This window comes from Triticum urartu, chromosome 1A (genome assembly GCF_056163025.1).
Source record: "Triticum urartu cultivar PI428250 chromosome 1A, HENAU_Tu73, whole genome shotgun sequence".
Lineage (NCBI taxonomy): Eukaryota > Viridiplantae > Streptophyta > Magnoliopsida > Poales > Poaceae > Triticum > Triticum urartu.
The window spans coordinates 327,408,997-327,481,085 of NC_141873.1; the positions used below are offsets into that span (position 1 = coordinate 327,408,997).

At 45.4% G+C, this 72,089-nt stretch overlaps 1 protein-coding gene across 1 annotated transcript; it reads right to left on the reverse strand.

Moving 5' to 3' along the window:
- Positions 1-9,123: 9,123 nt before the first annotated feature.
- On the reverse strand, positions 9,124-43,631 carry LOC147991078 (uncharacterized). The gene is made up of 4 exons (XM_087538518.1): positions 43,335-43,631; positions 42,740-42,743; positions 38,228-38,967; positions 9,124-9,159 (listed from the first exon to the last, which is right to left on the reverse strand). Exons 1-4 carry the CDS (start codon positions 43,629-43,631, stop codon positions 9,124-9,126), a joined length of 1,077 nt encoding a protein of 358 aa, XP_087394644.1.
- Between the last annotated feature and the right edge of the window lie 28,458 nt (positions 43,632-72,089).

A 72,089-nucleotide genomic window follows, 5' to 3' on the forward strand; every position in this document is an offset into this window, starting at 1 on the left:
GAATGGTATGTAAAACAGGTATACTGCTCGTTATAGAGACCACCTTAGAGTTCCATAGTGCGGCGTAGCTTTCCGCTTCCCTGGTTGTATCGTTTGTGCGGCAATTGTACTGCCGGACAAGCCTTCCGAAGAATGGAGTCCTGAAAATAAGAGAAAATTAAGAAATCGGCAACCCCTAGTGCGGTTTCAGCCGCGATTCGGGCGTGCCGTGATGGTGCCCCTCCCCCTGTGCCCATGGTATTTCCAGAGCGTAGTTATGTACGCGCAACACTGGTTTCGCAGGTTCGCGAGGGCTGGGGTTGGGGCTGCATTGCTACGCTTGCTCGGAACGTGCCAGGCGGTCTTGTTGTAGGTTACTCCGGGCGTGCTTGACGGTGTCCAGACGTTTAATGGCCGGACTGGAGAATTGCCTTGAGAGGCTGCTTTGTACTTCCGCTACGATAGCCGCCGTATGCTCCTCCGTTCGAAGAGAGCGTTCGGTGTTTCCATTGACTGTGATGACTCCTCGAGGGCCTGGCATCTTGAGCTTGAGGTATGCGTAGTGCAGCACCGCATTGAACTTAGCAAATGCGGCTCGCCCGAGCAGTGCGTGATAGCCACTGCGGAACGGGACTATGTCGAAGATTAACTCCTCGCTTCGGAAATTAACCGGAGATCCAAAGACCACTTCAAGTGTAACTAAGCCTGTACAGTTGGCCTCTACACCTGGTATGACGCCTTTAAAGGTCGTTTTAGTGGGTTTAATCCTCGAGGGATCGATGCCCATTTTCCACACTGTATCCTGGTAAAGCAGGTTCAGGCTGCTGCCGCCGTCCATAAGGACTCTAGTGAGGTGAAATCCATCAATAATTGGGTCTAGGACCAATGCGGCGAATCCGCCATGACGGATGCTAGTGGGGTGGTCCCTTCGATCAAAAGTGATCGGGCAGGAAGACCATGGGTTGAACTTTGGGGCGACTGGCTCCATCGCGTATACGTCCCTTAGCGCACGCTTCCGCTCTCTCTTGGGGACGTGGGTTGCGTATATCATGTTCACCGTCCGCACTTGTGGGGGAAAACCTTTCTGTCCACTGTTGTTCGGTGGCCGGGGCTCCTCCTTGTCATCGCTATGCAGCCCCTTGTCTCTGCTTTCGGCATTTAACTTGCCTTCCTGCTTGAACACCCAACAATCCCTGTTGGTGTGATTGGCTGGTTTTTTCGGGGGTGCCATGTATCTGGCATGAGCGGTCGAGTATTCGGTCCAAACTGGACGGGCCCGGAGTATTTCTTTTGAATGGCGTTTTCCACTGACTGGGTTTAGAGCCTCTGAATCCGGCATTAACTGCCGTATCCTCAGCATTGTCGCCGTTAATGCGGCGCTTTTGCTTGTTGCGACGCGACCTGCCACTGCTGTCCTTGGTATCCGAATTACTAGGGCTCTTGGTCATGTTATTGCTGCGAGCTAGCCAGCTGTCTTCTCCCGCGCAAAAGCGGGTCATAAGTGTCGTGAGGGCTGCCATAGACTTTGGATTTTCCTGTCCTAGGTGCCGTGCAAGCCACTCGTCACGGATGTTATGCTGGTAGGCTGCTAGGGCCTCTGCGTCCGGACAGTCGATGATTTGATTTTTCTTGGTTAGGAACCGTGTCCAGAATTGTCTGGCCGATTCCTCTGGCTGCTGAATTATGTGGCTTAGGTCATCGGTGTCTGGTGGTCGCACATAAGTGCCCTGGAAATTGTCGAGGAATGCGGCTTCCAGGTCCTCCCAACAACCAATTGATTCTGCTGGCAAGCTGTTAAGCAAATGCCGAGCTGGTCCTTTAAGCTTGAGTGGGAGGTATTTGATGGCATGTAGGTCATCACCGCGGGCCATGTGGATATGAAGAAGATAGTCCTCGATCCATACCGCAGGATCTGTTGTGCCATCGTATGATTCGATGTTCACGGGTTTGAAACCCTCGGGGATTTGATGATCCATTACTTCATCTGTGAAGCATAGTGGGTGTGCAGAGCCTCTGTATTGGGCTATATCACGACGCAGCTCAAACGAGCTTTGTCTACTGTGTTCGGCCCGGCCAGATTTACTGTATCCGGCGTGACGAGTACCGTCTCGTGCCGTGGGGCGCCCACGTGATCCGTAGATCGATCTAGTTTGCCTTGCCTTGTCCTCCAATATATCTCGCGGGTCTGGCGCATTTTCCCATGCCTTGGTATTTTTTGAGCGGCGCCGGGGTGCGGCTTGAGTGGAGGGCCGAGAGGCCTCTCTATCATGGCCACGGGGTGGTCGGTCGGCCGCATCATGCGCTGGTGATGTAGGTTTAGGTGCTTCCTCCTCTAATTGGGGTAGCAACCTGCGCTTTGGGTAGCTCTTGGAGGGGCGTTCGAGTTCATACTCTTCGGCCGCAAGGACTTCAGTCCATCTGTTGGCTAGCAAATCTTGATCAGCTCTAAGCTGTTGCTGTTTTTTCTTGAGGCTGCTCGCCGTGGCCATAAGCCTGCGTTTGAAACGCTCTTGTTCGATGGGATCCTCCGGCACGACAAATTCGTCATCGTCGAGGCTTTCCTCTTCTTCGGAGGGAGGCATATAATTATCGTCCTCGACCTCTCTGTCTGCTGCTCTCTCATGAGGGCTGGCTTCTCTATCCTCCTCTGCTGAATCTTGCTGGAGGTGGTTGTCTTCGGCACTGTCCGGGGTTATATTATCTCTCGTGCCGGAATCACCGTTTTTGCTTTGGTGGGATTTAGAGCGGCGCCGCTGACGCCGGCGCTTAGGCTACTTCTTGGAGGGTTCATCCTCCGCTGTTCCATCGCCATTGCCTTCTTTTGGGGTGTCCACCATGTATATATCATCCGACGAGGTGGCTTTCTAGTGCCCTATAGGCATTGGTTCTTGATCGTCTCCTGCATTGGCGTCCATACCGTCTATGTCTTCGGAGTCGAAGTCGAGCATGTCGGTTAAATCATCGACAGTGGCTACGAAGTGGGTGGTGGGTGGGCTTTGAATTTCTTCATCATCCGCATCCCAACCTTGCTGACCATAGTCCGGCCAGGGCTCTCCTGATAAAGAGAGAGACTTTAGTGAATACAGAATATCGCCGAAGGGCGAGTGCTGAAAGATGTCCGCGGCGGTGAACTCCATGATCGGCGCCCAATCGGGTTCGATCGGTAGGGGCGCGGAGGGCTCGGAGTCAGGAGAGGAGTCCAGCTCCTTGGAGTCACGGGCTTCGCAGAGAATAGGGCTGGTGTTCGGCTCGATCGCCGTAGAGATTGCAGCCCCCGAGGCGGTGTCTAACCACCCATCCTCGATTTGTGTGATCGGCTCCGAGCTAGGGGTCGGAGAGAACACAGGTGCGGCCTCCAGGGCACTGTTCGGCGGCAGAGCTAGATCATGCCCATCGTGACAGTGCGGCGCGCTCGGCTGTGGCTCGAATCCGTCGAAGATCAAGTCTCCGCGGATGTCGGCCGTGTAGTTCAAACTTCCAAATCTCACCTGATGGCCAGGGGCGTAGCTTTCGATCTGCTCCAGATGACCAAGCGAATTGGCCCGCAGTGCAAAGCCGCCGAATACGAAGATCTGTCCGGGGAGAAAAGTCTCACCCTAGATCGCATCGCTGTTGATGATCGGAGAAGCCATCGGGCCTAACAGTGATGACACAGAGGAACTCTCAATGAAAGCACCAATGTCGGTGTCAAAACCGGCGGATCTCGACGTCTAGGCGGATGGTAACAGGAGGCAGGGGACACGATGTTTTACCTAGGTTCGGGCCCTCTTGATGGAGCTAAAACCCTACGTCCTGCTTGATTAATATTGATGATATGGGTAGTACAAGAGTAGATCTACCACGAGATCGGAGAGGCTAAACCCTAGAAGCTAGCCTATGGTATGATTATTGTCCTCCTACAGACTAATACCCTCCGGTTTATATAGACACCAGAGAGGGCTAGGGTTACACAGAGTCGGTTACAATGGTAGGAGATCTACATATCTGTATCGCCAAGCTTGCCTTCCACGCCAAGAAAAGTCCCTTTCGGACACGGGACGAAGTCTTCAATCTTGTATCTTCATAGTCCAGGAGTCCGGCCGAAGGTATAGTCCGGCTATCCGGACACCCCCTAATCCAGGACTCCCTCATCCGCCGTGGACCACATTAGGGATGTACCTGTATCGAGTGTTCGTGCATGTCGAAGAAGTGGTCAACCCATCAATCGAAGTCCTGCCACCGCGCTGGTGCCCGGGTCCGTCAGCAACATCCATTACAGGAATCAACGTCAGATTGTCCCCGTGTTGCTCGAAACGATGGATGGCACAGGGCCTACTCCATCGCGCGGCAGAGGCCACTGCTTCTTTGGGAGAAGAGGTAGGGCTGGCTGCTTGGATGTGCTCTAATTTGAGGTAACAACTGAATCTTGTCGGGTACTAGTTAAATCCGAGTTATGGGTGTGAAGCACTGATGTGCCAGTACATTTGATTGTGACCTGTTCTATTTTTTTACCTGAACTTTTTTTAGAAAGGGTTGTACGTCAACTTAATGTTCTAGCAGAACTTATATATTGTGTTGTCTGTCTTTTTCTTTCCACAACATTCAAGATATTTCCCCGTCATTGATAAAGACGATGAACCATTATGTACGAGTTCGTTGGTTTCAGCATAGCCCTACCCGTAGCGATCCACTGCTTCCACTCTGATTGTGCTGCCGGCGTGAAATTTTTGTATGCAAGTTCAGTGTGCTATGATGTTCTATATGATTGTGTCAACTATATAAGTTTTTACTGAGCATCAGCAATGCATATGGCTGAATGATGTATTTACGAGCATCGACCGATGGGTCTCTCTCTCTCTCACACACACACATGCACAAGTGGGACCCATTGAATTATTTCTTCGCTCACGACAACTTTTATTTAGGTTCCACTGTACTCTAGCTTTTTTAAGTTATTAATTAAGCTCAGTGACTTCAAAAAGTTGTACAGAAGCCTTGTTTGGGCCTTTCCGGCGTCGCTGAATGTGGGTTGAGTAGCCATGTAAAGTTGTACTGTACTACACAAGCCTTTTTTTCAACATCAACAATTCAACTGGGCCGACAGTTGTACACAATATACGGGTCAACTTGTTATTCTCCGCCCCGCTGGGCTGCAAATCTTTCCTAGGAGGGATGCATTAGGCTTAACAAGAAAATGGGCTTTAAGAAATAATAAGTGGGATGTAAGTACAAAAACTAGGTAGTAACTATAAAAAAATGCACCAAACACGCAATTAGTTAAAAAAATATTATTATTGGAATTTGAAAATTTTAATTTAATTACTTGTTGCGCGCATAATATTTCGCTGGATTTTTACGTAATACAAATTTATTTTGAAATTATATTTAATCTGACTAGAAATTTCGGGATAAAAATATTTCGGATCCCATCAAAATGTGGGAAATTTTATTGAATTCTGTTTTGAGCGGTTGGTTGAAATTATTAATCATTGTCCTAGCTAGAAAATGGGTCATACTTTTAACAAACTGTAAATGGGATGCAGTAAATTCCATTCGAATTCAAAAATGGGTTGTACATTCTTACAAGTCGCAAATGGGCTATATGTTCTCTGCCACACACTTGTGGGACTACTAAGTTGACGCGTCCCCTAAAAAAAGAAAAAACTAAGTTGACGCGTCTGCAAGGCTTTGTAAACTTATAGTCAACACATGGTTCTAGCGGTAGTGGCTGTTGGATGTCCATCTAATGGATGTCATGCTTCTTCTTCAATCTCGGATATTCTTGCTTCAGCCGCCCAAAAAATGATTCCTCCCCCTGACATCTGGGGCGCACTATTTCGGAGGCTGACCTATGGGCCTACTAAGTTGACGCGTACCAAGGGCTTTGTCAACTTAGTCAATATAAACGATTCTAGCTGCAGTGACCGTACGATGTCCATCCAACGGCCGTCGTGCTTCTTCAACCTCTGGTCTTCTTGCTCCAGCCGCCCAAACCAGCGCCCGCCATGCCGCCTGCTCCTGCCTCCCGTGTCTGGTTGTGCTGCCACCGCTGGTCATGTCATCCCTCTATACTCATCCACACCTCCTGTTATTCTCCGGTGATGGTAGCCTCGCACCGCAGCCGAAGCAATCAACCCACGTACTCCCCTCCACGTGGGCATCCACTGCCGCGTCTTCCCCGGCTCTGCGCCTTCCCTTCCTAGGCCTCGTAATTGTCCACCGCCTTGGTGCTCTCGGCGCGACGTGGTCAACAAAGGACATCCATCCGAAGAGGACTTTAGGCGGTGAGGCTGACAGCTGGACCCACCAGCTACATCTCCGAACACAAGGAAGTGCCTCCTTATTAATCGCAAAATAAAAACGATTCCTCTCCCTAACAGCTGGGACCGAGCAGCTATATCTTCGCACACTAGGAAGTGCACCCTTATCCTCCCAGACCGCTAGGACCCACCCGGTCAAAGTGTACATAGCATTGTCTATCTGGTCGTGAACGTGCACGTACATACTGATCGATCGGCCTCTGCAAGTATGAACCGTGATCGAGTAAGTAGTGGCACGTGTTGTTGTAGAGCACCTGACATAGCAGTTCACGCAGTCCTGTCTAACTCCTATACACGTACGTACAGCCACAGGGCAAAAATACGGTCATGTACATACATACGAGCGGGGTCTCGAGCGTGTACTCGTGCATATATATATATATACGAATGGCCAGGGCTTGTGTGCATGGAGAGGCAATAGATGGCAGAAATGACGTCTTGTTCATCGGGCAGCGAACCGGCTAGGTCGAAACAGAGAAATAATGTCCTATTCATCGGGAGGCAACCGACTGGGTCGGAATGCGTCGTGCTCATCAGGAGCCAACCGGCTTGGACGAAATAGCCGATCGAATCAAGGCCTATCATATCGTAGAACGGAGGAAACGGCCTTGTGCTTGACCGACCACGGTCGAAATAGTATCCTGCTCATCGAGAGGGGTCTGGCGTACCGCAAAATGGAGGCAACGGACTTCTCTTGGACCTCCTACGGTCGAAATGGGGTCCTGTTAATCGGGAGGGGTGTGGCGTACCGCAAAATAGAGGAAACAGACTTGTGTTGGAGCTCTACGGTCGAAACGGGGGTCCTGTTGATTGGGAGGGGTGTGGCGTATCGCAAAACGGGACTCCACAGGATACTGTTCATCTCCATCGTCGACTGCCTCCAAGGGCTACTGTTCATCCATTGTCGACCTCCTCCAGCCTCCACCTGCGACTGTTCATCCACGGCGTCTCCCCTCCTGCCTCCACCAGCCACTGTTCATCCACGAGCTCCTGTTCATCCAGCCTCCACCGCTCCTCCACCGGCTACTGTTCAACCAGCCCTCTCCATGGGGTCCTGTTCAATCACCCCTCCATGGGCTACTGTTCATCCAGCCCTCCACCGGCTACTGTTCAACCAGCCCTCCACGGGGTTGTCTAGCGGCAACGGTGTCTACTACCAACGCTCACTGTTCATCAAGGGAAGGAGGCAACAGGTTCGATCGGCTTCAGTTAGCAGCAGTAGCGAAGGAATCACTCGGGTTCAGTTAACAACAACGGATCGATCAGGGTTCTGTAATGTAGCTAGTGCAATCGCTCGGGTTCGGTTAGAGAGCAACGCCTTGCACACATGCGCATACGTGTACAAGAGAAACACGCAAACCTCCATGCATTGCTCGACCCCGACCACCCACCATAACCGGGAACTTCACGATATTTTCCTCGCCCTCGCTTCTACCATGGTTTTTTCCATCATGGATGACCCAAAGAATGTTATGCAGTTGTGTCTCTGGCCCGCCCAGGACGAAAAGCCCATTTTCTTTCATGATTTTTCATCATAGAAGTAGGATCCCACAACATCTATGATGATACCGGGTTTTGGCACAATTATCGTCATAGAAGTGTCATAAGCATGACAGAAAAAATTCGTTCGGCCCAAAATGTCACGGATGTGTCTTTTTTTGTAGTGTATTCTTTCTGATCAACTATCCAAGAGTTCGTACTAACATAATACCAAGTTATTCTTTCCGATCGATCTATCAAGAGTTCGTACTAAAATAACACAAGTTATTCTTTCAGATCGATCTATCAAGAGTTCATACTAAAATAACACCAAAGCAAATTCAGATTCATAATACTCAATCCAACACAAAGAACCTCAAAGAGTGCACCAAGATTTCTACCGAAGAAACAAAAGACGAGAACATGCATCAACCCCTATGCATAGATTACCCTAATGTCACCTCGGGAATCCGCGAGTTGAGTGCCAAAACACATATCAAGTGAATCAATATGATACCCCATTGTCACCACGGGTATTCATAGCAAGACATACATCAAGTGCTCTCAAATCCATAAAAGTATTCAATCCGATAAAATGAAATCTCAAAGGGAAAACTCAATTCACAACAAGATAGAGAGGGAAAACACCATATGATCCAACTATATTAACAAAGCCCGCGATACATCAAGATTGTGACATCTCAAGAACATGAGAGAGAGAGAGAGATTCAACACATAGCTACTCGTACAAGCCCTCAGCCCCGAGGGTGGACTACTCCCTCCTCATCATGGTGGCCGCCGGGATGATGAAGATGGGCACCGGTGATGATTTCCCCCTCCGCCAGGGTGTCGGAATGGTGTCCAGATTGGTTTTTCGTGGCTACAGAGGCTTGCGGTGGCGGAACATCTGATCTAGGGTTATCATCGAGGGTTTTGGAATATTTGGGAATTTATAGGGCGAAGAGGCGGTGCGGGAGGCCACCGAGGTGGGTACAACCCACCTGGGCGTGCCTGGGCCCCCAGGCGCATCCTGGTGGGTTGTGCTCCCCTCAGAGGTCCCCTCTGGTACTTCTTTGGCCCACCTGGTGTCTTCTGGTCCAGAAAAAATCTCCAAAAAAGTTTCACTGTGTTTGGACTCCTTTTGGTATTGATTTCCTGTGATGTAAAAAACAAGCAAAAACACCAACTGACACTGGGCACTATGTCAATAGGTTAGTCCCAAAAAATGATATAAAGTTGCTATAAAATGAGTGTAAAACATCCAAGAATGATAATATAACATCATGGAACAATAAAAAATTATAGATACGTTGGAGACGTATCACAACTGTAGTTTTTTGCCCATTGGCCATTACCTGTTCTGTTACTAGAAGTACACCTTCACCACCTCCACCGCTAGAACCTATTGTGAAGACCAAAAGAACAAAGTCAGTGAAGCTACCCGATAACCCAGCAACGAACACAAGGAGCAAGGTGGTGAATCCAGCAAGAAACATGAGCCAGAAAAGGTTTGGAATTTGAGTTTGAACTTTGAAATGATGCGAAATTGAGTTTGAACTTTGAAATGACGTGAACTTGAGTTTGAACCTTGTAATGTTGTGAACTTTTTGATGGTCTGAACTTGAGCTTGAACTATGCAATGTTGTGTACCTTTCGATATTCTAAACTTGAGCTTGAACTTTGTGATGTTCTAAATTTGAATTTGGTTACTAATAATTTGATATTTATCATTTTGTGTGATGTGATGCTACTTTCTTGAAGTACTATGAAGACGTCTCTTTTGTGAAGTAAAACCCATAGTCATGAAATATGTGCTCCAAATGAGCTCGAAATCTAGGGTAGACAAACCCATTTGTAAGCATTTTTTCGACCTTCTCTAAGTGAACTAAAAACAAATCCGTGACATTTGGTTTGTAAATATAGGGTCCATGCGAAATATGGTAGTGTTTGGACAAACTATGCTATGGCTAACCCTAAACCCTAGTTCATTTCCCTTGAAAACCATGCACCCTTGTTGGTGAGAGCTCATTTATGTGAAGGGAATTTCATGAAAATATCCGTAGACGTGGTTTCTTATTTTTCCTAGCAACTTAGTAACATAAAACAATGATGTGTGCAAGTTTCATATTTTTCATATATTTTTAAAATGAGTTATGCTCAACCCTAATCGTTGAAACACTCTCAAAACCCCATCAAATTCCCTCAAACCCCTCTCAAAATCTTGCACCATCCGAGCCATTGGATCGCAATTCAGGGATGGTTTGGATCAGGTGCTAGGGTTAGACATGGTCGATCCGCGAGATGTGACCTGGTTGGCTGGATTCGGGAAGGTTTTCCGTGGCCCACCTAGAAGCGGCAGAAGAGGGACAAGCCACTGAATCGCACTCGTGCCGCCGCATCCCCCACCCCTACCCCACAACCCAATCTACTCGAACCCTAAATCTCAGTTGGGGGCACAACACTAGAACACCACCTCGATGATGAGTTCGACCTCCATCCACGCATCGTCGACACGCGCCCCACCACGTCGAGGCCATCCTCCTTGCCGCCTTGTCCTGGATTTGGGCAGATCTGGTCGGGGCGTTGCATTGCGGTGAGGATCTCCATGGATTTGAGCGGGCCGTTGCGACAAGGACCTGAGCGTTTGGCGCCGGTAAGAACGCTAGAGTATTTGGGGATTATATTTAGGGTACATGCCTAGTTTTATGACCAATGCTAATGCACATTGAGCTAGTTTTTCAACAATGCCACACATGAGAAATTAGATGTTAACCCACACCTTACCCCCCTGCCGCACATTGGGCTAGTTCATCAGTAATGCCACACATTGAGCTAGTTTTTCACCAATGGTACTGCACAATGAGCTAGTTTATCACCAATGTCACACATTGAGCAAGTTTATCACCAATGTGTTGGGGAACATAGTAATTCAAAAAAAATTCCTACGATCACGCAAGATCTAACTATGAGATGCATAGCAACGAGAGGGGAGAGTGTGTCCATGTACCCTCATAGACCGAAAGCGGAAGTGTTTAGTAACGTGGTTGATGTAGTCGAACGTCTTCATGATCCTACCGATCCAAGAACGTACGACACCTCTGTGTTCAGCACACGTTCAGCATGATGACATCCCTTGAGCTCTTGATCCAGTTGAGGACGAGGAGAGTTCCATCAGCACGACGGTGTGGTGATGGTGATGATGATGTGATCCGCGCAGGGCTTTGTCTAAGCACTACGACAATATGACTGAGGTGGTAAACTATGGAGGGGGCACCGCACACGGCTGAGGAACAATTGATCTTGTGTGTTCTAGGGTGCCCCCTGCCTCCGTATATAAAGGAGGAGAGGGAGAGGCTGGCCGGCCCCTATAGGGTGCGCCAAGAGAGAGGAGTCCTACTAGGACTCCAAGTCCTAGTAGGATTCCACTTGGTGGAAGGGGGGAGAAGGAAGGGAGAGGGAGAGGGAGAGGGAGAGGGAAAGGGGGGTCGCGCCCCATCCCCTAGTCCTATTCGGACTCCCCATGGGGGGAGCCACCTCCTTGTGGCCTGCCCTCTCTCTCTCTCCCCTAAGGCCCATGTTGTCCCATTACTTCCCCGGGGGGTTCCGGTAACCCCTCCGGCACTCCATTTTTTACCCGGTACCTCTCGGAACTCTTTCGGTGTCCGAATAACATCGTCCAATATATCATTCTTTATGTCTCTGCCATTTCGAGACTCCCCGTCATGTTCGTGATCTCATCCAGGACTCTGAACAAACTTCCGTCATGAAAAGCACATAACTCATAATACAAATCATCATCGAACGTTAAGCATGCGGACCCTGCGGGTTCGAGAACTATGTAGACATGCCCAAGACACATCTCCGGTCAATAACCAATAGCGGAACCTGGATGCTCACATTGGCTCCTACATATTCTACGAAGATCTTTATCGATCAAACCGCATAAGAACATACGTTATTCCCTTTGTCATCTGTATGTTACTTGCCCGAGATTCGATCGTCGGTATCATCATACCTGGTTCAATCTCATTACCGGCAAGTCTCTTTACTCATTTTGTAATGCATCATCCCATAACTAACTCATTAATCACATTGCTTGCAAGGCTCATAGTGATGTGCATTACCGAGAGGGCCCAGAGATACCTCTCCGATACACGGAGTGACAAATCCTAATCTTGATCTATGCCAACTCAACAAACACCATCGGAGACACCTGTGGAGCATCTTTATAATCACCCAGTTACATTGTGACGTTTGATAGCACACAAGGTGTTCCTCCGGTATTTGTGAGTTGCATAATCTCATAGTCAGAGGAACTTGTATAAGTCATGAAGAAAGAAATAGCAATAAACTAAACGATCATAATGCTAAGCTAACGGATGGGTCTTGTCCATCACATCATTCTCTAATGATGTGATCCCGTTCATCAAATGACAACACATGTCTATGGTCAAGAAACTAAACCATCTTTGATTAACGAGCTAGTCAAGTAGAGGCATACTAGGGACACTTTGTTTGTCTATGTTGTACTAAGGTGTTCCTCCGGTATTCGGGAGTTGCATAATCTCATAGTCAGAGGAACATGTATAAGTCATGAAGAAAGCAATAGCAATAAAACTAAACGATCATAATGCTTGATACGTCTCCGATGTATCTATAATTTTTGATTGTTCCATGCTGTTATATTATCGATATTGGATGTTTTATAATCATTTTATAGCCATTTTATATCATTTTTGGGAACTAACCTATTGACATAGTGCCAAGTGCCAGTTGCTGTTTTGTCCATGTTTTTTACATCGCAGAAAATCAATATCAAATGGAGTCCAAATGCCACGAAAGTTTACGGAGAATTTTTATGGGCCAAAAGGAACACAACGGGCCCTGGCTGTGCCTGGGGGTGCCCCGAGGGAGGCACAACCCACCAGGGCGTGCCAGGAGGCCCAGGCGCGCCCTGGTGGATTGTACCCACCTCGGGTGCCCCCCGGACTACCTCTTTGCTCTATAAATACCCCAATATTCCCAAAACCCTAGGGGAGTCGATGAAATATTCATCCAGCCGACGCAGAGTCCAGAACCACTAGATCCAATCTAGACACCATCTCGGACGGGGTTCACCACCTCCATTATTGGTGCCTCTTTGATGATGCGTGAGTAGTTCTTTGTAGACCTTCGGGTCCGTAGTTAGTAGCTAGATGGATTCATCTCTCTCTCTTGATTCTCAATACAATGGTCTCTTGGAGATCCATATGATGTAACTCTTTTGTGGTGTGTTTGTTGGGATCGATGAACTTTGAGTTTATGATCAGACCTATCTTTTTATATCCATGAAAGTATTTGAGTTTCTTTGATCTCTTTTATGCATGATTACTTATAGCCTCGTATTTCTTCTCCGATATTTGGGTTTTGTTTGGCCAACTTGATCTATTTATCTTGCAATGGGAAGAGGTGCTTTGTAGTGGGTTCGATCTTACAGTGCTTGATCCCAGTGACATAAGGGGAACCGACACGTATGTATCGTTGCTACTAAGGATAAAACGACGGGGTGTATCTCTGCATAGATAGATCTTGTCTACATCATGTCATCCTTCTTATTGCATTACTCCGTTTCTCCATGAACTTAATACACTAGATGCATGCTGGATAGCATTTGATGTGTGGAGTAATAGTAGTAGATGCATGCAGGAGTCATTCTACTAATCTTGGACGTGATGCCTATATAATGATCATTGCCTGGATATCGTCATGAGTATTTGAAGTTCTATCAATTGTGCTACAGTAATTTGTTCACCCACTGTTTCCTATTTTTCTCGAGAGAAGCCACTAGTGAAACCTACGGCCCTCGGGTCTCTTTCTCATATTATTTGCCTTTGCGATCTACTTTTATTTTCTTTTATTTTTAGATATATTAATCCAAAAACCCAAAAATACTTTGCTGCACTTTATTTTATTTGCGATCTATTTATTCAATCTATTACAACTTTTTCCCGTCACGGACCAATTTCTGGCACCGTTACTCGAAAGGGATTGACAACCCCTTTAACACGTCGGGTTGCGAGGATTTGTTATCTGTGTAGGGGATGTTTACGTTGTGTTGCTTGGTTCTCCTACTGGTTTGATAACCTTGGTTTCATATCTGAGGGAAATACCTACCACCGTTGTGCTGCATCATCCCTTCCTCTTTGGGGAAATACCGACGTAGCTTCAAGCGACATCAATGCTAAGCTAACGGATGGGTCTTGTCCATCACATCATTCTCTAATGATGTGATCCCATTCATCAAATGACAACACATGTCTATGGTTAGGAAACTTAACCATCTTTGATTAACGAGCTAGTCAAGTAGAGGCATACTAGGGACACTCTGTTTGTCTATGTATTCACACATGTACTAAGTTTATGGTTAATACAATTCTACCATGAATAATAAACTTTTATCATGATATAAGGAAATATAAATAACAACTTTATTATTGCCTCTAGGGCATATTTCCTTCAGTATCCCACTTGCACTAGAGTCAATAATCTAGATTACATAGTAATGATTCTAACACCCATGGAGTCTTGGTGTTGATCATGTTTTGCTTGTGAGAGGGGCTTAGTCAATGGGTCTGCAACATTCAGATCCGTGTGTATCTTGCAAATCTATATGTCTCCCTCCTTGACTTGATCGCGGATGGAATTGAAGCGTCTCTTGATTTGTTTGGTTCTCTTGTGAAATCTGGATTCCTTTGCCAAGGTAATTGCTCCAGTATTGTCACAAAAGATTTTCATTGGACCATATGCACTCGGTATTACACCTAGATCGGATATGAACTCCTTCATTTGCTGCTTCCGAAGCAGCTATGTACTCTGCTTCACAAGTAGATCCCGCCACGACGCTCTGCTTGGAACTGCACCAACTGACAGCTCCACCATTCAATATAAATATGTATCCGGTTTGTGACTTAGAGTCATCCGGATCAGTGTCAAAGGTTGCATCGACGTAACCATTTACGACAAGCTCTTTGTCACCTCCATAAACGAGAAACATGTCCTTAGTCCTTTTCAGGTATTTCAAGGTGTTCTTGACCGCTGTCCAGTGATCCACTCCTGGATTACTTTGGTACCTCCCTACTAAACTTATAGCAAGGCACACATCAGGTCTGGTACACAGCATTGCATACATGATAGAACCTATGGCTGAGGCATAGGGAATGACTTCATTTTCTCTCTATCTTCTGCAGTGGTAGGGCATTGAGCCTGACTCAACTTCACACCTTGTAACACAGGTAAGAACCCTTTCTTTGACCGATCCATTTTGAACTTCTTCAAAACTTTATCAAGGTATGTGCTTTGTGAAAGTCCAATTAAGCGTCTTGATCTATCTCTATAGATCTTGACACCCAATATATAAGCAGCTTCACCGAGGTCTTTCATTGAAAAATTCTTATTCAAGTATCCTTTTATGCTATCCAAAAATTCTGTATTATTTCCAATCAACAATATGTCATCCACATATAATATTAGAAATGCTACAGAGATCCCACTCACTTTCTTGTAAATATAGGCTTCTCCAAAAGTCTATATAAAACCATATGCTTTGATTACACTATCAAAGCGTATATTCCAACTCCGAGAGGCTTGCACCAGTCCATAAATGGATCGCTAGAGCTTGCACACTTTGTTAGCACCTTTAGGATCGACAAAACCTTCTGGTTGCATCATATACAACTCTTCTTTAAGATATCCATTGAGGAACGTAGTTTTGACATCCATTTGCCAAATTTCATAATCATAAAATGCGGCAATTGCTAACATGATTTGGATAGACATAAGCATCACTACGGGTGAGAAGGTCTCATCATAGTCAACTCCTTGAACTTGTCGAAAACCTTTCGCAACAAGTCGAGCATTGTAGACAGTAACATTACCGTCAGTGTCAGTCTTCTTCTTGAAGATCCATTTATTCTCTATGGCTTGCCGATCATCGGGAAATTCAACCAAAGTCCACACTTTGTTCTCATACATGGATCCAATCTCAGATTTCATGGGCTCAAGCCATTACACAGAATCTGGGCTCATCATCGCTTCCTCATAGTTCGTAGGTTCGTCATGGTCAAGTAACATGACCTCCAGAACAGGATTACCGTACCACTCTGGTGCGGATCATACTCTGGTTGACCTACGAGATTCGGTAGTAACTTAGTCAGAAGTTTCATGACCATCATCATTAGCTTCCTCACTGATTGGTGTAGGTATCACTGGAACTGATTTATGTGATGAACTACTTTCCAATAAGGGAGAAGGTACAATTACCTCATCAAGTTCTACTTTCCTCTCACTTACTTCTTTCGAGAGAAACTCTGATACGTCTCCATCGTATCTATAATTTTTTATTGTTCCATGCCAATATTATACAACTTTCATATACTTTTGGCAACTTTTTATACTATTTCTGGGACTAACATACTGATCCAGTGCCCAGTGTCAGTTCTTGTTTGTTGCATGTTTTTTGTTTCACGGAAAATCCATATCAAACGGAGTCCAAACGAGATAAAACTTACGAAGATTTTTTTGGAATATATGTGATTTCTGGGAAGAAGAATCAACGCGAGACGATGCCCGAGGGGACCACGAGGCAGGTGGGTGCGCGTGTCGGTGTCAAAACCGGCGGATCTCAGGTAGGGGGTCCCGAACTGTGCGTCTAAGGTGGATGGTAACAAGAGGCAGGGGACACGATGTTTTACCCAGGTTCGGGCCCTCTTGATGGAGGTAAAACCCTACGTCCCGCTTGATTATTCTTGATAACATGAGTAATACAAGAGTTGATCTACCACGAGATCGGAGAGGCTAAACCCTAGAAGCTAGCCTATGGTATGATTGTCTATTGTCCTACGGACTAAAACCCTCCGGTTTATATAGACACCAGAGGTGGCTAGGGTTACACAAGGTTGGTTACAAAGGAGGAGATATACATGTCCGTATTTCCTAGCTTGCCTTCCACGCCAAGTAGAGTCCCATCTGGACACGGGATGAAGTCTTGAATCTCCTGTCTTCATAGTCCAACAGTCCGGCCAAAGGATATAGTCCGGCTGTCCGGAGACCCCGTAATCTAGGACTCCCTCAGTAGCCCCTGAACCATGGTTCAATGAAGATGAGTCCGGCGCGCAGTGTTGTCTTCGGCATTGCAAGGCGGGTTCCTCCTCCGAATACACCACAGAAGAGTTTGAATACAAGGATAGTGTCCGACCCTGCAAAATAAGTTCCACATACCACCGTAGAGAGAATAATATTTCCACAAATCTAATCTACTGACACGTTTTGACAGCACGACATCACGCCATGGCCCGGCAATTATTCGAACTATTTTTCTTTAACCAGCCCCGCACATAACGCGAGCCGGTTTCTTGACACGTCTTGTCAAAGCAGAGATCATGTTCCCCTTATTACGGGATTCTCATCAATATAGACATGGGTAACCCAACCGCGCCACCAATTACGGCGCTTTGGGGGATAAGCGAGTTTTACCAGGCTAGTGGGGGCGCATAGTTTCGTCCGCCCTTATAAAGGGATAAGCTCTCACCTTTTTCTACCCACGCCTTCTTCCTCCTTGCTCATCCATTCTTGCGCACTCGAGCTCCAACGCCCAAGTCCACATCCTTCTCCTCAACTCTCTCCAAACATGTCCGGAGCGGGAGGCAAGTGGATGGCCTCCTCCGTCACAGAGGGACACATCAAAAAGCAGCGTGGAGCCGGATACTTAGCTGCGGATATCGCGCACCCGCTGCCAACCACGGGGCAGGTCATCCCTACCCCAGAACCTCACGAGAGGGTGGTCTTCCTCCCCCACTTCATCCGCGGACTGGGGTTTCCCCTCCATCCATTTGTCCGCGGCCTTATGTTCTATTATGGGCTGGACTTTCATGATCTGGCCCCGAACTTTATCCTCAACATCTCGGCGTTCATCGTCGTGTGCGAGGCCTTCCTCCGCATCCGGCCCCACTTCGGCCTCTGGCTAAAGACCTTCAATATCAAGCCGAAGGTGGTGGGCGGCCAACAAGCGGAATGTGGCGGAGCCATGGTGGGCAAAATGCCCAACGTTATATGGCTCAAGGGCTCCTTCGTGGAGACCATAAAGGGGTGGCAATCGGGGTGGTTCTACATCACCGAGCCGCGCGACACCAACTGGGTGGCGGCCCCCGAGTTTCGATCCAGATTCCCCACGTGGCTCACTTCCTGGAAGGAGAAGGGCCTGTCCTAGGGTTCATCGGTAGAGCTGGACGGACTCCAGAAATGTATCCGGAACATGATAAGCAAGAAACTTAAGCTTGTCAACATAGTCCAGGTCATGCTCTTCCACCGGATCCTCCCGTGTCAACAACGGGATTTCAACTTATGGGAGTTCGACCCGGCTCAACACCAGACTCTAAGCGAGCTCTTCGACACGATGCATAAAGACGTCTGGAGGGTGCTGTTCAAGGGCGCCGAGGTCCCTCCCTCTCTTACCGAGGATCGCGGACAGGACTGGGTGGAGACATCGGAGCAGATTAACTGTCCGGCCCCCCTGCCCGAAGACACCGTGGACGCTCTCCTGACGGAGATGCTGACTCCGGCTCCTTATAAGGTGCCGAAGAAGACCAAGAAGAAGGCCAAGGGAACCCGAAAGAGTTCCTAGCGCCAGGTGGTATCGGACTCATTGTCCGATAACTCCGCGACGCACTCCTCCCATGAAGACGAGGAGGAAGATGAAGATGCTCCCCCTCCAGCCGGGGGAGACAAGAAAAGGAAGGCCGCCCCAACCGGGGAGGCCAAAGGGTCCAAGAAGGGAAGGACTCTTCTTCCGGACTGCTCCACCACCGCCGCCGAAGGCGAAGACGAGTGGCTGCTCAGGGCCAAGCCCCTGGAGAAGTCGTAACTATTCGGATACCAAAGTAACTCATAGCATACTGTTGTCGCACTGCTTCTCCTAACGCCGAATATGATTATGCAGACCGTCCCAAGCCCCTATCGATGTATCCTCGTCGGACGGTTCCTTGGACTCGTCGGGTATGGATAGCGATCCACTTCCGACCGCCTACTCCCCTTGCCCTACGGACAATATCGAGGTATTGTATCAAGAGGCACCGAGCCGGGGGGAGACAGTCCCGGAGGCGCCTCAAGGCGACCTTCCGGACTCCAGGAGCAAAGGGAGGAAGGCTCCCGGGGGCCCCAAGTTCTGCTCTCAGCCAAACACCGCGCCGGAACCTCCAGTAGTTCCGGACTCGGGCAGGTGGCCCCTTCCAAAAGGGGCAAGACGCCCGTGCCGGTGACCTCTGTCCATCCAGAGGCACCGGACAACCTGCTGGGAGCGCTTCGCGGTGCTTCCATCGACAAAGAGCACCGCACTATTATGAGTGCGGTGATCAAGAAGGTTCAGTCCGCCAAGAGCGGACTGACTAAAGCCTGTGCCAGCCTTCTAACAGGCTTTGAGGTACGTATTTAAAATATAGGAAAATATTACCGCATAGACAGTAGCCCCTGATGCTCTGTTTGGTGTTCACAAAGAAAAGCCGAATAGAGGATCACATAATATCTGCAGGAGTCTAATATAAGTATGTCTATATGCGTATGCAGGCTTCGCTGCTGACCTCTGCCGCACTGACTACGGAGGACGCCGCACTGAAGCAGGACCTCGAGTGGTCCGAGAAAGAGCTCGGCCTTGCTAAGAGGCAGCTCAAGGAGAACAAAGGTAAGTAATACCTTGTCTATATATATATACAAAAAATATGCGATTGCAAAATGACAGGATCATCATGAATTTGCCAGGGGCCGCGACCGAAGTGGTGACCTTGAAGCAAGCGTTGTCCGAGGCCGAAAACAAAGCGGCCCAGGAGCGCACCGAGCGGGAAAAGCAAGAGGCATGGGTGGGCGAGGTGCAGCAAGAGCTCCAAGCTCTCATGACGAAGCACGAGGCGTTGGAGCTTGACTCGAAGACGCGAGAGTCTGAGCTTGCCGTGGCCCTTGAGAGCGCAAAGAATGCCAAGGCTAAATCCCAAAAGGCCCTCCAGGAGATTGAGGTGATGAGGAAGATAGCGGCGGGTAAGGCATTCAATATGCAAAGCAAGCATGTGAAAGTAAATTACTTGTTACTTACCCGAGTCCGGAGATCTCTAGGAGCATTCGCAGATTTGCCCCGCAGCATGTCGGATGCCTCAAAGTTTTACCAGGACGAGGAGGGAAGCTCGATGGAGAAGCTGTTCTGGTCTCAGTATACTGGGACCGAACACCCGATGTCTATGAGCGACCAGCTGAAGCAACTGGTCGAGCTACACAAGGGGGCCGAACAGGCCATGAGGGGCCTTATAGTCCGTATGTGGCCTGGTGACGCCCTTCCCAATAGCTACTTTGGCCTGGTGAGGCGGCTTATGGATAACTGCCCACGGCTGGAGGCCATAAAGCGGTCCGTCTGCATCGAGGGTGCACGCCGGGCCTTTGCCCGTGCCAAGGTGCATTGGGCCAAGATGGACGCTAAGAAGCTGGTGAAGGAGGGGCCGCCGCAGGGCAAGGAGCATCGCCACCCCGAGATGTATTATGAGGGTGTCCTGAAGGGTGCCCGTCTTGTAGCGGACGAGTGTGCGAAAGACATAATATTTGAATGAACTTGCGCATGTGATCAAGTATTATGAAAACTTGTTCATATGCGCTATGCAACGCTTGTTTGAATTTAAAATATTACCTTATGTTTGGCTGTTTATCAAATCTGAGAGATGGCTAGTCGTTGGCTTCTGCCCCCATGCCACGAGTGTTGGGGTGTTCGGGATAAACCTGAGCACTCTTTTTCCCATTTTTGGGTCCTTCGAGGGAGGTGCTCAGCACAACGAACAAGGCAATCTGACTATAATGCTTTATCACCCTCACTTAGCCATAGAATTCTACAATTTTAAATTTTGGCGAAGCCCCTAGTATTTGGAAGGCTGAATTCGGGGCGCTATACACGCCTGAAGCCGGACAAAGCCGACTCCTCGCTCTAAGCGGCATAAGTCTTTAGAGACTCGAAACCTCTCGAACAGCGACCAGCTCTCGCCTTATCATGACAGCCAGTTTTAGCTTTCTCTACTGAGGTGCTTAGCCCAGCTGAACCGGGGCACAATCGCAGTAGTTCTCCCAGTGCTACCTTAGCCGATATAGCGGAACGTAAGGTACCAAAACATGGGAGCCGGGCAAACCCAACTATTGACCCAAGACATGATTCATAGTTGATGCATATAATGCTATAAGTTCGGGGTGCCGCACTGTCGAAAGTGTTCGGACTTCTCACACCGTATTATGGGGTATGCTTAAGCCCCTAGCGTATTGGCCGTACCAGAGTGTACAGGTGCTGAATGTCATGAATGAACATATATATATATATATAAAGAAGAATATAGAATGCGATAATAGTCTAGTGCTATGCATTGTTTAAAAAAAGGTGCGTTAAAGCAGAATGATACAAGTAGTGCGATAAGCAAAAAGTAGGACTATTTGACATGTCCCCTCCCAGGGCAAGCTGAGGAATGGTATTTAAAGCAGGTATTTCACTCGTTGTCAGAGACCACCTGGGAGTTCTGTGGTGCGACGTAGCTTTTTGCCTACTTGGTTGTTGCATCGTGTGTCCGGCAACCGTACTGCCGGACGGGGTTTCGAGAGATTAAGGTCCTGAAAAAGAGAAAAGTAACAAAGCGGGAAGCCCCTAGTGCGGTTGAGCCGCGTCTTGGGGCGTGCCGTAGTCGTGCCCCCTCCCCACCTGTGCCCATGGTATTTTTAATGCGTAATTATGTACGCGTGGCACGGATTTCGCAGTTTGACTGGTACTGGGGTGGGGGCCGCATTGCTATGCGAGCTCGGAACATGCCAGGCGGTCTTGTTGCCGATTACTCCAGGCGCGCTTGAAGGTGTCCTGGTCTTGAATCGCCGAACTGGTGGAGTGCCTTAAGAGGCTGCTTTGCGCTTCTGCTGCGAGGGCCACAGTGTGCTCCTCCGTATGGAGAAAGCGCTCTGTGTTTCCATTAACTGTGATGACCCCCGAGGTCCTGGCATCTTGAGCTTGAGGTATGCATAATGCGGTACAACATTGAATCTCACAAATGCGGTTCACCCGAGCAGTGCATGATAGCCACTGCGGAACGGGACTATATTGAAGATTAACTCCTCGCTTCGGAAGTTATTCGGGGATCCGAAGACCACTTCCAGTGTGACTAAGCCTGTGCAATGGGCCTCTACACCTGGTATGACGCCTTTGAAGGTCGTTTTTGTGGGTTTGATCCTTGAGGGGTCTATACCCATTTTGCGCACTGTGTCCTGATAAAGCAGGTTCAGACTGCTGCCGCCATCCATAAGGACTCGAGTGAGGTGAAATCCGTCAATGATTGGGTCTAGGACCAGTGCGGCGAATCCGCCATGACGGATACTAGTGGGGTGGTCCCTGCGATCGAAGGTGATCGGACAAGAGGACCATGGGTTGAACTTTGGGGCGACTGGCTCCAACGCATATATGTCCCTTAGCGCACGCTTCCGCTCCCTCTTGGGGATGTGGGTTGCGTATATCATGTTCACCGTACGCACTTGTGGGGGGAACCTCTTCTGTCCTCCGGTGTTCGGCTTCCGGGGCTCCTCCTCTTCATCGCTATGTGACCCCTTATCTTTGTTTTCGGCGTTTAACTTGCCGGCCTGCTTGAACACCCAACAATCCCTGTTGGTGTGGTTGGCTGGCTTGTCGGGGGTGCCGTGTATTTGACATGAGCGGTCGAGTATACGGTCCAAACTGGACGGGCTCGAAGTGCTTCTTTTGAATGGCTTTTTCCGCTGACCGGTTTTAGAGTCTTTGAATCCGGCATTGATTGCCGTATCCTCGGTATTGTCGCTGTTGATTCGGCGCTTGTGTTTGTTGCGACGTGACCAGCCATTGCCATCCTTGGTATCCGTAGTACCATGGTTCTTTGATATGTTATTGCTACGAGCCAGCCAGCTGTCTTCTCCCACGCAGAAGCGGGTCATGAGTGTCGTGAGGGCTACCATAGATTTCGGCTTTTCCTGGCCAAGGTGCCGGGCGAGCCACTCGTCGCGGATGTTGTGCTTAAAAGCTGCTAGGGCCTCTGCATCTGAACAGTCGACGATTTGATTTTTCTTTGTTAGGAACCGTGTCTAGAATTGCCTGGCCGATTCTTCTAGCTGCTGAATTATGTGGCTCAAGTCATCGGCATCCGGTGGTCGCACATAAGTGCCCTGGATCTTCCCAACAGCCAATGGATTCCGCTGGCAAGCTGTTGAGCCAATGCCGAGCTGGTCCTTTGAGCTTGAGTGGGAGGTATTTGATGGCGTGTAGATCATCACCGCGGGCCATGTGGATGTGCAGCAGGAAATCCTCGATCCATACCCCAGGATCTGTTGTGCCGTCGTATGATTCGATATTTACGGGTTTGAAACCCTCTGGGATTTGGTGATCCATTACTTCTTCTGTGAAGCATAGGGGGTGTGCGGCGCCTCTGTACTGGGCTATATCGCGACGCAGCTCAAATGAGTCTTGCCCGCTGTGTTCGGCCCGGCCGAACTTACTTTTACTATATCCGGCGTGACGGTTATCGTCCCGCATAGTGGCGTGCCCTCGTGATCCGTAGATCGATCTTGCATGTTTTGCTTTGTCCTCCAATACGTCTCGCAGGTCTGGCGTATTTCCCCATGCCTTGGCATTTTTATTTGAGTGGCGTCGGAGTGCAGGCTGAGCTTTTGGCTGAAATGCCTCTCTGTCGCGACCACGAGGTGGCTGGTCAGCCGCATCATATGTTGGAGATGTAGGTTTGAGTGCTTCCTCCTCTAGTCGAGGTAGCAACCTACGCTTTGGGTAACTCTTGGAGGGGCGTTTGAGTTTATATTCCTCAGCCGCAAGGACTTCAGTCCATCTGTCAGCTAGCAAATCTTGACCAGCTTGAAGCTGTTGTTGCTTTTTCTTAAGGCTATTTGTCGTGGATATAAGCCGGCACTTGAAGCACTCTTGTTCGAGGGGATCCTCAGGCATGACGAATTCGTCATCGTCGAGGCTTGCCTCGTCTTTGGAGGGAGGCATGTAATTATCATCCTCCGCCTCTCCATCTGCCGCTCTCTCGGGAGGGCTGGCTTCTCCATCCTCCTGCCCTAAATCTTGCTGGAGGGGATTGTTGTCATCTTCGGCACTGTCCGGAGTGGTATTATCTCCTGTGTCAGTGTCACCGCTTTTTCTTTGGCGAGACTTAGAGCGGCACCGCTGACGTCGGCGCTTGGGTTGCTTCTTGGAGGGGTCATCCTCCGTTGTCTCGTCGCCATTGCCTTCTTTGGGTGTGTCTACCATATATATGTCATATGATGAGGTGGGGCTCTCGGAGGTGGGGCTCTCGCAGAAACAGAGAGAGACAAAGAGACATATCCAATCTCGGAGGGGCTCTCGCCCCTCTGCCACCATGGAAGCCATGGACCAGGGGGTAAACCCTTCTCGCATCTAGGGGAAGATCAAGGAAGAATAGGGAGGGGGGCCCTCTCCCCCTCTCTTCCGGTGGCGCCGGAACGCCGCCAGGGCCATCATCGTCACGGCAATCTACACCAACACCTCCGTCATCTTCACCAACATCTTCATCACCTTCCCCCATCTATCTACAGTGGTCCACTCTCCCGCAACCCGTTGTACCCTCTACTTGAACATGGTGCTTTATGCTTCATATTATTATCCAATGGTGTGTTGCCATCCTATGATGTCTGAGTAGATTTTCTTTGTCCTATCGGTAATTGGTAAATTGCTATGATTCGTTTAAATTGCTTGTGGTTATGTTGTTGTCCTTTGGTGCCCATCATATGAGCGCGCGTGTGGATCACACCATAGGGTTAGTTGTATGTTGATAGGACTATGTACTGGGGGGCAAGAGTGACAGAAGCTTCAACTTAGCATAGAAATTGATGCATACGAGATTGAAGGGGGACCAATATATCTTAATGCTATGGTTGGGTTTTACCTTAATGAACGTTAGTAGTTGCGGATGCTTGCTAATAGTTCCAATCAAAAGTGCATAGAATTCCAAGTCATGGATGATATGCTAGCAGTGGCCTCTTGTAACACGTCGGATGTAATTTACCTTATCTGTATCCCAACTCTTGCCGTTTCCAGCCTAAGTTATTTTACTTTCCTCGGTGTCAGGTTTTTGTCTCCGTGTGTTGTTGTCCTTGTCATGCATATCATATCATGTCATCATGTGCATTGAATTTGCATACGTGTTCGTCTCATGCATTCGAGCATTTTCCCCGTTGTCCGTTTTGCATTCCGGCGCTCCTATCTCCTCCGGTGCCCCTTTCTACCTGTTTTCGTGTGTGGGGGTTAAACATTTCTGGATTGGACCGAGACTTGCCAAGCGGCCTTGGTTTACTACCGGTAGACCGCCTGTCAAGTTTCGTGCCATTTGGACTTCGTTTGATACTCCAACGGTTAACCGAGGGACCGAAAAGGCCTCGTTGGTGTTGCAGCCCAACAACCTTCCAATTTGGCCCAAAACCCACCTAATCCCTCTCCATCATCTAGAGCGTTCGATCACAATCGCGTGTCCAAAAACCGCACTCCATTTGGAGCTTCCTAGCTCCCTCTACGTCTATAAATAGACCCCCATTCCCAGTCCCGGATCTTTTCCCACGAAACCCTAAAAAAATCCCCTCCTCGCACCGCCAGACGAGATCCGGCCGGCCGGACATGTCCGCCCTCATCGCCGTCCACTCCTGAAGCGCCACCTGTCCCGGGGGACCGCTTCACCGCCTCCCCACCGATGTGGGCCCGCCAAGCCCAGCGCCGGCCCTCCCGCGCGCCTCCCGGGCTGAGCCGCCCAGCACGCCGCGCCTCTCTCTCCTTCCGCCCGCGCGCCGGCGACGCGCCCGCCACCACCTCAGCTGGCCGCGCCGCCGCGGTTTGTCTTCTCCGGCAACGGAAGCCGCGCCCGCCACCTCGACAATCACCGCGCCGCCCCTGCCTCCCCGACGGCGTGCCCGCAGCCCCGTGCTCCGGCGTGAGCAACTCCGGCGGGGCCTCCTCGCGCCGGCGAGCTTCCTCAAGCTCTGGCCGCCGCGCTGTTCGTCCACGCCGACGATCCTCATTTTCTGCGCCCTGCTATAGTAACCACGCCGACCAGATCTAGATCTCGGTTGACTTCTTCCCCTCAAACCCTAATTTTTTAGCAATTTTCATCATGTCGTAACTCTGCATCTGTGGCTCTGATTTGTGCGTGTAGCATATCAAAATGTTTGTCTCGACGAGTACATCATTTCATCTCATTGCATCATTTTCATTTGAGCTCATCTTGATGCCCAAAATTCTGTTGGAAGAGGGCTATGTGGTGAATTTGTCAGATCTGTTTCATCAAATAGCTATTTGTCATTTTTGCCATGATTAATGTGTGCATGCTATGATCCTGAGCTCTACATGTGTTTTGTCATATGCCATGCCATATTTACAAAGGTGCTTGCCATGTATTTTTGTGATATTTGTGGTGACTAGCACAAGCTTGCAAAGTAGCGTAATCGGTAATGCTGATTTCAGGGACTTAGAATTTCACTAAGTCCTTGTCCTGATTTTGTCGTTATGCCATATGTTCATGTTGTTTCCTAGTGATCCGTGCCTCTTTTGAGGATGATCAGTAAGGATGTTTTGTTAATATTGTGGTGCTCTATCCATCCATGTCATTTTTTGCATTTATGGAGCACCCTAGCTTGAGTCAATCGAGCTCTACTTTTGCTATAAAGTGAATCCTGACAGATTGTTGACATGTTTAGCGATTTTGCCGAGGATGTTGCTATCGATCCGTGCATGCTATGTTGTTGTTCTTGCCATGTCTAGCTTCTATGCCATGTATTCTTAATGGGTGTATGCTTAGTTTGTCATGTCATGCTCTGTAGTGAGTGCATCGAGCTCGTAAACATGCCTACTCGTTAACTGATTTGCATGCTCCTGTTTTTCACTAAGTCTAAATCTGTTTATGTTTTTGCCATGTTCACATGCTTGCAATTGTATTTTCTGATCCCTTTTGGCTCAAGGTCACTAAGGGACTTTTGTTAAGTGCTTTGAGTAGCTTCATGCCATGAGTGGATCAGTGCTCATCTTTTGTCAAGCTTCATGAGTGGATCCCTGCCATGTATTTTGTTGTCATGTTTGAGTGTTGTAGCATATTTATCTTGATGCATTTAGTTGGTCACTTGCTGATTATCGCAGACCGGTGCCATATTTGTTTTGCTTGCCATTTCCAAATCGTGCATCCGATTCCGGTGATCTTTATATCGATTTCAACCGAAATCACCTCACCTTTCCAGTGGCACTCTTAGATTTCCAAGTTGAGGCCAGGTTCTATCATTCTTTGTCAAATCTTGCATATGCATCCCTTACTGCATCCCGTATATCATACCATGTTTGCATCTTGTTGTTTGAGCATTGCACGTGGTTGATTGTGTTTCGTTTGCTTGTTGTTCTTGTTTGGGTAGAGCCGGGATACGAGTTCGTGAACGAGGAGCCCGTTGAGTTCGCTTACAAGGATCAAGTCAACTCTAACAACTTTTTAGGCAAGATGATCATACCCTCGAAATCACTTCTATCTTTGCTTGCTAGATGATCGCTCTTTTGCTATGCCTATGCTACGATACCTACCACTTGCTTATCATGCCTCCCATAATTTCCATGTCAAACCCCTAAACCTACATGTCCTAGCAAACCGTTTATTGGCTATGTTACCGCTTTGCTCAGCCCCTCTTATAGCGTTGCTAGCTGCAGGTGAAGATTGGAGATCGTTCCTTGTTGGAACAGTGTTTATTGTTGGGATATCACTATATTATTTTGTTATCTTAATGCACCTATATACTTGGTAAAGGGTGGAAGGCTCGGCCTTTTGCCTTGTGTTTTGTTCCACTCTTGCCGCCCTAGTTTCCGTCATATCGGTGTTATGTTCCCAGATTTTGTGTTCCTTACGCGGTTGGGTTATAATGGGAACCCCTTGACAGTTCGCCTTGAATAAAACTCTTCCAGCAATGCCCAACATTGGTTTTACCATTCACCACCTAGCCTTTTCCCCTTGGGTTTCGCGGACTCAAGGGTCATCTTTATTCCCCCCCCCCCGGGCCAGTGCTTCTCTAAGTGCTGGTCCAACTGAGCGATGTCCGGGGCTACCAGGGGCAACTCTGGGCTGGCCTACCCGATGTCTGGCTCATCTGAGTGTGCCCTGAGAACGAGATATGTGCAGCTCCTATCGGGATTTGTCGGCACATTCGGGCGGTGTTGCTAGACTATTTTTACCATTGTCGAGGATGTCTTGTAACCGGGATGCCGAGTCTGATCAGAATGTCTCGGGAGAAGGAATATCCTTCGTTGACCGTGAGAGCTTGTGATGGCTAAGTTGGGACTCCCCTGCAGGGATTTGAACTTTCGAAAGTCGTGCCCGCGGTTATGGGCAGATGGGAATTTGTTAATGTCCGGTTGTAGATAACATGAAACTTAACTTAATTAAAATGAATCAACCGCATGTGTAACCGTGATGGTCTCTTCTCGGCGGAGTCCGGGAAGTGAACACGGTGTTGGAGTAATGTTTGACGTAGGTTGTTCTAGGATCACTTCTTGATCATAGTTGTTCGACCGTGCTTTTGCCTTCTCTTCTCGCTCTCTTTTGCGAATAGGTTAGCCACCATATATGCTAGTCGCTTGCTGCAGCTCCACATCATACCTTGTCTTACCTATAAGCTTAAATAGTCTTGATCGTGAGGGTGCAAGATTGCTGAGTCCCCGTGACTAACTGTTTACTTCCAAAACCAGATGCACGGACCGATGACACCGTTCCAGACGATGAGCTTGAGCTCAAGTGGGAGTTCGATGAAGACTCTCGCTGTTACTATGTGTCTTTCCCAGAGGATCAGTAGTGGTGCCCAGTTGGGGAGATCGGGGACTTTGTCGCATGTGGGGGTTGATCTTTATTTTGGTACCGTAGTCGGACCATGAGTGTATTGGATGATTGTATTGTTATTCATGTATTTGTGTGACGTGGCGAGTGTAAGCCAACTATGTATCCTTTCCCCTTTTATCTATTTACATGGGTTGTTGTGAAGATTACCTTACTTGCGACATTGCTTTCAATGCGGTTATGCCTCTAAGTCGTGCTTCGACACATAGGAGATATAGCCGCATCGAGGGCGTTACACCTCTCCCACATAAAACTTGCTATCGTTCTAGTAAAGTAGTCAATTGCTAGGGACAATTTCACAACTCCTACCACCACTTTTCCAAACTTGCTATACTAACTTTATTGCTACTTTACCTAAACAGCCCCTAGTTTTTATTTACGTGCTCTTTATATTCTTGCAAACCTATCCAACAACACATACAAAGTACTTTTAGTTTCATACTTGTTTTAGGTAAAGCGAACGTTAAGCATGCGTAGAGTTGTATCGGTGGTCGATAGAACTTGAGGGAATAGTTGTTCTACCTTTAGCTCCTCGTTGGGTTCGACACTCTTACTTATCGAAAGAGGCTACAATTGATCCCCTATACTTGTGGGTTATCAAGACCTTTTTCCGGCGCCGTTGCCGGGGAGTTATAGCGTGGGGTGAATATTCTCGTGTGTGCTTGTTTGCTTTATCAGTAAGTAGTTTTTATTTTGTGCTCTTGTTTTCTATCTTTAGTTATGGGTAGGAAACGCAAAATACCAAAAAAAAATAGTGTTACCTACTAAACCAATGGTTGAAGAACCACTCAATATCTATGACACTGCTGAAGCTTTTTACTTGGATCATCTTTAATCCCTATGTACTCGGGCTGAAACCCCAACTAGCTTAGTTGAGGTAAAATCTTTAGATGAGCATGCTTGTTATGTGCGACACCGCATATCTGAAAAAAGGGAAACTTTACTGGATCAAATTCATCGTTTGCAGTGTTATGCTTGGAATTTATGTGAAATATATGATTGTACTTGTTGTTCTAAAGACCCTAAGAAACACCTTCCTGACCAATGTGAGTTTAGTGATAATGGAATCGTATCTTCGTATACTAAGGGTGTTTATAATTACTATGATGTTCAACAAATTGAAGAATTTGTTGCTTTTAGGGGTACTTGTGAAATTGCTTCTTTTATTGAAGAGTGTGATACTGCTCTCTACAAATCTGAAAATTTGGCCATACTTAATTATTGCTATGATAATTATGCTTCTAATCCTTATTTTAAACCATATATTGAGGACTCCTCTTCTGTCCAAGAAGAGACTAATATTTTGTAGGAGTCTATGGAAGAAGAAATTAATGACATTGTGAGCTCATTGGATGAAAAAGATGAGGAGGAGAGCGAAGAACAAAAGGAGGAAGAGAGGATTGATCACCCGTTCCCACCATCTTATGAGAATAACTCTTTTATCCCATACATTGTTTAATTTCCTTTCGAATTTACCGAAGGATGAATGCTATGATGATTGTTATGATCCCGTTGATTCTTTTGAAATACCCCTTTTTGATGATGCTTGATATGCTTGTGGACAAGATGCCAATATGAATTATGCTTATGGAGATGAACTTGATATAGTTCCTTATGTTAAACATGAAATTGTTTCTATTGCACCCACGCATGATAGTCCTATTATCTTTTTGAATTCTCCCAACTACACTATATTGGAGAAGTTTGCCCTTATTAAGGATTATATTGATGGGTTGCGTTTTACTACTACACATGATGATTTTGATAGATATAATATGCATGTGATTGCTGCTCCTACTTGCAATTATTATGAGAGAGGAACTACATCTCCGCCTCTCCATGTTTCCAATATGATAAAATTGCAAGAAACTGTTTATACTATGCATTGGCCTTTACTATGTGTGCATGAATTGTTCTTTTATGACATGCCGATGCATAGGAAGAGAGTTAGACTTCGTTGTTGCATGATATATGTTACTTTGTGCCCACTACTAAATCACAAATCTTTGTTAATTAAAATTGGCTTTGATATACCTTGGGATCCAGATGGATCCATTACTTGAGCACTATATGCCTAGCTTAATGGCTTTAAAGAAAGCGCTGCCAGGGAGACAACCCGGAAGTTTTAGAGAGTCATTTATTTCTGTTGTGTGCTTTATAAAGTTTAAAACAAAAAAATAAATAGGGGAACCTAAAACTTTTTCAAAAAAAAAGCGAAAGTGAGAAAGATGAGCATTGTTAAAGTGGGAGCTAACCTTGAACTTTGTTCATGCCCATGGAAACTTTGTGACCCTTGATTACAGAAACTTTTCAAACAAAAATAATTATCCCATTGTACAAATCCATTGTATCATAAAAATAGTTTGCCAAGATTTGCCTGTAGGATGTTTACATTGCTTGTTGGTTTGTGCAGTGCAAAACAGAAACTTTGGTTGTAGTGCGCAATTTTACATTTTTTTTACTGGAACGTCAAACGGTCCTGAAACTTTTTGCACTGTCCTTATATACAAATTGTTTATTTTTCCTAAATTTTTCAGAATTTTTGGAGTAACAGAAGTATGGTGAATGTTCAGATTACTACAGACTGTCCTGTTTAAGACAGATTCTGTTTTTGATGCACCGTTTGCTTGTTTTGATGAAACTATCGATTTCTATCAGTGGATTAAGTCATGGAAAAGTTATATTACAGTAGGTACAGTGAGAAAAAAATATGAATTGGTTTGCAACAGTAATTAGAGTAGTGATTTGCTTTATTATACTAACGGATCTTACTGAGCTTTCTATTGAGTTTTGTGTGGATGAAGTGATCAAAGATCGAGGAGGTATCAATATGAGGAGAAGGAGGAGAGGCAAGAGCTCAAGATTGGGGATGACCAAGGCACCCCAAGTAAATATTCAAGGAGACTCAAGAGTCTAAGCTTGGGGATGCCCCGGAAGCCATCCCATCTTGCTTCAACAAGTATCGGTATGTTTTCGGTTTCATTTCGTTCATGTGATATGTGCAAATCTTGGAGCGTCTTTTGCATTCAGTTTTCACTTTTATTTGATGCACCATGCTGGTATGAGATAGTCCATGGTTGATTTATAGAATGCTCATTGCACTTTATATCTCTTGAGTATGGCTTTATATAATGCTTCATGTGCTTCGCTTATATCATTTGAAGTTTGGATTGCCTGTTTCCCTACACATAGAAAACCACCATTTGTAGAATGCTATTTTGCTTCACTTATATTTGTTAGAGTGTGGGCATATCTTTTTTATAAAGAATTAAAACTCTCTTGCTTCACTTATATCTATTTAGAGATATGACAGGAATTGGTCATTCACATGGTTAGTCATAAAATCCTACATAAAACTTGTAGATCACTGAATATGATATGTTTGATTCCTTGCAATAGTTTTGCGATATAAATATGGTGATATGAGAGTCATGCTAGTGGGTAATTGTGGATTTGAGAACTAGTTGTGTTGAGGTTTGCAAGTCCCGTAGCATGCACGTATGGTAACCGTTGTGTAACAAATTTGAAGCATGAGGTGTTTCTTTGATTGTCTTCCTTATGAGTGGTGGTCGGGGACGATCGATGGTCTTTTTCTACCAATATATCCCCCTAGGAGCATGTGCATAGTGCTTGGTTTTGATGACTTGTAGATTTTTGCAATAATTATGTGAGTTCTTTATGACTAATGTTGAGTCCATGGATTATACGCAATCTCACCCTTCCATCATTGCTAGCCTCTTCGGTACCATGCATTGCCCTTTCTCACCTCGAGAGTTGGTGCAAACTTCACCGGTGCATCCAAACCCCGTGATATGATACGCTCTATCACACATAAGCCTCCTTATATCTTCCTCAAAACAGCCACTATACCTACCTATCATGGCATTTCCATAGCCATTCCGAGATATATTGCCATGCAACTTACATCATCATCATATACATGACTTGATCATTTATTTTCATATTGCTTTGCATGATCGTAAGATAGCTAGCATGATGTTTTCATGGCTTGTCTGTTTTTTGATTTCATTGCCACGCTAGATCATTGCACATCCCAGTACACCGCCGGAGGCATTCATATAGAGTCATATCTTTGTTCTAGTATCGAGTTGTAATATTGAGTTGTAAGTAAATAAAAGTGTGATGATCATCATTATTAGAACATTGTCCCATGTGAGGTTATCAAAATAAAAGTGGCCATAGAAGCCCCCAAAAAAGAGAGAGAGAGAGGACAAGGAATCCTACAAAAAATGAAAAAAAATGAGAGAAAAGGGAGAAGGGACAATGTTACTATCCTTTTACCACACTGGTGCTTCAGATTAGCACCATGTTCTTCATATAGAGAGTCTCTTGAGTTATCACTTTCATATACTAGTGGGAATTTTCATTATAGAACCTGGCTTGTATATTCCAACGATGGGCTTCCTCAAGTGCCCTAGGACTTCATGAGCAAGCAAGTTGGATGCACTGAAGGAAATATGCCCTAGAGGCAATAATAACGTTATTATTTATTTCCTTATATCATGATAAATGTTTATTATTCATGCTAGAATTGTATTAACCGGAAACATAATACATCTGTGAATACATAGACAAACAGAGTGTCACTAGTATGCCTCTACTTGACTAGCTCGTTAATCAAAGATGGTTATGTTTCCTAACCATAAACAAAGAGTTGTTATTTGATTAACGGGATCACATCATTAGATGAATGATCTGATTGACATGACCCATTCCATTAGCTTAGCACCCGATCGTTTAGTATGTTGCTATTGCTTTCTTCATGACTTATACATGTTCCCATGACTATGAGATTATGCAACTCCCGTTTGCCGGAGGAACACTTTGTGTGCTACCAAACGTCACAATGTAAATGGGTGATTATAAAGGTGCTCTACAGGTGTCTCCAAAGGTACATGTTGGGTTGGCGTATTTCGAGATTAGGATTTGTCACTCCGATTGTCGGAGAGGTATCTCTGGGCCCTCTCGGTAATACACATCACATAAGCCTTGCAAGCATTGCAACTAATGAGTTAGTTGTGAGATGATGTATTACGGAACGGGTAAAGAGACTTGCCGGTAACGAGATTGAACTAGGTATGGGATACCGACGATCGAATCTCGGGCAAGTAACATACCGATGACAAAGGGAACAACGTATGTTGTTATGCGGTCTGACCGATAAAGATCTTTGTAGAATATGTAGGAGCCAATATGAGAATCCAGGTTCCACTATTGGTTATTGACCGGAGACGTGTCTCGGTCATGTCTACATTGTTCTCGAACCCGTAGGGTCCGCACGCTTAAGGTTTCGATGACAGTTATATTATGAGTTTATGAGTTTTGATGTACCGAAGTTAGTTCGGAGTCCCGGATGTGATCACGGACATGACGAGGAGTCTCGAAATGGTCGAGACATAAAGATTGATATATTGGACGGCTATATTCGGACATCGGAAGTGTTCCGGGTGATTTCGGAGAAAACCGGAGAGCCGGAGGGTTACCGGAACCCCCCCGGGAGAAGTAATGGGCTATATGGGCCTTAGTGGAGAGAGAGAGGGGCAGCCAAAGGTGGGCCGCGCGCCTCCTCCCCCCTGGTCCGAATTGGACTAGGAGAGGGGGGGCGACGCCCCCCTTTCCGTCTCCCTCCCCACTTCTTTCCCCCTCCTAGTAGGAGTCCTACTCCTACTAGGAGGAGGACTCCTCCTTGGCGCGCCATAGAGGGCCGGCCGGCCTCCTCCCCTTGATCCTTTATATACGCGGGCAGAGGGCACCCCTTGACACACAAGTTGATCCACGTGATCATATTCTTAGCCGTGTGCGGTGCCCCCTTCCACCATAGTCCTCGATAATATTGTAGCGGTGCTTAGGCGAAGCCCTGCGACGGTAGTGCATCAAGATCGTCACCACGCCGTCGTGCTGATGGAACTCTTCCCCGACACTTTGCTGGATCGGAGTCCCGGGATCGTCATCGAGCTGAACGTGTGCTAGAACTTGGAGGTGCTGTAGTTTCGGTGCTTGATTGGTCGGGTCGTGGAGACGTACGACTACATCAACCAAACGCTTCCGTTGTCGATCTACAAGGGTACGTAGATCACACTCTCCCCTCTTGTTGCTATGCATCACCATGATCTTGCGTGTGCGTAGGAAATTTTTTGAAATTACTACATTCCCAACATGCACACCCACTTAATTTTAGTTTGAGCTTTCATACACTTATAGCTCTAGTGCATATGTTGCATGGCAATCCCTACTCCTCGCATTGACATCAATTGATGGGCATCTCCATAGCCCGTTGATTAGCCGTGTCGATGTGATACTTTCTTCCATTTTTTGTCTTCTCCACACAACCTCCATCATCATATTCTATTCCACCTGTAGTGCTATATCCATGGCTCACGCTCATGTATTGTGTGAAGGTTGAAAAAGTTTGAGAATACTAAAGTATGAAAAAATTGCTTGGCTTGTCATCGGGGTTGTGCATGATTTGAACATTTTGTGTGATGAAGATGGAGCATAACCAAAATATATGATTTTGTAGGGATGAACTTTCTTTGGCCATGTTATTTTGAGAAGACATGATTACTTTATTAGTATGCTTGAAGTATTATTGTCTTAATGTCAAATGGTAGACTATTGCTTTGAATCACTTGTGTCTTAATATTCATGCCATGATTAGATTACATGATCAAGATTATGCTAGGTAGCATTCCACATCAAAAATTATCTTTTTTACCATTTACCTACTCGAGGACAAGCAGGAATGAAGCTTGGGGATGCTGATACATCTCCGTCATTTCTATAATTTTTGATTGTTCCATGCCAATATTATATTACTTCCATATACTTTTGGCAACTTTTTATACTATTTTTGGGACTAACATATTGATCCAGTGCCCAGTGCCAGTTCCTGTTTGTTGCATGTTTTTTGTTTCGCAGAAAATCCATATCAAACGGGGTCCAAACGGGTTAAAAACTTACGGAGATTTTTTCTTTTGGAATATATGTCATTTTGGGGAAGAAGAATCAACGCGAGACGATGCCCGAGGGGGCCACGAGGCAGGGGGCGCACCCCTGACCCTCCTGGCCACCCCGTAAGGCGGTTGGTGCCCTTTTTTCGCCGAAACAAAGCCAATATCCGGATACAAAACGTGTTAAAATTTCAGCCCAATCGGAGTTACGGATCTCCAGGAATATAAGAAACGGTGAAAGGCCAAAATCTGGAACACAGAAACAGAGAGACAGAGAGACAGATCCAATCTCAGAGGGGATCTCGCCCCTCCACCGCCATGGAAGCCATGGACCAGGGGGTAAACCCTTCTCCCATCTAGGGGGAAGGTCAAGGAAGAAGAAGAAGGAGGGGGCCCTCTCCCCCTCTCTTCCGGTGGCGCCGGAACGCCGCTGGGGCCATCATCGTCACTGTAATCTACACCAACACCTCCGTCATCTTCACCAACATCTTCATCACCTTCCCCCATCTATCTACAGCGGTCCGCTCTCCCGCAACCTGCTGTACCCTCTACTTGAACATGGTGCTTTATGCTTCATATTATTATCCAATTATGTGTTGCCATCCTATGATGTCTGAGTAGATTTTTGTTGTCCTATCGGTAATTGGTGAATTGCTATGATTGGTTTAAATTGCTTGTGGTTATGTTGCTGTCCTTTGGTGCCCACCATACCAGCGCGTGCGTGGATCACACCATAGGGGTAGTTGTATGTTGATAGGACTATGTATTGGAGGGCAAGAGTGGCAGGAACTTCAACTTAGCATAGAAATTGATGCATACGGGATTGAAGGGGGACCAATATATCTTAATGCTATGGTTGGGTTTTACCTTAATGAACGTTAGTAGTTGCGGATGCTTGCTAATAGTTCCAATCATAAGTGCATAGAATTCCAAGTCAGGGGTGATATGCTAGCAGTGGCCTCTCCCACATAAAACTTGCTATCGGTCTAGTAAAGTAGTCAATTGCTTAGGGACAATTTCGCAACTCCTAGCACCACTTTTCCAAACTCGCTATACTAACTTTATTGCTTCTTTACCTAAACATCCCCTAGTATTTGTTTACATGCTCTTTATATTCTTGCAAACCTATCCAACAACACCTACAAAGTACTTTTAGTTTCATACTTGTTTTAGGTAAAGCGGACGTTAAGCATGCGTAGAGTTGTATCGGTGGTCAATAGAACTTGAGGGAATAGTTGTTCTACCTTTAGCTCTTCGTTGGGTTCGACACTCTTACTTATCGAAAGAGGCTACAATTGATCCCCTATACTTGTGGGTTATCAAACTCCTTCTCTAAAAAGGATCCATTCTTAGCAACGAATATCTTGCCTTCGGATCTGTGATAGAAGGTGTACCCAACAATTTCCTTTGGGTATCCTATGAAGACACATTTCTCCGATTTGGGTTCAAGCTTATCAGGTTGAAGCTTTTTCACATAAGCATCGCAGCCCCAAACTTTAGGAAACGACAGCTTAGGTTTCTTGCCAAACCACAGTTCATATGGTGTCGTCTCAACGGATTTAGATGGTTCCCTATTTAACGTGAATGCAGTCGTCTGTAAAGAATAACCCCAAAACTATAGCGGTAAATCAGTAAGAGACATCATAGATCGCACCATATTGTTCCGACACACCATTACGCTGTGGTGTTCCAGGTGGCGTGAGTTGCGAAACTATTCCACATTGTTTCAAATGAAGACCAAACTCATAACTCAAATATTCACCTCCACGATTAGATCGTAGAAACTTTATTTTCTTTTTATGATGATTTCCCACTTCACTCTGAAATTCTTTGAATTTTTCAAATGTTTCAGACTTATGTTTCATCAAGTAGATATACCCATATCTGCTCAAATCATCTGTGAAGGTCAAAAAATAACGATACCCGCCGCGAGCCTCAACACTCATCAGACCGCATACATCAGTATGTATTATTTCCAATAGGTCAGTTGCTCGCTCCATTGTTCTGGAGAACAGAGTCTTAGTCATCTTGCCCATGTGGCATGGTTCACAAGCATCAAGTGATTCATAATCAAGTGATCCCAAAAGCCCATCAACATGGAGTTTCTTCATGCGCTTACACCAATATGACCTAAACGGCAATGCCACAAATAAGTTGCACAATCATTATTAACCTTTCGTTTGGCTTCAATATTATGAATATGTGTATCACTACAATCGAGATTCAACAAAAATAGACCACTCATCAAGGGTGCATGACCATAAAAGATATTACTCATATAAATAGAACAACCATTTTTCTCTGATTTAAATGAATAACCGTCTCGCATGAAACAAGATCCAGATATAATGTTCATGCTCAACGCTGGCACCAAATAACAATTATTTAGGTCTAAAACTAATCCCGACGGTAGATGTAGAGGTAGCGTGCCGATGGCGATCACATCGACTTTGGAACCATTTCCCACGCGCATCGTCACCTCGTCCTTAGCCAATCTTCGTTTAATCCGTAGCCCCTGTTTCGAGTTGCAAATATGAGCAACAGAACCAGTATCAAATACCCAAGCGCTACTACGAGCATTTGTAAGGTACACATCAATAACATTTATATCAAATATACCTTTCACTTTTCCATCCTTCTTATCCGCCAAATACTTGGGGCAGTTCCGCTTCCAGTGACCAGTCCCTTTGCAGTACAAGCACTCAGTCTCAGGCTTAGGTCCAGATTTGGGCTTGTTTACTTGAGCAGCAACTTGCTTGCTGTTCTTGAAGTTCCCCTTCTTCCCTTTTCCCTTTTTCTTGAAATTAGTGGTCTTGTTAACCATCAACACTTGATGCTCCTTCTTGATTTCTACCTCTGCAGCCTTTAGCATCGCGAAGAGCTCGGGAATTGTCTTATCCATCCCTTGCATATTATAGTTCATCACGAAGCTTTTGTAGCTTGGTGGCAGTGATTGAAGAACTTTGTCAATGACACTGTCATCAGGAAGATTAACTCCCAGCTGAGTCAAGTGGTTGTGGTACCTAGACATTCTGAGTATATGTTCACTGACAGAACTATTCTCCTCCATTTTGCAGCTATAGAGCTTATTGGAGACTTCATATCTCTCAATTCGGACATTTGCTTGAAATAATAACTTCAACTCCTGGAACATCTCATATGCTCCATGACGTTCAAAATGTCTTTGAAGTCCCGATTCTAAGCCGTAAAGCATGGCACACTGAACTGTCGAGTAGTCATCCGCTTTGCTCTTCCAAACGTTCACAACGTCCGGAGTTGCTCTTGCAGCGGGTCTTGCACCTAGCGGTGTTTCCAGGACATAATTCTTCTATGCAGCAATGAGGATAATCCTCAAGTTACGGACCCAGTCCGTGTAGTTTCTACCATCATCTTTCAACTTAGCTTTCTCTAGGAACGCATTAAAATTCAAGGGAACAGTAGCACGGGCCATTGATCTACAACAACATAGAAATGCAAATACTATCAGGTACTAAGTTCATGATAAATTAAAGTTCAATTAATCATATTACTTAAGAACTCCCACTTAGATAGACATCCCTCTAGTCATCTAAATGATCACGTGATCCATACCAACTAAACCATGTCCGATCATCACGTGAGATGGAGTAGTTTTCAATGGTGAACATCACTATGTTGATCATATCTACTATATGATTCACGTTCGACCTTTCGGTCTCAGTGTTCTGAGGCCATATTTGCATATGCAAGGCTCGTCAAGTTTAACCCGAGTATTCTGCACATGCAAAACTGGGTTGCACCCGTTGTATGTGAACGTAGAGCTTATCACACTCGATCATCACGTGGTGTCTCGGCACGACGAACTATAGCAAAGGTGCATACTCAGGGAGAACACTTGTACCTTGAAATTAAGTGAGGGATCATCTTATAATGCTACCGCCAAACTATGCGAAATAAGTTCCATGAAGGATAAACATCACATGCAATCAAAATATGTGACATGATATAGCCATCATCATCTTGTGCCTTTGATATCCATCTGCAAAGCGTTGTCATGATCTCCATCGTCAATGGCTTGACACCTTGATCTCCATCATAGTATCGTTGTCGTCTCGCCTACTATTGCTTCTACGACTATCGCTACCGCTTAGTGATAAAGTAAAGAAATTACATGGCGATTGCATTTCATACAATAAAGCGACAACCATAAGGCTCCTGCCAGTTGCCGATAACTTTTACAAAACATGATCATCTCATACAACAATTTATATCTCATCACGTCTTGACCATATCACATCACAACATGCCCTGCAAAAACAAGTTAGACGTCCTCTACTTTGTTGTTGCAAGTTTTATGTGGCTGCTACGGGCTTCTAGCAAGAACCGTTCTTACCTACGCATCAAAACCACAACGATTTTTCCTCAAGTGTGTTGTTTTAACCTTCAACAAGGACCGGCCGTAGTCAAACTTGATTCAAGTAAAGTTGGAGAAACAAACACCCGCCAGCAACCTGTGTGCGAAGCATGTCGATAGAACCAGTCTCATGAACGCGGTCATGTAATGTCGGTCCGGGCTGCTCCATCCAACAATACCGCCGAATCAAAGTAAGACGTTGGTGGTAAGCAGTGTGACTATTATCGCCCACAACTCTTTGTGTTCTACTCATGCATATAACATCTACGCATAGACCTGGCTCGGATGCCACTATTGGGGAATGTAGTAATTCAAAAAAAATCATATGATCACGCAAGATCTAACTAGGAGATGCATACCAATGAGAGGGGAGAGTGTGTCCACGTACCCTCGTAGACCGAAAGTGGAAGCGTTTAGTAACGCGGTTGATGTAGTCGAACGTCTTCATGATCCTACTGATCCAAGTACCGAATGTACGGCACCTCCGTGTTCAGCACACATTCAACATGATGACGTCCCTCGAGCTCCTGATCCAGTTGAGGACGAGGGAGAATTTCGTCAGCATGAAGGCGTGGTGACAGTCTTGATGATGTGATCGACGCAGGGCTTCGCCTAAGCACTACGACAATATGACCGAGGTGGTAAACTATGGAGGGGGGCATCGCACACGGCTGAGGAACAATTGATCTTGTGTGTTCTAGGGTGCCCCTGCCTTTGTATATTAAGGAGGAGAGGGAGAGGCCGGCCGGCCCCTGTAGGGCACGCCAAGAGAGAGGACTCCTACTAGGACTCCAAGTCCTAGTAGGATTGCACTTGGTGGAAGGGGGAGAAGGAAGGGAGAGGGAGAGGGAACGGGGGACGCGCCCCCTCCCCTAGTCCTATTCGGACTCCCCATGGGGGGAGTCACCTCCTCGTGGCCTGCCCTCTCTCTCCCCTAAGGCCCATGTTGGCCCATTACTCCCCGGGGGGTTCCGGTAACCCCTCAGGCACTCTGTTTTTTAACCAGTACCTCTCGGAACTCTTCCGATGTCCTAATAACTTAGTCCAATATATCATTCTTTATATCTTGGCCATTTAGAGACTCCTAGGCATGTTCGTGATCTCATCCGGGACTCCGAACAAACTTCGGTCATCAAAAACACATAACTCATAATACAAATCGTCATCGAACGTTAAGCGTGCGGACCGTACGGGTTCGAGAACTATGTAGACATGACCAAGACACATCTCCGGTCAATAACCAATAGCGGAGCCTGGATGCTCATATTGGCTCCTACATATTCTACGAAGATCTTTATCGGTCAAACTGCATAAGAACATACGTTATTCCCTTTGTCATCGGTATGTCACTTGCCCGAGATTCGATCGTCGGTATCATCATACCTGGCTCAATCTCATTACCGACAAGTCTCTTTACTCGTTCTGTAATGCATCATCCCGTAACTAAATCATTAGTCACATTGCTTGCAAGGCTCATAGTGATGTGCATTACGGAGAGGGCCCAGACATACCTCTCTGATACACGGAGTGGCAAATCCTAATCTCGATCTATGCCAATGCAACAAACACCATCGGAGACACCTGTGGAGCATCTTTATAATCACCCAGTTAAGTTGTGACGTTTGATAGCACACAAGGTGTTCCTCTGGTATTCGGGAGTTGCATAATCTCATAGTCAGAGGAACATGTATAAGTCATGAAGAAAGCAATAGCAATAAAACTAAACGATCGTAATGTTAAGCTAACGGATGGGTCTTGTCCATCACATCATTCTCTAATGATGTGATCCCGCTCATCAAATGACAACACATGTCTATGGTCAGGAAACTTAACCATCTATGATTATTGAGCTAGTCAAGTAGAGGCATACTAGGGACACTCTATTTGTCTATGCATTCACACATGTACTAAGTTTTCGGTTAAGACAATTCTAGCATGAATAATAAACATTTATCATGATATAAGGAAATATAAATAAAAACTTTATTATTGCCTCTAGGGCATATTTCCTTCACAATGGTACTGCGCATTGAGCTAGTTTATCACCAATACCACACATTGAGCTAGTTTATCACCAACGGTACTGCACACTGAGCTAGTTTATCACCAATGCCACACATTGAGCTAGTTTATCACCCATGCTACTGCACATTGAGATAGTTTTTCACCAATTCTACTGCACATTGTTCTACTTTATGGCCATTGAAATGTTGTTTGTTTAATTTCATAAGTCTGCATAAAGCTAGGACATGTCTAGCTCTAGCATCCACAACACTGCATGGTACAGCAGCAACGAGGAATCCTCTTCCCCAATACCGTACAGACAAAAGACGTTGGACTATTATCCAAAAATACCATGTTGGTGTGAACAGAAGGCTTCCAGGTGGATTTCTTGGAGCGATGACAACCCATGACAGAGATATTATAGTTGCACAAGAGCACGGGTGATTTCCTATTTCTTCTCATTTCCCTAGTTTTTTGGCCATTAAATGAAAAAAATATAATCTTGACTATAAATAGTGTTAATATCATAGGTTGGTGCTTGTAAGTTCTTCAAATGGGTTGATCCGAAAGTGCTCGATTTCTTGAAGCAGCACTTGATTTATTTGTGTGACATGGTGCGTTGGCTCAAAAGAGCAAGGCAAAGAGAAAATGGTCCACAACTTCTTACTGAATTACAGGCCTACAAAGCATGGAATCAAATGTTGTTATAGAAGAATGCTTGGACAGATGATTTGATGAAGAAGAAGGATATGCAAATTGAGGTGTTATTGAAGAAAGATGGTGACAATTCTGCTGCTATTGACCAGCTTAGGGTTAAGCAAAAGAAATTAGAGGGAGAGAAATTTGTGTTGAAATGTGTTTTAGTACTACCATTATTTGCTATGTTTGTCAAGCTGCTGTCTTGAACACGTTGGTGTAATAAGCATCTGGGATCCCTAATCATTTGGATGCAAGGCTAATTTGAAGTGGACCAGTCCACAGACCATGATGTTTTCAATTCCTTAAATTTCCAATCTGTAGGCACCAAACACCAACTACCATTTGATTCTTATTGAAACTGGATATCATGTGGACGCCTAATAAAAAGAAGGGAGCCCTAAAAAGAAAGGGCATCTTTTGCCTGGAAGTTTTACAAACAAAGATGCATATCGTCTGGACTAAATTCCAAGGGGTTAACAAGATGCCCCATTGTGCCCACATTCCAGGGGTACAAACTTGCTCAACAACCCATCATATCTGGAGATCTCTAAATTAATTTATTTCAGTTTACTTTAACTACATAGTAAAGAGCGAGTAAAGAGATGACAACTATTGTAAGTGCCACCATGTATCTGTTTTTCTCCCCTGCCTTCACTTCAAGTCTTTGTATGACTCTTGCTTTCTCCTCTCCATCCATTTGCAGCTCCTCTATCACATGATCAGATATGGCCAGATCAATCTCTAGTTTCCACTTATCATTGCGATCAATTCTCCTTTCTTCTGCAATAGTACGCTTCAGCTCAACAATCAATCTGTTTTTACTAGCTAATTCAACACCGAAATTAGCCACCACCTCCTCCAATGCCATCTTCTCTCTACCCCACTGGATTGACTCATCTTGGTATGCAATATACCAAGGATCATCAGCCTGCCTGTTAAAATGCAATAATCCATCCAAAAGTAAATTAACACTACAAATTAAACAAGGGATTATTCACATAGGACGTGAGAGCTAACTACTTGAACCTCCTCTGAATCAGGTGTAGGTGAGCGTGGCCAAAACATGATCGAATTGCTACCCTCACAGGTGTAACCGCTACGGCCGGACATTTAACACGACGACGCACTTGAAATTAGGTGTTCAGACGAGATTAAGGGAAACGGTTCAAAAGCGCTTGAATAAGGGGGATCAGGATCCGAGAGCTTACTAATATATAAGGGTTGCAGTGGTTGTCTTCGACGGCAGATAAATCCATATGGTGGGAAGGGGTGGGGCGGCAGCTCTATGTGCGGTATGTTGTCCTAGAGGGACAATGCGGGTAGAGAAATAATGTTGGTGCCATGGCGTACGTACACCACCGACGGCCGCTAGTAGGTGCTGGAATCAAATCCGGCGATGCACGCAAGCTGCGGACATGGCTATGGCTGCTCTATGGGGAAGGTGCTTAATACGTCTCCAACGTATCTATAATTTTTGATTGTTCCATGCTATTATCTAATCTATTTTGGATGTTTTATATGCATTAATATGCCACATTATATTATTTTTGGGACAAACCTATTAACCTAGAGCCTAGTGCCAGATTCTATTTTTCTTCTTCTTTTTGAGCTTTGCAAAAAAGAAATACCAAATGGAGTCCAAACGGAATAAAACCTTCGCGATGATTTTTCTTGGACCAGAAAACACCCAGGAGACTTGGAGTGCAAGTTAGAAGATCCACGGGGCGGCCACAAGGGTGGAGGGCGCGCTCAAGGGGTAGGGTGCGCCCCTACCTTGTGGGCCCCTCAGTGACCCCCTGGCCTAGATCTTCCTCCTATATATTCACATATATTCCCAAACCAACAGAAGCATCCACAAAAACACTTTTCCGCCGCCGCAAACTTCTGTTCCCGTGAGATCCCACCTAAGGGCCTTTTCCGGCATCCTGCCGGAGGGGGATTCGATCACAGAGGGCTTCTACATCAACTCTATTGCCCTTTCAATGCAGCGTGAGTAGTTTACCTCAGACCTACGGGTCCATAGCTAGTAGCTAGATGGCTTCTTCTCTTTCTTTGATTCTCAATACCATGTTCTCCTCGATGTTCTTGGAGATCTATTGGATGTAATCTTATTTTGCGGTGTGTTTGTCGAGATCCGATGAATTGTGGATTTATGATCAGCTTATCTATGAATATTATTTGAATCATCTCTGAATTCTTTTATGCATGATTTGATATCTTTGTGATTCTCTTCGAACTATCGGATTGGTTTGGCCAACTAGATTTGTTTTTCTTGCAATGGGAGAAGTGCTTAGCTTTGGGTTCAATCTTGCGGTGTACTTTCCAAGTGACAGTAGGGGTAGCAAGGCACATATTGTATTGCTGCCATCGAGGATAAAAAGATGGGGTTTACATCATATTGCTTGAGTTTATTCCTCTACATCATGTCATCTTACTTAATGTGTTACTCTGTTCTTCATGAACTTAATACTCTAGATGCAGCCAGGAGTCGGTTGATGTGTGGAGTAATAGTAGTAGATGCAGAATCGTTTCGGTCTACTTGACATGGATGTGATGCCTATATTTCATAATCACTGCCTTAGATATCGTCATAACTTTGCGCTTTTCTATCAATTGCTCGACAGTTTGTTCACCCACCGTAATATTTGCTATATTGAGAGAAGCCTCTAGTGAAACCTATGGCCCCCGGGTCTATTTTCCGTCATATTAGTTCCCGATCTACTATTTTGCAATATTTTACTTTCCGATCTATAAACCCAAAAAACCCAGAAATATTTACTTTATCTTTTGTTTAGTTTCATCTATCTCTATCAGATCTCACTTTTGCAAGTGACCGTGAAGGGATTGACAACCCCTTTATCGCGTTGGGTGCAAGTTGCTTGACTGTTTGTGCACGTATTGGTGATTTTTGTGTTGTCTCCTACTGGATTGATACCTTGGTTCTCTAACTTAGGGAAATACTTTCTCTACTTTGCTGCATCACTCTTTCCTCTTCAAGGGAAAAACCAACACAAGCTCAAGAAGTAGCAGGAAGAATTTCTTGCGTCGTTGCTGGGGAGATCTACGCCAAGTCAAGACATACCAAGTACCCATCATAAAAATCTCATCTCTTGCAGTACATTATTCATCATTTTCCTCTTGTTTTCCTCTTCCCCACTTCTAAAATGATTTTCGAAAAGATTTGCCTTTTTCTTTGCCCCTTTCCGTCCGTCTTCTTCGTTTACTTTTTGTGTGCTCGTGTGTTGGATTGCTTGCTTTGTCACGATGGCTCAGGAGAATACCAAATTGTGTGACTTTTCCAATACAAATAACAATGATTTTATTAGTACTCCGATTCTTCCCGCCACTAGTGCGGAATCTTATTAAATTAATGCCGCTTTGCTGAATCTTATTATGAAAGATCAATTTTTTGGCCTTCCTAGTGAAGATGCCGCATCCCATCTGAATAATTTCGTTGAGTTATGTGATATGCAAAAGAAAAAAGATATGGATCATGATATTGTTAAATTGAAGCTATTTCCGTTCTCACTTCGAGATCATGCTAAAACTTGGTTTTCATCTTTGCCTAAAAATAGTATGGATTCATGGAATAAGTGTAAAGATGCTTTTATTTCCAAGTATTTTCCTCCCACTAAGATCATCTCCCTTAGGAACGATATTATGAATTTTAAGCAACTTGATCATGAACATGTTGCACATTCTTGGGAGAGGATGAAATTGAGATATGAAATTGCCCTACTCATGGTTTGAATTTGTGGATGATTATGCAAAAGATTTATGCCGGATTGAATTTTGCTTCTAGAAATCTTTTAGATTCAACCGGGGGAGGCACTTTTATGGAAATTACTTTAGGAGAAGCAACTAAAATCCTAGATAATATTATGGTTAATTATTCTCAATGTCATACCGAAAGATCTTCCACTGTAAAAAAAGTGCATGCGATTCAAGAGATTAATGTTTTGAGTGGAAAGATGGATGAACTTATGAAATTATTTGCTATCAAGAGTGATTCTATTTATCCTAATGATATGCCTTTGTCTACTTTGATTGAAAATGATAATGAATCTATGGACGTGAATTTTGTTGGTAGGAACAATTTTGGTAATAACGCGTATAGAGGTAATTTTAATCCTAGGCCGTTTCCTAGTAATTCCTCTAATAATTATGGTAATTCCTACAACAATTCTTATGGAAATTATAATAATATGCCCTCTTATTTTGAGAATAGTGTTAAAGAATTTATGATTTTGCAAAAGAATTTCAATGCTTTGGTTGTAGAAAAATTGCTTAAGATTGATGATTTGGCTAGGAACGTGTATAGAATTTCTCTTGATGTTGATTCTTTGTAACTTAGATCTATTCCACCTAAGCATGATATCAATGAATCTCTAAAGGCTATGAGAATCTCCATTGATAAGTGCAAAGAAAGAACCGCTAAGATGCGTGCTATGCGAGATTGGTTTGTAAAAACTTGTTCTTCTAGTTTTCGTGAAAATAATGATGAAGATCTTAAAGTGATTGATGTGACTCCTATTGAATCTTTGTTTTCCAATATAAATCTTGATAAATATGGGACTGGAGATGAGTCAACTTTAGTTAAAAGGCGTCCCAATGATTCAGAGTTTTTAGATCTTAATGCAAAAATTAATAAAAGTGGGATTGGAGAGGTCAAAACTTTAAGTAGCAATGAACCCACTCTTTTGGATTTCAAGGAATTTAATTACGATAATTGTTCTTTAGTAGATTGTATTTCCTTGTTGCAATCCATGTTGAATTCTCCTCATGCTTATAATCAAAATAAGGCTTTTACTAAACATATGTTGATGCTATGATGCAATCTTTTGAAGAAAAGCTTGAATTGGAAGTTTCTATCCTTAGAAAACTTTATGATGAGTGGGTACCTACTATTATGATTACGATTAAAGATTATGAGTGACATGCTTTGTGTGATTTTGATGCTAGCATTTTCACGATTCCAAAAACTTTATGTGATGTGTTAGGTTTCCGTGAATTTGATGATTGTTCTTTAAATTTGCATCTTGCAGATTCCACTATTAAGAAACCTAAGGGAAGGATTAATGACGTTCTTATTGTTGCGAATAGGATTTATGTGCCCATAGATTTCATTGTTCTTGATATAGATTGCAATCCTACATGTCCTATTATTCTTGGTAGACCTTTCCTTAGAACGATTGGTGCAATTATTGATATGAAAGAAGGAAACATTAGATTTCAGTTTCCATTAAGGAAGGGCATGGAACACTTTCCTATAAAGAAAATTAAGTTGTCATATGAATCTATTATGAGAGCTACTTATGGTTTGCTTACCAAAGATGACAATACCTAGATCTATTTGTGCTTTTATGCCTAGCTAAGGGCGTTGAGAAATAGCTCTTGTTGGGACGCAACCCAATTTTATTTTTGTTCTTTCCTTTTTGTTTTTGTTTTGCAATAAATAATTCATATAGCCTCTGGTTAGATGTGGTTTGTGTTTTAACTAGTGTTTGTGGCAAGTAAGACCTTTGGGATGGCTTACGATGATAGTTGATTTGATCTTGCTGAAAAACAGAAACTTTTGCGCCCAGGAAAATAATTCTCACTTTTAACATAAACATGATAAAATACTGATTCTTTTTGTAGAACATTAATAAACAAATTTCCCAGGTTGTCCTAATTTTTCAGAATTTGTGAAGTTACAGAATTAATCGAGAGTTACAAATTACTACAGACTGTTCTGTTTTTGACAAATTCTATTTTCTATGTGTTGTTTGCTTATTTGATGAATCTATGGGTAGTATCGATGGGTATGAACCATGGAAAAGTTGGAATAGAGTATATATTACACCAATATAAACAAAGTATGAGTTCACAGCAGTACCAAAAGTGGTGATTTATTTTCTTATACTAACGGAGCTTATGAGATTTTCTGTTGAGTTTTGTGTTGTGAAGTTTTCAAGTTTTGGGTAAGGATTTGATGGACTATGGAATAAGGAGTGGTAAGAGCCTAAGCTTGGGGATGCCCCGGAAGGCATCCCCTCTTTCGTCTTTGTCTATCGGTAACTTTACTTGAGGCTATATTTTTATTCACCACATGATATGTGTTTTGCTTGGAGCGTCTTGTATGATATGAGTCTTTACTTTCTAGTTTGCCATAATCATACTTGTTGTACACACATTTTGAGAGGGACACGCATGAATCATGATTTATTAGAATACTCTATGTGCTTCACTTATATCTTTTGAGCTAGGCAATTTTGCTCTAGTGCTTCACTTATATCTTTTCAGAGCACGCGGTGGCTTTATTTTGTAGAAATTATTGAACTCTCATGCTTCACTTATATTATTTTGAGAGTCTCTAAACAGCATGGTAGTTTGCTTTGGTTATGAATTTAGTCCTAATATGATAGACATCCAAGAGGTAATAAAAACTTTCATACAAAGTGCTTTGAATACTATGAGAAGTTTGATTCCTTATGATTGTTTTGAGATATAGAGATGGTGATATTAGAGTCATGCTAGTGAGTAATTGTGAATTTGATAAGTACTTGTGTTAAGGTTTGCAAGTCCCGTAGCATGCATGTATGGTGAACCATTATGTAACGAAGTTGGAGCATGAGGTATTTTTTGATTGTCTTCCTTATGAGTGGCGGTCGGGGACGAGCGATGGTCTTTTCCTAGCAATCTATCCCCCACGGAGCATGTGTGTAGTACTTTGTTTCGATGGCTAATAGATTTTTGCAATAAGTATGTGAGTTCTTTATGACTAATGTTGAGTCCATGGATTATATGCACTCACCCTTCCACCATTGCTAGCATCTCTAGTACCGCACAACTTTCGCCGGTACCATACACCCACCATATACATTCCTCAAAAAAGACACCATACCTACCTATTATGGCATTTCCATAGCCATTCCGAGATATATTGCCATGCAACTTTCCATCGTTCCGTTTTATTATGACACGTTCCATCATTGTCATATTGCTTTGCATGATCATGTAGTTGACATCGTATTTGTGGCAAAGCCACCGTTCATAATTCTTTCATACATGTCGCTCTTGAGTCATTGCACGTCCCGGTACACCGCCGAAGGCATTCATATAGAGTCATATTTTGTTCTAAGTATCAAGTTGTAATTCTTGAGTTATAAGTAAATAAAAGTGTGATGACCTTCATTATTAGAGCATTGACCCATGTGAGAAAATAAAAATAAAAGGGAGGCCAAAGAAGCCAAACAAAAAAAGAGAAAAAAGAGAGAAAAGGAGAGAAGGGGCAATGTTACTATCCTTTTTCCACACTTGTGCTTCAAAGTAGCACCATGATCTTCATGATAGAGAGTCTCCTATGTTGTCACTTTCATATACTAGTGGGAATTTTTCATTATAGAATTTGGCTTGTATATTCCAACGATGGGCTTCCTCAAATTGCCCTAGGTCTTCATGAGCAAGCAAGTTGGATGCACACGCACTTAGTTTTCTTTTTGAGCATTCATACACTTATAGCTCTAGTGCATCTGTTGCATGGCAATCCCTACTCACTCACATTGATATCTATTGATGGGCATCTCCATAGCCCGTTGATAAGCCTAGTTGATGTGAGACTATCTCCTTCTTTTTGTCTTCTCCACAACCACCATATTCTATTCCACCTATAGTGTTATGTCCATGGCTCACGCTCATGTATTGCGTGAAAGTTGAAAAGGTTTGAGAACACCAAAAGTATGAAACAATTGCTTGGCTTGTCATCGGGGTTGTGCATGATTTGAATATTCTGTGTGATGAAGACGGAGCATAAGCAGACTATATGATTTTGTAGGGATAAGCTTTCTTTGGCCATGTTATTTTGAGAATACATAATTACCCTCATGATCCGTAGATCGATCTTGCATGTTTTGCTTTGTCCTCCAATACGTCTCGCAGGTGTGGCGTATTTCCCCATGCCTTGACATTTTTATTTGAGTGGCGTCGGAGTGCAGGCTGAGCTTTTGGCTGAAATGCCTCTCTGTCGCGGCCACGAGGTGGCCGGTCAGCCGCATCATATGTTGGAGATGTAGGTTTGAGTGCTTCCTCCTCTAGTCGAGGTAGCAACCTACGCTTTGGGTAACTCTTGGAGGGGCATTCGAGTTTATATTCCTCAGCCGCAAGGACTTCAGTCCATCTGTCAGCTAGCAAATCTTGATCAGCTTGAAGCTGTTATTGCTTTTTCTTAAGGCTATTTGTTGTGGATATAAGCCGGCGCTTGAAGCGCTCTTGTTCGAGGGGATCCTCAGGCATGACGAATTCGTCATCGTCGAGGCTTGCCTCGTCTTTGGAGGGAGGCATGTAATTATCATCCTCCGCCTCTCCATCTGCCGCTCTCTCGGGAGGGCTGGCTTCTCCATCCTCCTGCCCTAAATCTTGCTGGAGGGGATTGTTGTCATCTTCGGCACTGTCCGGAGTGGTATTATCTCCTGTGTCAGTGTCACCGCTTTTGCTTTGGCGAGACTTAGAGCGGCACCGCTGACGTCGGCGCTTGGGTTGCTTCTTGGAGGGGTCATCCTCCGCTGTCTCGTCGCCATTGCCTTCTTTGGGTGTGTCTACCATATATATGTCATATGATGAGGTGGTTGTCCAGTGCCCTGTGGGCAGTGGTTCCTCTTCGTCTCCCGCATCGTCGTCCATATCGTCGATGTCTTCAGATTCGAAGTCGAGCATGTCGGTTAATTCGTCGATAGTGGCTACTAAGTGGGTGGTGGGTGGGCAGCGAATTTCTTTGTCATCCGCATCCCAATCCTGCCGGACATAGTTCGGCCAGGATTCTCCTGACAGGGAGAGAGACCTTAATGAGTTCAGTATGTCGCCGAAGGGCGAGTGCTAAAAAATATCCGCGGAGGTAAACTCCATGATCGACGCCCAATCGGATTCGATAGGCACGGGCACAGGCGGTTCGGAGTCCATGGCTGGAGAAGGATCCGACAGTTTGGCATCACGGCTCTCGTGAAGGGTAAGGTCGATATTCGGCTCGATCGCCGCTGAGGTTACGGCCTCCGTGGTGGGGTCTATCCACCCGTCCATGGATGGCGCAACTGGTTCCGAATTGAGGGTCGGAGCGGTTGCCGGTGCGATCTCCTGAACACTGTTCGATGGTAGAGCTAAATCATACTCATTGTGACTGTGTGACGCACAAGGCAGGGGCTCGAATCCGTCGAAGATCAAGTCTCCGCGGATATCGGCCATGTAGTTTAAGCTTCCAAACCTGACCTGGTGGCCAGGGGCGTAACTCTCGATCTGCTCTAGACGGCCAAGCGAGTTGGCCCGTAGTGCGAAGCTGCCGAACACAAAGATCTGTCCGGGGAGAAAAGTCTCACCCTGGACTGCATCGCTATCGATGATCGAAGGAGCCATCAAGACTAACGGCGACGACATATAGGAACTCTCAATGAAAGCACCGATGTCGGTGTCAAAACCGGCGGATCTCGGGTAGGGAGTCCCGAACTGTGCGTCTAAGCCGGATGGTAACAGGAGGCAGGGGACACGATGTTTTACCCAGGTTCAGGCCCTCTTGATGGAGGTAAAACCCTACGTCCTGCTTGATTATTCTTGATAATATGAGTAATACAAGAGTTGATCTACCACGAGATCGGAGAGGCTAAACCCTAGAAGCTAGCCTATGGTATGATTGTCTGTTGTCCTACGGACTAAAACCCTCTGGTTTATATAGCCACCGGAGGGGGCTAGGGTTACACAAGGTCAGTTACAAAGGAGGAGATATACATGTCTGTATTGCCCAGCTTGCCTTCCACGCCAAGTAGAGTCCCATCCGGACACGGGACGAAGTCTTCAATCTTGTGTCTTCATAGTCCAATAGTCCGGCCAAAGGATATAGTCCGGCTGTCCGGAGACCCCCTAATCCAGGACTCCCTCAGCGCCCCTAACCCTCGTGGCCACCCCGTAAGGCGGTTGGTGCCCTTATTTCGCTGCAAGAAAGCCAATATCCAGATACAAATCGTGTTAAAATTTCAGCCCAATCGGAGTTACGGATCTCCGGAAATAAAAGAAACGGTGAAAGGCCAGAATCTGGAACGCAGAAACAGAGAGAGACAAAGAGACATATCCAATCTCGGAGGGGCTCTCGCCCCTCTACCACCATGGAAGCCATGGACCAGGGGGTAAACCCTTCTCGCATCTAGGGGAAGATCAAGGAAGAATAGGGAGGGGGGCCCTCTCCCCCTCTCTTCCGGTGGCGCCGGAACGCCGCCAGGGCCATCATCGTCACGGCAATCTACACCAACACCTCCGTCATCTTCACCAACATCTTCATCACCTTCCCCCATCTATCTACAGTAGTCCACTCTCCCGCAACCCGTTGTACCCTCTACTTGAACATGGTGCTTTATGCTTCATATTATTATCCAATGGTGTGTTGCCATCCTATGATGTCTGAGTAGATTTTCGTTGTCCTATCGGTAATTGGTAAATTGCTATGATTCGTTTAAATTGCTTGTGGTTATGTTGTTGTCCTTTGGTTCCCATCATATGAGCGCGCGTGTGGATCACACCATAGGGTTAGTTGTATGTTGATAGGACTATGTATTGGGGGGCAAGAGTGACAGAAGCTTCAACTTAGCATAGAAATTGATGCATACGAGATTGAAGGGGAACCAATATATCTTAATGCTATGGTTGGGTTTTACCTTAATGAACGTTAGTAGTTGCGGATGCTTGCTAATATTTCCAATCAAAAGTGCATAGAATTCCAAGTCATGGATGATATGCTAGCAGTGGCCTCTTGTAACACGCCGGATGTAATTTACCTTATCTGTATCCCAACTCTTGCCGTTTCCAGCCTAAGTTATTTTATTTTCCTCGGTGTCGGGTTTTTGTCTCCGTGTGTTGTTGTCCTTGTCATGCATATCATATCATGTCATCATGTGCATTGAATTTGCATACGTGTTCGTCTCATGCATTCGAGCATTTTCCCCGTTGTCCGTTTTGCATTCCGGCGCTCCTATCTCCTCCGGTGCCCCTTTCTACCTGTTTTCGTGTGTGGGGGTTAAACATTTCTGGATTGGACCGAGACTTGCCAAGCGGCCTTGGTTTACTACCGGTAGACCGCCTGTCAAGTTTCGTGCCATTTGGACTTCGTTTGATACTCCAACGGTTAACCGAGGGACCGAAAAGGCCTCGTTGGTGTTGCAGCCCAACAACCTTCCAATTTGGCCCAAAACCCACCTAATCCCTCTCCATCATCTAGAGCGTTCGATCACAATCGCGTGGCCAAAAACCGCACTCCATTTGGAGCTTCCTAGCTCCCTCTACGTCTATAAATAGACCCCCATTCCCAGTCCCGGATCTTTTCCCACGAAACCCTAAAAAGATCCCCTCCTCGCACCGCCAGACGAGATCCGGCCGGCCGGACATGTCCGCCCTCATCGCCGTCCACTCCTGAAGCGCCACCTGTCCCGGGGACCGCTTCACCGCCATCCACCGATGTGGGCCCGCCAAGCCCAGCGCCGGCCCTCCCGCGCGCCTCCCGGGCTGAGCCGCCCAGCACGCCGCGCCTCTCTCTCCTTCCGCCCGCGCGCCGGCGACGCGCCCGCCGCCACCTCAGCTTGCCGCGCCGCCGCGGTTTGTCTTCTCCGGCAACGGAAGCCGCGCCCGCCACCTCGACAATCACCGCGCCGCCCCTGCCTCCCCGACGGCGTGCCCGCAGCCCCGTGCTCCGGCGTGAGCAACTCCGGCGGGGCCTCCTCGCGCCGGCGAGCTTCCTCAAGCTCTGGCCGCCGCGCTGTTCGTCCACGCCGACGATCCTCGTTTTCTGCGCCCTGCTATAGTAACCACGCCGGCCAGATCTAGATCTCGGTTGACTTCTTCCCCTCAAACCCTAATTTGTTGGCAATTTTCATCATGTCGTAACTCTGCATCCGTGGCTCTGATTTGTGCGTGTAGCATATCAAAATGTTTGTCTCGACGAGTACATCATTTCATCTCATTGCATCATTTTCATTTGAGCTCATCTTGATGCCCAAAATTCTGTTGGAAGAGGGCTATGTGGTGAATTTGTCAGATCTGTTTCATCAAATAGCTATTTGTCATTTTTGCCATGATTAATGTGTGCATGCTATGATCCTGAGCTCTACATGTGTTTTGTCATATGCCATGCCATATTTACAGAGGTGCTTGCCATGTATTTTTGTGATATTTGTGGTGACTAGCACAAGCTTGCAAAGTAGCGTAATCGGTAATGTTGATTTCAGGGACTTCGAATTTCACTAAGTCCTTGTCCTGATTTTGTCATTATGCCATATGTTCATGTTGTTTCCTAGTGATCCGTGCCTCTTTTGAGGATGATCAGTAAGGATGTTTTGTTAATATTGTGGTGCTCTATCCATCCATGTCATTGTTTGGATTTATGGAGCACCCTAGCTTGAGTCAATCGAGCTCTACTTTTGCTATAAAGTGAATCCTGACAGATTGTTGACATGTTTAGCGATTTTGCCGGGGATGTTGCTATCGATCCGTGCATGCTATGTTGTTGTTCTTGCCATGTCTAGCTTCTATGCCATGTATTCTTGATGGGTGTATGCTTAGTTTGTCATGTCATGCTCTGTAGTGAGTGCATCGAGCTCGTAAACATGCCTACTCGTTAACTGATTTGCATGCTCCTGTTTTTCACTAAGTCTGAATCTGTTTATGTTTTTGCCATATTCACATGCTTGCAATTGTATTTTCTGATCCCTTTTGGCTCAAGGTCACTAAGGGACTTTTGTTAAGTGCTTTGAGTAGCTTCATGCCATGCCTTGCTTTGCCATGTTAAGTTCCTGTAGCATGTACTTTTCATGCTCTAAAGTGTGCTTCCTGATGATAAATTCCAGACGTGTTAATTTCACCAAGTCTGAAACCTGTTATCATTTGCACTTTTGCCATGCTTGTTTGAACCTGTTAATGGATGATTTAGCCGTAGCTCAGTGCTCATCTTTTGTCAAGCTTCATGAGTGGATCCCTGCCATGTATTTTGTTGTCATGTTTGAGTGTTGTAGCATATTTATCTTGATGCATTTAGTTGGTCACTTGCTGATTATCGCAGACCGGTGCCATATTTGTTTTGCTTGCCATTTCCAAATCGTGCATCCGATTCCGGTGATCTTTATATCGATTTCAACCGAAATCACCTCACTTTCCAGTGGCACTCTTGGATTTCCAAGTTGAGGCCAGGTTCTGTCATTCTTTGTCAAATCTTGCATATGCATCCCTTACCGCATCCCGTATATCATACCATGTTTGCATCTTGTTGTTTGAGCATTGCACGTGGTTGATTGTGTTTCGTTTGCTTGTTGTTCTTGTTTGGGTAGAGCCGGGAGACGAGTTCGTGAACGAGGAGCCCGTTGAGTTCGCTTACGAGGATCAAGTCAACTTTGACAACTTTGCAGGCAAGATGATCATACCCTCGAAATCACTTCTATCTTTGCTTGCTAGATGCTCGCTCTTTTGCTATGCCTATGCTACGATACCTACCACTTTATTATCATGCCTCCCATAATTGCCATGTCAAACCCCTAACCCTATATGTCCTAGCAAACCGTTGATTGGCTATGTTACCGCTTTGCTCAGCCCCTCTTATAGCGTTGCTAGCTGCAGGTGAAGATTGGAGATCGTTCCTTGTTGGAACAGTGTTTATTGTTGGGATATCACTATATTATTTTGTTATCTTAATGCACCTATATACTTGGTAAAGGGTGGAAGGCTCGGCCTTTTGCCTTGTGTTTTGTTCCACTCTTGCCGCCCTAGTTTCCGTCATATCGGTGTTATGTTCTCGGATTTTGCGTTCCTTACGCGGTTGGGTTATAATGGGAACCCCTTGACAGTTCGCCTTGAATAAAACTCTTCCAGCAATTCCCAACATTGGTTTTACCATTCGCCACCTAGCCTTTTCCCCTTGGGTTTCGCAGACTCAAGGGTCATCTTTATTTTACCCCCCCCCCCCCCGGGGCTAGTGCTTCTCTAAGTGTTGGTCCAACTGAGCGATGTCCGGGGCTACCAGGGGCAACTCTGGGCTGGCCTACCCGATGTCTGGCTCATCTGAGTGTGCCCTGAGAACGAGATATGTGCAGCTCCTATCGGGATTTGTCGGCACATTCGGGTGGTGTTGCTGGACTAGTTTTACCATTGTCGAGGATGTCTTGTAACCGGGATGCCGAGTCTGATCGGAATGTCTCGGGAGAAGGAATATCCTTCATTGACCGGGAGAGCTTGTGATGGGCTAAGTTGGGACTCCCCTGCAGGGATTTGAACTTTCAAAAGTCGTGCCCGCGGTTATGGGCAAATGGGAATTTGTTAATGTCCGGTTGTAGATAACATGAAACTTAACTTAATTAAAATGAATCAACCGCGTGTGTAACCGTGATGGTCTCTTATCGGCGGAGTCCGGGAAGTGAACACGGTGTTGGAGTAATGTTTGACGTAGGTTGTTCTAGGATCACTTCTTGATCATAGTTGTTCGACCGTGCTTTTGCCTTCTCTTCTCGCTCTCTTTTGCGAATAGGTTAGCCACCATATATGCTAGTCACTTGCTGCAGCTCCACATCATACCTTGTCTTACCTATAAGCTTAAATAGTCTTGATTGCGAGGGTGCGAGATTGCTGAGTCCCCATGACTAACAGTTTACTTCCAAAACCAGATGCAGGGACCGATGATACTGTTCCAGACGATGCGCTTGAGCTCAAGTGGGAGTTCGATGAAGACTATCGCCGTTACTATGTGTCTTTCCCAGATGATCAGTAGTGGTGCCCAGTTGGGGCGATCGGGGACTTTGTCGCATGTGGGGGTTGATCTTTATTTTGGTACCGTAGTCGGACCATGAGTGTATTGGATGATTGTATTGTTATTCATGTATTTGTGTGATGTGGCGAGTGTAAGCCAACTATGTATCCTTTCCCCTTTTATCTATTTACATGGGTTGTTGTGAAGATTACCTTACTTGCGACATTGCTTTCAATGCGGTTATGCCTCTAAGTCGTGCTTCGACACATAGGAGATATAGCCGCATCGAGGGCGTTACACCTCTCCCACATAAAGAATGCTATCGGTCTAGTAAAGTAGTCAATTGCTTAGGGACAATTTCACAACTCCTACCACCACTTTTCCAAACTTGCTATACTAACTTTATTGCTTCTTTACCTAAACAGCCCCTAGTTTTTATTAACGTGCTCTTTGTATTCTTGCAAACCTATCCAACAACACCTACAAAGTACTTTTAGTTTCATACTTGTTTTAGATAAAGCGAACGTTAAGCATGCATAGAGTTGTATCGGTGGTCGATAGAACTTGAGGGAATAGTTGTTCTACCTTTAGCTCCTCGTTGGGTTCGACACTCTTACTTATCGAAAGAGGCTACAATTGATCCCCTATACTTGTGGGTTATCAAGACCTTTTTCTGGCGCCGTTGCCGGGGAGTTATAGCGTGGGGTGAATATTCTCGTGTGTGCTTGTTTGCTTTATCACTAAGTAGTTTTTATTTTGTGCTCTTGTTTTCTATCTTTAGTTATGGGTAGGAAACGCAAAATACCAAAAAAATATAGTGGTACCTACTGAACCAATGGTTGAAGAACCACTCAATATCTATCACACTACTGAAGCTTTTTACTTGGATCATCTTTGATCCCTATGTGCTCGGGCTGAAACCCCAACTATCTTAGTTGAGGTAAAATCTTTAGATGAGCATGCTTGTTATGTGCGACACCGCATATCTGAAAAAGGGAAACTTTACTGGATCAAATTCATCGTTTGCAGTGCTATGCTTGGAATTTATGTGAAATATATGATTGTACTTGTTGTTCTAAAGACCCTAAGAAACACCTTCCTTACCAATGTGAGTTTAGTGATAATGGAATCGTATCTTCGTATACTAAGGGTGTTTATAATTACTATGATGTTCAACAAATTGAAGAATTTGTTGCTTTTAGGGGTACTTGTGAAATTGCTTCTTTTATTGAAGAGTGTGATACTGCTCTCTACAAATCTGAAAATTTGGCCATACTTAAATATTGCTATGATAATTATGCTTCTAATCCTTATTTTAAACCATATATTGAGGACTCCTCCACTGTCCAAGAAGAGACTAATATTTTGCAGGAGTCTATGGAAGAAGAAATAAATGACATTGTGAGCTCATTGGATGAAAAAGATGAGGAGGAGAGCGAAGAACAAAAGGAGGAAGAGCGGATTGATCACCCATTCCCACCATCTAATGAGAGTAACTCTTTTATCCCATACATTGTTTAATTTCCCTTCGAATTTACCAAAGGATGAATGCTATGATGATTGTTATGATCCCGTTGATTCTTTTGAAATACCCCTTTTTGATGATGCTTGCTATGCTTGTGGACAAGATGCCAATATGAATTATGCTTATGGAGATGAACTTGATATAGTTCCTTATGTTAAACATGAAATTGTTGCTATTGCACCCACGCATGATAGTCCTATTATCTTTTTGAATTCTCCCGACTACACTATATTGGAGAAGTTTGCCCTTATTAAGGATTATATTGATGGGTTGCATTTTAGTACTACACATGATGATTTTGATAGATATAATATGCATGTGATTGCTGCTCCTACTTGCAATTATTATGAGAGAGGAACTACATCTCCGCCTCTCCATGTTTCCAATATGATAAAATTGCAAGAAACTGTTTATACTATGCATTGGCCTTTACTATGTGTGCATGAATTGTTCTTTTATGACATGCTGATGCATAGGAAGAGAGTTAGACTTCGTTGTTGCATGATATATGTTACTTTGTGCTCACTACTAAATCACAAATCTTTGTTAATTAAAATTGGCTTTGATATACCTTGGGATCCAGATGGATCCATTACTTGAGCACTATATGCCTAGCTTAATGGCTTTAAAGAAAGCGCTGCCAGGGAGACAACCCGGAAGTTTTAGAGAGTCATTTATTTCTGTTGTGTGCTTTATAAAGTTTAAAACCTAAAAATAAAGAGGGGAACCTAAAACTTTTTCAAAAAAAGCGAAAGTGAGAAAGACGAGCATTGTTAAAGTGGGAGCTAACCTTGAACTTTGTTCATGCCCATGGAAACTTTGTGACCCTTGAGTACAGAAACTTTTCAAACAAAAATAATTATCCCCTTGTACAAATCCATTGTATCATAAAAATAATGTGCCAAGATTTGCCTTTAGGATGTTTACATTGCTTGTTGGTTTGTGCGGTGCAAAACAGAAACTTTGGTTGTAGTGCGCGATTTTACATTTTTTACTGGAACGTCAAACAGTCCTGAAACTTTTTGAACTGTCCTTATATACAATTTTTTTATTTTTCCTAAATGTTTCAGAATTTTTGGAGTACCAGAAGTATGGTGAATGTTCAGATTACTACAGACAGTCCTGTTTAAGACAGATTCTGTTTTTGATGCACCGTTTTCTTGTTTTGATGAAACTATCGATTTCTATCAGTGGATTAAGCCATGGAAAAGTTATATTACAGTAGCTACAGTGAAAAAACAAAATATGAACTGGTTTGCAACAGTAATTAGAGTAGTGATTTGCTTTATTATACTAACGGATCTTACCGAGCTTTCTATTGAGTTTTGTGTGGATGAAGTGATCAAAGATCGAGGAGGTATCGATATGAGGAGAAGGAGGAGAGGCAAGAGCTCAAGCTTGGGGATGACCAAGGCACCCCAAGTAAATATTCAAGGAGACTCAAGAGTCTAAGCTTGGGGATGCCTGTAACACCCCGGATGTAATTTTCCCAATTTGTACTCCAACTCTTGCCGTTTCCGACGTTAAGTTATTATATATTCTCGGGTTCGGGTCTTTGTCTCCGTGTGTTTTTACCGTTGTCATGCATCTCATATCATGTCATCGTGTGCATGGCATTTGCATACGTGTTCGTCTCATGCATTCAAGCATTTTCCCCGTTGTCCATTTTGCATTCCGGCGCTTCGTTCTCCTCCGGTGTTCATTTCTACCTTTCTTTCGGGTGTGGGGTTTAAACATTTCCGGATTGGACCGAGACTTGCCAAGCGGCCTTGGTTTACTACCGGTAGACCGCCTGTCAAGTTTCGTATCATTTGGACTTCGTTTGATACTCCAACGGTTAACCGAGGGACCGAAAAGGCCTCGTGTGTGTTGCAGCCCAACACCCCTCCAATTTGGCCCAAAACCCACCTAGCTCTGCTCCATCATCTACAGCGTTCGATCATGATCGCGTGGCCGAAAACCGCACCTCATTTGGACTCTCCTAGCTCCCTCTATGCCTATTTAAAGACCCCTCCGAATCCGGATCTTCCTCTCCCCCCGAAACCCTAAAAAACCTCGCGCGCCACCGGACATTGTCCGCCCGGGGCGGACACTCTGCGCCGCCGCCCCCGCACCAGTGGCGTTCCGCCACGTGGCACTCGCCGCCGCCTCCCACCGCCGGGCCCGGGAAGCCCAAGGCCGGCCCCCAAGGGCCCGTTCCCCGCGCCGCCGCCCGTCTCCTCCAGCCTCGCCGCGCGCCAGCCCCGCCGCCCACTCGGGCGCGCCGCCGCCGCCAAGCCGCCGTCGCCGCCGCCGCCCGCGGGAAGCCGCGAGCTCGCCGCCCCGCGTCCCTGGTGGCCGCCGTCCGCCGCCAGATCCGGCCCGGATCCGGCCGGGTCCGGCTCTCCCTCGCCTCCCCGCCAGTTTTGCGACCTTGCCGGAGCAAGTCAACCCTCGCCAGAGTTCTCGGTTCGCGTGCGTGAATAGTAAACCCTAGATCTCGGGGTGATTTTTTCTACCAAGTCCCGAAATTCTCAGTCCATATGCTCATGTTCTCGGCTCCGTACCTTTGCATCCGTAGCTTCGATTCATGCATATAGCATATAAAAATGTTCATCTCAGAGAGTACACAATTTCATTCCATTGCATCATTTTCATTTGAGCTCATCTTTATGCCCGAAATGCTATTAGAAGAGTGCTACTTGAGATTATTGTCAGATCTGCTTCTCCATTTAGCTTTTTGTCATTTTTGCCATGATTTTTGTGTGCATGATATGCCCATGAGTTCTACATATGTTTTGTTAAGGGTTTTGTCATCTTTCCAGAGGTGCAACCCATGTATTTTTGTGATGTGTGTGGTGACTTGTGCAAGCTTGCAAAGTGGTGCACTTGCTAATTCTGTTTTCAGGGACTTAGCAATTTCACTAAGTCCTGGAGTTGTTTATCTCATGATGCCATATGTTCATGTTGTTTCCTAGTGATCCGTGACTCTTTTGAGGATGATCAGTAAGGATATTTTGTTAACCTTGTAGTGCTCTATCCATCCATGTCTTTGTTTGCAATTATGGAGCACCCTAGCTTGAGTCAATCGAGCTCTACTTTTGCTACTTTGTGAATCTGGGCAGATTGTCAACTTGTTTGCAATTTTGCCGATGATGTTGTAGTTGATCCGTGCATGCTATGCTATTGTTCTTGCCATGTCTAGCTTGCATTTTGTGCCTTATTGATGGTTGTATTATTGTCTTGCCATGACTTGCACCGTAGTGAGTGCATCGAGCTCGTAAACATGCCTCCTTGAGTTATGTTTCAGCATGTGTCAGTTTTCACTAAGTCTGAAACTGATTATGTTTTTGCCATGTTCACATGCTTGCAATTGTATTTTCTGATCCCTTTTGGCTCAAGGTCACTAAGGGACTTTTGTTAAGCTCTTTGAGTAGCTCCATGTCATGTTTTACTTTGCCATGTTCAGGTCCTGTAGCATGTAGTTTTGTTGCTCCGAAGAGGGCTAGTTGATCTGAAATTCCAGACAAGTGTTAATATCACTAAGTCTGAAATCTGTTTGTCATATGCATTTTTGCCATGCTTGTTTGAACCTATTAATGGATGAATTGGTCGTATCTCAGTGCTAGACTTTTGTTAAGCATCTTGTATGCATCCCTGCCATGTATTTTGTTGTCATGTTTGGGTCCTGTAGCATGTTCATCTCATTGCATTTAGATGGCTACTTGCTGTAAATCGCAGATCGGTGTCATTTTGAATCGCTTGCCATTTCCAAACCGTAACCTCCGATTCCGGCGTTCTTTATATCGTTTTCAAGCGATTTCATCTCATCTTTACAGTGGCACACTTGGAATCCCAAGTTGAGGCCAAGTTCATGCTTTTCCTGTCATATCTTGCATTTTGCATCCCGCATCGCATACCGCATAGCATACCATCATTGCACCATATTGCTTGATCCTTGCACGTGGTTGATTGTATCCTTGTTGCTTGTTTGTCTTGTTTGGGTAGAGCCGGGAGACGAGTTCGCTAACGAGGAGCCCGTTGAGTTTACTTTCGAGGATCCAGTCAACTCTGACAACTGTGCAGGCAAGATGATCATACCCTCGAAATCACTACTATCTTTGCTATGCTAGTTTGCTCGCTCTTTTGCTATGCCATTGCTACGATGCCTACCACTTGCTTTCAAGTCTCCCAAATTGCCATGTCAAACCTCTAACCCTCCATTGTCCTAGCAAACCGTTGATTGGCTATGTTACCGCTTTGCTCAGCCCCTCTTATAGCGTTACTAGTTGCAGGTGAAGATCGGAGGCCGTTCCTTATTGGAATATTAATTTTCTTGTTGGGATATCATTATATTATCTTGTTATCTTAATGCACCTATATACTTGGTAAAGGGTGGAAGGCTTGGCCTCTCGCCTAGTGTTTTGTTCCACTCTTGCCGCCCTAGTTTCCGTCATATCGGTGTTATGTTCCCGGACTTTGCGTTCCTTACGCGGTTGGGTTATAATGGGAACCCCTTGATAGTTCGCCTTGATTAAAGCTTTTCCAGCAATGCACAACCTTGGTTTTAACATTTGCCACCTAGCCTCTTTTTCCCTTGGGTTCTGCAGACTCAAGGGTCATCATTGTTTTAACCCCCCCCCCCCGGGACAGTGCTCCTCTGAGTGTTGGTCCAACCTAGAGCCCCTTGCAGCGCCACCTCGGGGAAACTCGAGGGCTGGTTTTAGTTGTACGGATTGCTTATCCGATTGTGCCCTGAGAAAGAGATATGTGCAGCTCCTATCGGGATTTGTCGGCACATTCGGGCGGTGTTGCTGGTCTTGTTTTAACCTGTCGAAGTGTCTTGAATTACCGAGATACCGAGTCTGATCGGAACGTCTTGGGAGGAGGTCTATTCCTTCGTTGACCATGAGAGCTTGTCATGGGCTAAGTTGGGACTCCCCTGCAGGGATTTGAACTTTCGAAAGCCGTGCCCGCGGTTATGGGCAGATGGGAATTTGTTAATGTCCGGTTGTAGATAACTTGAACCTTAATTAATTAAAATGAATCAACTGAGTGTGTTACCATGATGGCCTCTTCTCGGTGGAGTCCGGGAAGTGGACACGGTGTTGGAGTTATGTTTGCGCAGGTTGCTCTCTAGTTTCTCGCTCGCGCTTTGCCTCCTCTTCTCGCTCTCTTTTGCATTTAAGTTAGCCACTATACTTGCTAGTCGCTTGCTGCAGCTCCACATATTTACCTTGTCTTACCTATAAGCTTAAATAGTCTTGATCTTGAGGGTGCGAGATTGCTGAGTCCCTGTGGCTCATAGATTACTATTACACCAGATGCAGGGCATGATGATTCCGCTCCAGGAGACGCGTATGAGTTCAAGTGGGAGTTCGACGAAGACTCTCAACGTCACTATGTTTCCTTTCCCGATGATCAGTAGTGGTGCCCAGTTGGGGGTGAACGGGACTGTTGTTGCATGTTGGGTTGTCTTTTATTTTGGCGCCATAGTCGGGCCATGAGTGTTTGGATGATGTAATGTTATTTATATACTTGATTGACGTGGCAAGTGTAAGCCAACTATGTTATCTCCCATTTATTATTCATATTACATGGGATGTTGTGAAGATTGCCTAACTTGCGACATATGCCTTCAATGCGATTATGCCTCTAAGTCATGCCTCGACACGTGGGAGATATAGTCGCATCGAGGGTGTTACAAGTTGGTATCAGAGCCATCCCCGACCTTAGGAACCCCATTGCTTGATCGTTTTTAGCGGCCGAGTTGTGTCTAGAAAAATGTTTTGAGTCATTTAGGAATTATATATCGGAGAGTTTAGGAATTATTTTACTTCCCAGTCTCCTCATCGCTCTGGTAAGGCATCCTGACGTAGAGTTTTGACTCTTCTCTTCTAAAATTTCACTAAAAAAAATTTTAGGATCACGCGGGTATCTTGGAATCGTTTCGATGGTTTTATGATGAGAACATTGTCTTTGTGCCTCCTGTCAGGGGTTTAGTGGAAGTGTCCCGGGGAGTTGAGCTCTGAGGTGTTGTCATCATAATTTTATCGTTACAGTTCTGGAATACCTGAGTTTAGTACGCCGACATCGAAAATCTCTTTTATGTAGTTCGTTGGTGAGATAACCTCAACGCCACCCAGTACTAGGGCGGGAGTTCAGGAGTATCGCCATAACTTGTATAACGGATGCTTTTCGAAGGTTGAGGTAGATGGTTTCCGAAGGTTTCTTGGTTATGTGTTGAAGGATGGATACAGCTGGATGTAGGATTTGCTAGTTTGGGTGAGATATTATGCTTCCCCTGTATCCCCAACACCTGATTGCATAACCGGAAAGATTCGGGAGTTTCATAGGTGGGAATTCTAGTAGCTCTAGTTCTTCTTCCACGAATATTGGTTTGAGATTGGGATTTCTTACCGATTATTCGTTCTTGATCCGTACCTTGTTGATTTATTTCTCTACCTTAATTCTACGTGGCTTCTCAATTTATGGATATGTGACCATTTCAAGAGGAATGCATTTGTTCATTTTGTTCGGATGTGAAGACTATATGTTGCAATTTTCATTCCGTTGGTTTCAGCTTTAATATTTATCTATCAATGTGCTTATGGACGTCAACCTCTTCAGGATGGCTCCTCCAACGCGCACGACTCCGAATCCTGATCCGCCACCACCTCCACCTCCTCCAGAGGCATGGCAAGCTATGATGGCCGCAACCAATGCAAACACACAGTTGATCATGCAAATTCTTCAAGAGCGCAATCAAGGCAACCAAGGGAATCAAGGCAGCAATCAGAATCACTTTGCTACACTCAACCAGTTCCTTGCTAACGGGCCAAAGACTTTCAGCAATTGTGTTGAGGCAACCGATGCTGACGATTGGCTAGTGGATCTGTGCAAGCATTTTGAGTGCAGTAACGTCAGGCCTGAGGACTTTGTTAAGTTCGCTTCCTTCCAACTCAAAGATCAAGCTGCAGAATGCTTCCAGCAGTACAAGGATTCCAGAGGTGGACGTATTATCACTTGGGATGATTTCCGTCGAGATTTCCGAGCTCATCATGTTCCCCAGAGCGTGGTTGAAAGCAAGCATGAGGAATTCCGCAATCTGAAGCAAGGCTCTTTATCTGTCTATGACTACAACAAGTTGTTCCAGAAGCTCGCCCGCTTTGCTAAGCAGGACGTCCCTGATGAGAAGAGCATGATATACCAGTTCAGGGGTGGTCTCAGAGAAGAAATTCAGCTCGCTCTTGTTCTCTTTGAGCCCTTGAGGTACGATGAGTTCTACAACATGGCACTGAAGCAAGAGGCCGCTCAGTTGAGGTGTGATGCTTCCAAGAAGCGAGTCAGAGATGCTACTCCTTCTTCCTCTACTCAAGTGGCCAAGCAGCAGAAGTTTTGGCTTCCTCCTCCTCCGTTCCGTCAGCCGTATCAGCAGAAGAGCAAAGGTGGCATTGGTTCTTCCCACCCACCCAACCCTGGCTTTCAGAACAAGACTTCGTCTCAAGCTCCAAGATCAAGTGCTCTGTATCACCGTCCGCTTTCAGAGGTCACGTGCAACAAGTGCCAACAGAAGGGTCACTATGCCAACAAGTGTTTCAACCAGAGGCGTCTTCCTCCTCCTCCTATCAGATCGGCAAGTACAGCTGTGGTCAAGCATAACCCCAAGCACGCCAAGGTCAATTTGATGAATGCAGCTCAGGCAGAGGACTCGTCAGATGTGATCATGGGTAACCTTCCTGTTAATGATATTCCTGCAAAAGTTCTTTTTGACACTGGTGCATCGCATTGTTTCATCTCGAGACCTTTTGCATCTAAGCATGATTTTGTTACTCAAGTGTTGCCGAAACCGTTGGCTATTGTCTCTCTGGCCCGTCAAATGACATCTTGAGTATGCGTTCCGGATGTTACTATCACTTTGGGTGACTATAAGTTCTTGTCCTCTCCAAATGTTCTTGGTGACTCGGATATTGATCTTATTCTTGGAATGGATTGGCTTTCTAAGCACAAGGCTCAGCTTGATTGTGCAGCCAGGCAGATTCAATTGACTCACTCGTCTGAGGATGTAATTGTCTTTGCCGCTCGGGATGATACCATCCGTCTGTTTTCTCTCAATGAGAAGGGTGAACTCGATGCCATCTCTCAAATTCCAGTCATTTGCGAATATCAAGACGTCTTTCCAGAAGAACTTCCAGGAATGCCTCCGCACCGGCCAGTTGAATTCGTTATTGATCTTGAGCCTGGCACGGAACCTGTGTGCAAACGTCCTTACAAGCTCGGACCTGAAGAGTTGAAGGAGCTGAAGAAGCAACTCGATATTCAAGAGAAAATGGGTCTCATCCGGCCTAGTTCTTCTCCGTGGGGTTGTGGTGTTCTTTTTGTGAAGAAGGATGGAACGGACCGACTTTGTGTTGATTACTGTCCAGTGAACAAGAAGACCATCAAGAACAAATATCCACTTCCCAACATCAATGAGCTGTTCGAACAACTCAAAGGTGCCCAAGTATTCTCCAAGCTTGATCTCCGTATGGGTTATCATCAGATTCGAATCCGTGAGCAAGATATTCCCAAGAAGGCTTTCAGGACAAGCTTTGGTTCATATGAATACACTGTCATGTCTTTTGGTCTCGTCAACGCTCCTCCGACGTTTTCTCGCATGATGAACTTCATCTTCAACGCCTACACCAATGACTTCGTTTTGGTCTATCTCGACGACATTCTGGTTTTCTCGAAGAACAGGGAAGATCATGCCAAGCACTTGTGTTTGGTTCTCGATAAGCTCAGGGAACATCAGTTCTACGCCAAGTTCTCCAAGTGTGAATTTTGGCTCGATGAGGTTCTTTATCTTGGTCATATCATCTCTGCCAAGGGCATTGCCGTGAATCCTGAGAAGGTGTCTGCAATTGTGAATTGGGAACCTCCTCAGAACGTGAAGCAACTCCGCAGTTTTCTCAGTCTCGCAAGCTATTGCCGAAGATTCGTTGAAAACTTTTCTAAGATCGCGAAACCTCTCTCAAATCTTCTTCAGAAGCACGTCAAGTACGTTTGGTCTTCGGAGTGTGATATTGCTTTCAACACTTTGAAAGGGAAATTGATCACTGCTCCAGTTCTCACTCCACCTGATGAATCCAAGCCGTACGAGGTCTTTTGTGATGCCTCTCTCCAAGGTCTTGGCGCAGTATTGATGCAAGAGAAGAAATTTGTTGCTTATACATCTCGCCAGTTTAAGCCTAATGAGAAGAACTACCCCACTCATGATCTCGAGTTGGCGGCAGTTGTGCATGCTCTTTTGACTTGGAGACATCTTCTATTGGGAAGAAAAGTGGACATTTTCACTGATCATAAGAGTCTCAAGTACATCTTCACTCAGCCTAATCTCAACCTCAGACAAACTCGATGGGTCGAAATGATTCAAGAGTATAATCCGAGTATTGAGTATACTCCAGGCAAGGCCAATGTGATTGCTGACGCTTTGAGCAGGAAAGCTTACTGCAACAGTCTGATTCTCAAGCCTTATCAACCCGAGCTTTGTGAAGCTTTCCGCAAACTTAATCTGCAAGTTGTTCCTCAAGGATTCCTCGCCAACCTTCAAGTCTCTCCTACCTTGGAAGACCAGATTCGCCAAGCCCAGCTTCTTGATGCTATGATGAAAAAGGTGAAGATTGGGATTGCCAAGAGCCGGTCCAAGTACAAGTGCTACCGCCTTGATGACAAGGACACTCTTTTCTTCGAGGATCATATTGTTGTACCCAAAGGTGACCTTTGTAAAGTGATCATGAACGAGGCTCACAATTCTCTCCTCTCCATCCACCCTGGGAGCACGAAGATGTATCAGGACCTTAAGCAAGCTTATTGGTGGACTCGAATGAAGCGCGAGATCGCTCAATTCGTGAACGAATGTGATGTCTGCAGAAGAGTGAAGGCAGAACACCAAAGGCCAGCAGGTCTCCTCCAACCTCTTGCCATTCCAGAATGGAAGTTTGACCACATTGAGATGGACTTCGTGACTGGGTTTCCAAAGTCCAAGCATGGCAATGATGTTATATTCATTGTCATCGACAAACTCACCAAAGTGGCTCACTTTCTGCCTATCAAAGAGTCGATCACTGCAGCTCAATTGGCGGAACTCTATACCTCTCGTATTGTCTCTCTGCACGGTATTCCACAAGTGATCTCTTCAGACCGTGGCAGCATCTTTACCTCAAAGTTTTGGGATTCTTTTCAGAAGGCCATGGGCACCAACATCCGTTTCAGCACAGCTTTCCATCCTCAAACTAGCGGTCAAGTCGAGCGTGTCAACTAGATTCTTGAAGATATGCTCAGGGCTTGTGTGATTTCCTTCAGCATGAAGTGGGAGGATTGTCTTCCTTATGCTGAATTCTCCTACAACAACATTTTTCAAGCAAGTTCGGGCAAGGCCCCATTTGAAATTCTGTATGGCAGGAAGTGCCGTACCCCTCTCAACTGGTCTGAAACCGGTGAACGTCAGCTTTTGGGTAATGACTTAATCACAGAGGCAGAGGAAATGTGCAAAGTCATTCGCGATAACCTCAAAGCAGCCCAATCCCGTCAGAAGAGCTACTATTATAGTAAGCACCGTGATTTGGCTTTCGAGATCGGAGATCGTGTTTACCTCCGTGTCTCTCCTATGAAAGGTACTCGTCGCTTCGGTATCAAAGGGAAGCTTGCCCCTAGATACGTGGTGAAAGAACATGCGGTGCCCCCATGTTTGGTTTTGGTAATTGATGACAATCTCTATGGACTAATGGTTGCCTTGAGTTATATTTGAAGGTTTAGTCCATAGGCTTTTCTTGGAGTACATGTGTTGGTTTCAAGGAGAGTTTGTGTCGACCAAGGTGTTATTCAAGGAATTATCCAAAGATTGGTCATGTGAGAGTTGATCTTATTGCAAGCATGTCTTGAAGAAGAAGATTGTGTGATCATTCATGTCTACCTTCAAGACATCATTCAAATGAAGAGAATTGGAAAGGTTCAAGGATGATCAAGACTAAGTCAAGAGTGAATCAAGTTGATCAACTCACAAAGCGCAGAAGATGTACCGAGAGGGATCAAGTGATCCCATGGTATGGTAAGAATTGTCAATTACGCTTTGTGTACTAACCCATGGTCTTCGTGAGAGTTCTTTGTGGGGTTAGGTTGCGGTGTGCAAGTTCAAGTGGAGCATCATGAAGAGATCAAATGCTTGAAGCTTGTCGTCCTTTGTGGTGATAATGGACTTGTGAAGATGTGCGGAAGAGTGGCTTACCCATAGTGGAGTATGGGGGAGCAATCAACTAGTCTTCATCGAGTCAACACAATCAAGAAAGGTGGTCCAACTTGAGGGAGTCAAGATTTTCATCATCTAGCTCAAGTGGACCATGTGCAAGGCAAAGGTTTGCCCTTGATAGGTTTTCTACTTTACCGGTCTCATGATGGTAGTTGGGAGACCGGGTTATAGGATCGATTGCCGTACTATCAAGGGGGGCTCTCGATGAGTAGCTTGATCATATCGTTCATAGAGAGCTCAAACCATTGCATCCTTGCATCATATTTCTTGGTTCTTGTTTGGTTCTCTTTGTGAGTCTTAGAGCTTATGGTCATCTTGATGACAAGCTCGAGTTCATCGAAAACGGAGTTCACATGCATCTTCTATGATGTTTTCGATGTTGGAGGTTTTGCCGGTTCTTCTCGGTTGGAGGTTTCACTCCTCTATTTGTTGGCATACCTCCCCTGCCTCTTCTTACTATATGCTGTTTTGATGCTACTCATCGTCTTGTTTCCAACAAGCTTGAGTTTGCTCAATTCGGAGCTCATATGCAGAAGTTATGGCAGTTCTGGTTTTCTTGGGAGTGGTTTTTGTCTGGTCCCAGCGGTAGTACCGCGTGCCCCAGCGGTAGTACCGCTTGGAGCTCTCAGCCGTTGTACCACTGCTTCCGGGCGGTGGTACCGCCAACTTGCTCAGCAAAGACTTGGGCGGTTGTTCCGGCCAGGCACCGCCCAAGTACCGGTCAGGCCTCTGTTTTGATGCGGTACTCGGGCGGTGGTGGCCCGGTTGGTCCGGTCGTACCGGTACCACCGGTGTCCGGAGCGGTTCGACCGCTCAGGACTTAGCCGCCCGAGCGCTCAAGGCCATGCGGTTGCACCGGCCCGGTACCACTCGACTACCGCACTCAGGGGTGACTCCCTTCTGTTCCTATGCGGTGGTTGAGCGGTGGCTGGGCGGTTGGTCCGGTTGTTCTTCTCAACCGGTGCTATCGCCTGGTCGCCTGGTTGTACCGCCTGGTAGGGTTCTGCACGTATATTGTGAGTCCCTGTTGTACCGGGACCAGGAGTGGTAGTACCGCTCGTGTGCGGGCTGAGCACATAACGGTTGGATTTTCCCCCTCCTACAAAATGGGGTCTTCTTCCCCATTGAACCTAACCTTTTGAGCTCGTGTTCTTCCCCCTTTGTTGACCTTCTTTGAGCTTGCTAACTCTCATTCTCTCCATGGATTCTTGCTAGTTTTTGAGGGAAAAGAGAGAGGAGATCTAGATCCACATTTCCACCAATCACTTTCTCCTCTATGTGAGGGGAACCCCTTGGATCTAGATCTTGGAGTTCTTGGTGTTCTCCTTCTTGTTCTTCCTCTCATTTTCCTCCCTGGCATTAGTTGTTCCGGTGGGATTTGAGAGAGAAGGACTAGGGCACTCCGTGTGCCCTTGCCATTGCATTTGGTGCATCGGTTTGAGTTCTCCACGGTGATACGTGGAAGTGAAGTTTGAGAAGCTTATTACTCTTGGGTGTTTGGGCACCCTAGAGCTTGTTCCTCTTGGGTGCCTATTGCCCTAGACGGTTGGTGTTGTTCGGAGCTCAATCATTGTGGTGTAAAGCTCCGGGCAAGCGTCGGGGTATCCAATTAGGTTGTGGAGATCGCCCCGAGCAATTTGACAGGTACCGGTGACCGCCCCCAAGGGTTGCCAAAGTGTACGGGTTCAGTGACCGCCCCCAAGGGTTGCCATTTGTACGGGTTCGGTGACCGCCCTCAAGGGTCCCTTAGTGGAATCACGGCATCTTGCATTGTGCGAGGGCGTGAGGAGATTAC

What these genes read in the sequence shown, in the direction of transcription:
- LOC147991078 (XM_087538518.1), bottom strand. Translation starts at nt 43,631, where the DNA reads ATGGCATTGGAGGAGGTGGTGGCTAATTTCGGTGTTGAATTAGCTAGT. An exon ending in ATGCTCGTAGTAGCGCTTGG is followed by an intron (nt 9,160 to 38,227) that starts GTATTTGATACT and finishes TCTTCACAATAG; the next exon opens with GTTCTAGCGGTGGAGGTGGT.